Source organism: Nicotiana tabacum, chromosome 17 (genome assembly GCF_000715075.1).
Source record: "Nicotiana tabacum cultivar K326 chromosome 17, ASM71507v2, whole genome shotgun sequence".
Classification (NCBI taxonomy): domain Eukaryota; kingdom Viridiplantae; phylum Streptophyta; class Magnoliopsida; order Solanales; family Solanaceae; genus Nicotiana; species Nicotiana tabacum.
In genome coordinates this window covers 104,742,841-104,814,929 of record NC_134096.1, presented here as the reverse complement: position 1 = coordinate 104,814,929, position 72,089 = coordinate 104,742,841, and the positions used below count along the sequence as shown (strand labels likewise).

The 72,089-nt window shown below is 37.5% G+C and overlaps 1 protein-coding gene across 2 annotated transcripts; it reads right to left on the bottom strand.

Moving 5' to 3' along the window:
• Window positions 1–38,006: 38,006 nt before the first annotated feature.
• LOC107820201 (lysine-specific demethylase JMJ26-like) lies at window positions 38,007–44,512 on the bottom strand. 2 transcript variants are annotated; one of them, XM_016646428.2, is made up of 12 exons: window positions 44,256–44,512; window positions 42,187–43,718; window positions 41,970–42,082; window positions 41,748–41,847; window positions 41,535–41,667; window positions 41,398–41,461; window positions 40,600–41,302; window positions 40,062–40,391; window positions 39,125–39,491; window positions 38,946–39,031; window positions 38,740–38,859; window positions 38,007–38,657 (listed from the first exon to the last, which is right to left on the bottom strand). In XM_016646428.2, the coding sequence occupies exons 2-12, from the start codon at window positions 43,699–43,701 to the stop codon at window positions 38,586–38,588; spliced, it is 3,603 nt and encodes a 1,200-aa protein (XP_016501914.2). In that variant the 5' UTR covers window positions 43,702–43,718; window positions 44,256–44,512; the 3' UTR covers window positions 38,007–38,585. The 2 variants fall into 2 exon arrangements, with proteins under 2 accessions (XP_016501914.2, XP_016501916.2); XM_016646430.2 differs by having other exon boundaries at window positions 42,187–43,710; window positions 44,256–44,505.
• Between the last annotated feature and the right edge of the window lie 27,577 nt (window positions 44,513–72,089).

Here is a 72,089-nt window from a genome sequence, read left to right as displayed (position 1 = left end):
AACGACATATTCTGACACTAACATAGTGCCCTGGCGCAGCTGCTCAAACTCTACGCGCCATGCATCTCGAAGGGACTGAGGTACAAACTCTCTCATGAATATCTTTGAAAACTGAACCCATCTAAATGAAGCTGCATCGGCCGGGCTACCCAACTCATATGCCCGCCACCACTGATAAGCCGCTCCCCTGAGCTGGAACGTAAAAAAAGCAACCCCGCTCGTCTTCACAATACCCATAGTATGAAGAATACGGTGACACTCCTCTAGGAAACCCTAGGCATTGTCTTTCACCAATCCACTGAAGGTATGAGGGCGGTCTTCTTATACCTCTCAAGTCTAAGATGTTCTTCCTCAGATGCTGCTGCCCTAACCACGGGATGAACTGGGACCACAGGTTGTGTCGCCATGACACCTGGAACCTGATCAACATGAACTCATTGTTCTGGAGTGTGAGCAGCGGGAGTATGAGATACTCCCCCGGTATGTGAAATAGCTGGTGCAACCGGAATCAACCCCGTCTGAGCCAATGTACCAAACATGCTTAGGAAGTGTGCTAAGGTCTCATGAAGTCCGGGGGTAACAGCAGGCGCCTCCGGTACCTGCCTTCCAACTGGAACTACTGGCGGCTTCTCAATTGCTGCTCTGGTAGGTGCCCTAGCTGCTGCATGTGCTCCTCGTCGGCCTCTGCCTCTGCCCCTAGCGACATCAGCTCTGGGGGTAACGTCATCAGTAACTGCAGCTCGTGTCCTCACCATCTGTGAGAGAATGGAATGATAAAAGTTCAAACTACGAGATCAATGAACTTGCACGATAGAAATGAAGGGAGTGAAGCTGTCCTAATAGTTCCGTAGCCTCTCGAAGATAGGTACAGACATCTCTGTACCGATCCACAAGACTCTACTAAACTCGCTTATGACTCGTAGCAACTATGAACCTAGAGCTCTGATACCACTTGTCACGACCCAATTTTCCCTCCGCTGGGTATCGTGATGGCACCGAGTCTTAGGGACTAGGTATGCCTAACATTTACTAAATAACAACAATAATAATAATATCTAATAACTTTTGAAATAGAAATCTCTATAAAATTTATAATTCGCCAAACCGGTAGTACAAGTCATAAGCTCTACAAAGCTTGCTACAAATTTCTAAATACAACTGTTTGGAAATAGGTAAAATAGTGTGAATACAAAATAAGAAGGTGACTCCGAAGCTTGCGAATGCAACATCAAGTTTACCTTGAGTCTCCACAGCAACAATCCACACAGCTAGATAATGATCAACTGACTTCGAGATACCTGAATATGTACAAAAATGTGCAAAAGTGTAGTATGAGTACACCACGGCGGTACCCATCAAGTATCAAGACTAACCTCAGTGGAGTAGTGACAAAGTACAGTCAAGACACCTACTAGACTAAATAACCTTAACAAGTATAAGTATCGAAACAACAGAGTATGATATCTATATAAAGACCATGCGAAGTGGCAATTAATACGGTAATTGCAATAAGGAAGAAAAATAACAACTATCAGTGGAACACTATAATAATGACATAGAAGAATGAACGAGAACACAGTCTAAGTCCGATAATCACAGATAAAGAAAGGACAAGTAACAACTCAACAATAGATAGCTTTTACGCCGGATTTTAGTCAATAAACTCCATGAGGTACCGAACCTCGGACAAATCACAACTCATGGGTCTCAATACCTGAATTCTAACACTTGGCATCATGTGCCCTCATTACACCTCATAACCGCACTAACGACTCGCGTGCCAAATAGAACCATTCTCACATAAAAGGCAAGCAAGCAAGGGTGTGTATCTATACTCAACTATATCAAGGAAACCTCTTATCCGATAAGAGTTCTTAACTACGTGTATACTTGTGCAAGTGTCCTAACAAAGTTCATACTAGCTAGTGAGCATAAGGAAAAGAACGGGCAACACGTAAAATATTTTCTCACAACTTTCACAAGATAAAGTTCACACAGATAAGTGTACCACTACACAAATATCAACAACAAGAATGCCCCTAGGCCATCACAAATCATCACAAATCAATCCCTGACATAACCCACCTTGTCTCGCCATGTGTGCAATAGTAAAGTAAATGCCTTCCTTGTCTTGTCATACGTGCACAATAATGTTCCCATCTTGTATCGCCACATGCGCAACCCACACACACATATATATATCTCGCCTTGTCACGCCGCATGTGCCATATCAATAGTGATAATAGCATGATAGAAATCTCGTGCAACACCATAACAAAGAGATGTCAACAAAGGGCACTTCCGAGATACCGTCTCGTAGTCCCAAAAGTAAATGCTCAACAAAGGATCTCCCGAGGTACCTCCTCGTAGTATCATGCACGACCGAGGGATCTCCCGAGGTACCTCCTCGTAGTCCCAAAGTAAATATGCAAGACGGGGGGATCTTCCGAGGTACCTCCTCGTAGTCCCAAAGTAAATATGCAATATAGGGGGATCTCTCGAGGTATCGCCTCGTAGTTCCAAAGTAAATATGCCTGAACAACAAGTACAACACTAACACTAACACTAATACAAGGGTACGACAAAATAAATCAACTCAGAAATTCCAGAACTCAAAGGAATGAAGGAACTAATTCACAAGGAGTAGCCACAATAGAGAATGCTAGTCATAATAAGAACATCTCAACAAAGGAGAAAATAATATATAACAACGGTCCAACAAAGTACAGTTCAACAACGAGGGAGATATCACGAGTCATTAATTCTAATAAGGATAAGTCAACTAAGATATAACATATCTAAACTTCTTTTAAGGTTGGGCAAGTACGAAAGAGACACAACAACTTCAATTAAGGATAAGCAGAATGAAGAAAATCATAGCCTTAGTTAAGGATGAACAATTACAGAAGAAATAATTATAACTTCAAATGAAGATAAACAGTTAGGGAAAAGACAACATAGCGATAGAAGAGATAACAATTTCAGTTAGGGCACATATGGCTCAAATAAGCAACAAGGGCGGATCATGAAGCAATTAATTCTAATTAAAGAAGGTAGAAGTGAAACTAGTAATTAAGAAACGTAATCATAACGAGAACAACTGCATACTTAGCGAATACAAGGACCTAAGGACCCTAAAAGGCCAACTTTCCACAACTAAGTCCGAGCACGTACTCGTCACCTCGCGTACACGGACTACAATTAGCATAGAAGACTCAAATCCTAAGGGGTAGTTCCCCCACACGAAGACAAGATACTTACCTCGAACCAAGCTCAATCAATCAGTAAGAATGCCCCTTCCTCGATTATCCGACTCTGAATAACCCAAATCTAGCCAAACAAAATTACATATCATGAATAAAATTATGAGAAACTAATTTAAATAATAAATCTATAACTTTAACAAAGAATCAAAAATTCGGCCCAAAAAGTTGACCTGGGCCCACGTCTCGGAATCGAGTAAAAGTCACAAATATGAACACCCAATCAACCACGAGTTCACTCGTACCAAAATTACTCAAATTCGATACCAAAATTTAGATCAAAATCCCAAAATTCGGCCTAAGAATTTTTCTCAACTCTTCCCCAAATTTCAATCCAAATCCAAAATTAATTGATGAAATCAACCATAGATTAGTGGAATATAACCGTAAAGGAGTTGAGAATCGTTACCCAAAAATTTTCTCTGAAAATCCCTCGAAAAATCGCCAAATTTCGTGCTCTCAAGTCCAAAAATGAAGAATGAAATCAAAACCTCGCACTTGCCCCTTTTTTGCCAGTTAAACTGCTTATGTGGGTCTTCAACCGCATCTGCGGTTCCGCACCTGTGAAAATTACATCGTAGGTGCGGTTTTTCATTTAAAACTCATCGCCCGCTTCTGCGATCAAAAGGCCGCACCTGCGTGTGCACACCTGCGGACCTATGTCCGCTTCTACGGTCCTCCACTGCTCCTGTGATCTCTCAAGCGCATCTGCGTGCATCGCAGATGCAGAACTCACCTCGCACCTGCGACCCCTGACCACTCCCTCCAAATCCGCTTCTGCGCTTACTCATCCGTTAAGTTTCCGAAATACACCCGAGGCCCCCGGGACCTCAACCAAATATACCAACCAATCCTAAAACACCGAGACCTCAACCAAACATACCAACCAATCCTAAAATACCATACGAACTTAGTCGAGCCCTCAAACCACATCAAACAACGCTAAAATCACGAATCATCCTTTGATTCAAACTTAAAGAACTTGAAACTTCAAATTTCTACAACTAATGCCGAAACCTATCAAACCATGTCTGATTAACCCCAACTTTTGCACACAAGTCATATTCAACATTATGGACCTACTCCAACTTCTGTAATCGGATTCCGACCCCGATATCAAAAAGTCCACTACAGGTCAAAATCTCCAAAAATTCGACTTTTGTCATTTCAAGCCTAAATCAGCTAGACTTCAAATTCACAGTCCGGACACGCTCCTAAGTCCAATATCACTCAACGGATCTAACGGAATAGCTGGAACTCCATTTTGGATTCCTTTTCATGCAGTTCCAATTAGGGTCAAAATCCTAAAACTTAAGCTTCTGAAACTTGCATCCTTCTTCTGATTTGACTCTGAATCATCCGGTAACTGAATTCAATCACGCACGTAAATCAATACATATAATACGAAGCTGCTTAGGACCTTATGCCGCTAATCGGGACTTAAATTCTCTAAACGACCGGCCGAGTCGTTACATATTGTATGACATGTCTTCTTATTCTTCTTCTTATTCTTCTTTTAGTTTCAATCTGAAATTTAGTCAAAATCAAGTCTAATTTTCACCAAAACACTCTCAAAATTGAGATAGAAACTCCAAAAAATATGCCCTATTATTTGCAACAACAACCAATCCAAATAAATAATGGTTTTTAAAAACCCAAATTCGATTGCAAAACTTCAAAACTTTTTAATTGTTGTCAATGGTGGAGAGTCAAACGCCTTAAAAATTTATTGATTGACAATTTCAATTTAAACACCAATTGTGCAACATGGAAGAAAATTGCTAAGTTAAAACGATTGAAATCTCCAATGATGAATTCCATTAAAACAACAAGACGGCATAAAAAACAGAGAATATCAAATGAAGAAAAATAGGGAAAAAATAGAGAAAGAGAGTAGAGAGACGGAGATAGATAGAGAGAGAGAGAGAGAGAGAGAGAGAGAGAGAGAGAGAGAGAGAGAGAGAGAGAGAGAGAGAGAGAGAGAGAGAGAGAGAGAGACGGAGAGAGAATATAAAGGGATAAGGAAATAACTTATATTCCTTATTCCATTCCTAATATAAAGTGATACTAATTTAAAACTTATTTGTATATAATTGGTAAATTATATATGACCATGTAATTAAATTAAAACTTGAGTAGGGAGGATAATAAGGTTTCAAATAGTGTATAGTAAGATAAAAATCCCTTCCTAAAAATTGCACGGGCGCTCTATTTGGTCGCCCCATTTATCATGTACTCACTTTTTAATTTTTTTTTAACTTGTACCCACAACTTCAGGTTTTTTTTTTCTTTCTTCTTCTTCTTTGGGTAACAATGATTTTATATGGTATATGTGAACATATTTTAAGATAGTTTATGATGTTTTACAGTGGTGAGCTGTTGTGACGCTTTATTTTTTTACTATTGCTTCGGGTTTCTTCTTTTTCTTTTTCTTAATTGTAAAATGAGTTCGTTAGATTTATTGTTGTTTTAACAAATTAATGACTGGCATTTGTTCTTGATGATATTTGGAGGTTATGTTTCAAATTTGAAATTATTTGGAGTAGATTTAGGTATTACATCGTATATTGGATTGTTAAAATTCGAAGAACAAATTTCTATTTCGTAAAAATTTGTACTTGAGGTTTATTTGGCCTTAAGTGCATGAAAATATTGGCTGCACTTCGAACTTTTGGGCCTTAAGTGCATCTGAAGTGTAATTTTTTTACTTCAAACTTATTGGCCTTAAGTGCATGAAACCATTGGTTGCACTTCAAACCTATTTGGCCTTAAGTGTATTTGAAGTGCAATTTTTTCACTTCAGACTAATTTTTTTTAACTTCAGACCCCATAAGTCTGAAGTTGATTGTAAAGTGAGTAGTCTTGTAAATATTTTTGCAAAGTGGGTATAGGTTCAATTGTGACTCCAAAGTCGGATATAGATGCAAAATCTCCATTGTATTCTTGGGAGACTCTCGGCCCACATACATTCATGTAAGCTCTAGTTACCTCTGATGATTGGTTTTGAATTTTTCTTAAATATACAATAATAGAAATTTATTTACCTATTTTCTTTAAGTTTTGTAGTTTTCAATAAGTACCTAGATTTTTCTTACAAATAGTATATATTTCCCCTTAAAAGACTCACACCTCATTAGTAGTGCATTCAATTAAGGAATTTAATTAAATCTCTTCCTTTTTCCCCCTTCCCTCTCCCCTCTCCTTTTTTTCTTTCCCTAATTTCCTCAGTTTGTGCCTAACACACTAATCCATAAATTAGTCCATTCCAAAATCAAAAATACATATGATTCTCGAGCATACATACATACAATTCTGGGTTTTAAGATTTTATGATTTGTTCGGATTGGATGTTCTTGCAAGTGATTGAGAATATACTTTGGAATTTATATCTCAATTTTGAAGGAGATTGGTTAAGTATATAGTTGGTTTTAGGTGAAAATTCATATTGAAACTCGAAAAAGAAGACGTTGTAGGAATTGTATGATACTTGTATAATAACTATATCATAATTATAACTCATACATCAATACCTAAAACATAACTATATCATAAATGCATCATACTTGTATTATAATTGTATCTAACTTGTATTTGATGAGAATATTTTAGTCTGTTTCTGATTTGGGTCCTTTTTATCGGCCACTAATTTTTTGCTAGTTTATTTTTTTATTCCTCTTCGTCGAGCAGTTTTACAGAGGAAAGTGGTAGTAAGATGGTATTATGTGTCGAGTGTCTATTGAGAATTTAATGTTAAGGAAAACGGTGGAGATGAGGCAGTAAATGGGGTGTTGGTAGAGGTAGCTGCGGTGAAGGGGAAGGAGTGGAGTGGAAAAGACAAAAACTTCTAAATTTACTAGTAAAATTAATTTTTGAAAGATGTGGGACTACAAATTACATGTGTCAAATAATAAAAAGCTGAGCATCTGACATATTATCCAAGTCACCGCAATTAAGACACACGTTAGGTCCAAAGTGTTTATTAGTATTTAATTTGTTAAGTTGAGGTGTTAAAATAAAAAACCCAAGAGTTTATTTACCGGCTTAACAAATGGATGCAAGCTTAGGTGGCCTTTGTACTTTTTGCCTTTGTTTATGGCGAAATGGCCTAAGGGCCACTTATACTTGCACTTGTTTGTCATCCCGGTATATAAACTTTTCCCAGTTTAACACCTATACTTGATGAATTGAATACTAATAAATCCCTTTGACCGTTGATCATGCTTACGTGGCCTTTACTTAGATGATGTGGCTAAAGTGCGTGTAGTCCAAATTTCTAAAGAGCGTGAAAGTGGTAATATTCATTTATAAAGAAAGGATTGAAATAAAAAAAAATTAAAAGAAAAAGGTCCAAAAAAGAAGAAAGAAACAATTGACTTTCTTCATCTTCTCCTTTCTTCTTGTCCGGAGACCACTCTCAACCCCTTCATTTCGCTAATTCTTGCTTTTCCCCCTTTTTTCCTATCTATTAAATCAAACCCAGAAAATGCTCTATTTCAAATCCTTCACCCTTCATGCAAAACTGCACTTGTTAAATCATTTTCGTCTCACATACAAAAAATTACCATTCATGTTTTCACAAAGCTTCAGGAAAAAATACAAGATTGCCACTTTCGTCTTACAATGCTCACCAAGAAAATATCCAAAAAACCCATCTCTATTCATAAAAAATCATAGATGAGAATATTTTAGTCTGTTTTTTATCGGTGGTCCTTTTTATCGGCCACAAATTTTTTGCTAGTTTATCTTTTTATTCCTCTTCGTAGAACAGTTTTATAGAGAAAAGTGGTAGTAAGATGGTATTATGTGATGTGTGTCTATTGAGAATTTACAGTTGAGGGAGATTGTGTAGATGAATCAGTAGGGAGGGTGTCGGTGGAGGTAGCTGCGGTGAAGGGGAAGAAGTGGAGTGGAAAGGATAAAAACTTCTAAATTTACTAGTAAAGTTAATTTTTAAAAGATGTGCGATCACAAATTACATGTGTGTCACGACTCCAATTCCCTCCATAGGATGTCGTGATACACCTAGTCTTTGGGACTAGGTAAGCCTAACACTTACTGAATTAATGGCAAGCTCAACTTAAAACTATTAAACATGAACATAAATTTTTTGTATACAAAGCTTACAATCCCAAAACCGGTAGTACAAGTCATAAGCTCTACTGAGTTTACTAGAAGATCTTTATGTACAATTATTTCGGAATAGAAATAAACAGTACAAAGTAAAATTTCAGAAGGTAACTCTGAGGTCTGCGAACGCAACAACAGGTATACCTTGAGTCTCCACAACAATGCACGATCAGCTAGCTAATGATCAACAAACTCCGAGTACCTGGATATGCACAGAAATGTGCATAATGTGTAGCATAAGTATACCACGGTGGTACCCAGTCAGTATCAAGACTAATTTCAGTAGAGTAGTGGCGAGGGACAATCAAGATACCTACTAGACTTAATAACCTGTACAAGTATGAATGTGAACCTAATAGTGAACAATATTAATCTAAAGATAAGCATGATAACAATATTGAAACAATGCTCGTAATAGGAAACTAAAAGCAAAAATTATCAACAAGACACAACAGGTAATAATGTCGTGGAGTAAGTTGAATACGGTTTAAGTCCGATGAAACCAAGTAAGGAAAAACAAGTAACACTCAATAAGAGCAACCACTTTCTCACAAGATTTATTCAAGGACTTTCCCAAGGTACTTCACCTCATAGTCACATTTTACGGGTCCCAACTCATGAACCCTAATCACTTGGCATTTAGTGCCCACATTACAATTCATAACTGTACGAACGACTCACGTGACAAGGGAGTGACATATCAAATATATGCATGGACAATTCAAGTGCCAACAATAATAACGATTCATAACCACACGGACAACTCACGTGCCAATAGAATAACTCTCGCATAGTAGGGAAGTAAACATGAGTACATATAAATGGTCAATACCATCAGGATTCATCTTCTTAAATTGATATGGGTGATTAACTATGTGTTTGCATGTGCAAGTGTTCTATCCCAATTCAAGTCAATAAGTAAGAGTAGAGACAATAAATGGCACATAAGAAACGATCACCACAAAATGTACAAGGTATAACTCACACAAGATAGGCACACCCCTATACAAATATCAACAATAACAATGCCCCCAGGCCATCACAAGTCATCACAAATTATTTTTTGACATAGCCCACCTTGTCTCGCCACGTGCGCAACAATAAAGTAAATGCCCGCCTTGTATCGCCACACATGCATAATAATATTCTCACATTGTCTCGCCACATGTGCAAACCCACATATACAGCCTGTCTTGTCATGCCACATGTGCAAATATTAATAATAAATAATAGTACGGACAACTCACGTACGAACACCTCGACAAAATTCTCTCAACAATACCATGTGTGCTAAAACATAACAAAACAAAAAAATGACTTTCACAACATGTGCCCATATGCCACAATATTTCCACAAAACAGTTTCAATACTACAACCATGCATAGCCATCGGCTCAACAACATTGAGTACAATAACAACTACTATGATAACACAAGAGTACGACAAGTAAACCACCACAAGAACTTCAGAACACAACGAAATGGAAGAACGAGTTCACAAAGAAAGACACAACATGGAATAATAGTCTCAACATGAATAGCTCAACAAAAGAGAGATAATGTGTAAAAATAATTCCACAAAAGGTGCAATTCGATGATAAGAGATATAGCATGAATCAATGACCCCAAATAAGAACATGTCAACAATAAACGGGATAACAAAACTTCAATTAAGGTTAAGCAATTACTGAAAAAATAATAATAACTTTAATTAAGGTTAAGCGATTATGAAAGAAATAATAATAACTTCAATTAAGGTTAAGTGATTACGGAAGAAATAATAATAACTTCAATTAAGGTTAAACAACTACGAAAAAGACAACAAGGCAATAAAGAAGCAATAACTTTAATTAAGTCACATAAGGGTTTAATTGGCAACAAGGGTAGAACATTAATCAATCAATTCCAAATAAGACGCGTAAGGGAAAATTTCGTAAATGAAGGATTTAACATGATAAAACACCTTTACATCTAATGGACATAAGAACCTAAGAGCCCTAAACGGTCAAATTTTCACAAATAAACCCGAGTACATACTCATCACAATGTAATGACCCGACCGGTCATTTTGAGCTTTAGCGCGTTGTTCAGTAGTTTGAGTCCCCGAGCAGTTTTACTTCAGGTATTATGACTTGTACGCGTGGTCGGAATTTAATTTCGGAAAGTTCACAGTTGATTTGGTAAGAAAATTCAAATTTCGGAAGTCTTAAGTTAGAGGAATCGACCAAACTAGGATTTTTTAGTAAACGATCTCGGAATCGAGAATTAAAGGTTCCAACAGGTTCGTATGATAATTTTGGACTTGATCGTATGTCCGGATCGAGTTTTGGATAACTCGGGAGCATTTCAGCGCCTATATTGGAAATTGGCATTTTGGAAGAATTTCAAAAAAATTGGGTTGAGGTGTATTTCAAATGTTATCAATGTTTGTTTGGGATTCCGAGTCTGCGAATAGCTCCGTATGGTGATTCTTTTATTGGGAGTGCATCCGGAAGTAGATTTGGAGGTACGTAGGTCATTTCGGGGTCATTTGGCGAAAAATAGAAATTTGAAGGTTTTTGAAAAGTTTGACCGGGAGTGGACTTTTTGATATCGGGGTCGGATTCTGATTCCCGAAGCTTGAGTAGGTCCATAATATCAATTATGACTTGTGTGCAAAATTTGAGGTCAATCAGGTGTGTTTTGGTATGATTCAGCATCGTTTGTAGAATTCAAAAGTTTGGAAGTTCTTTAGGCTTGAATCCGGGTGTAATCGGTGTTTGGTGTTGTTTTGAGTGATTCGAAGGTTTGACTAAGTTCGTATTTGGTTATATGACTTATTGGTATGTTTGGTTGAGGTTCCGGGGGCTTCTAATAGATTTCGGGTGGTTAACAGACTTGAATTTTGAGTTGATGAAGCAGCTAAAGAGATTTTAGTCTTATTTCAGCATTTTGGACTCTGACAAGAGGGATTGCTCTGATGGTAAGCAACCTCCACTTCCAACCAAGAGGTTGTGAGTTCGAGTCACCCCAAGAGTAAGGCGGAGAGTTATTGGAGGGAAGGATGCCGGGGGTCTATTGGAAACAGCCTCTCTACCTCATGGTAGGGGTAAGGTCTCCGTACACACTACCCTTCCCAGACCCCACTAATGGGATTATACTAGGTTCTTGTACTCGTTTTGGATTTTAAAACTTGTTTCCCCACTGATTTCCCCACCTAATTAGGGAGATTTTGAAGTGAAATTTGGGGGTTTAGGGCTTGAGAATTGGAAAGTGGATTTTGGGGATTTGGATGACCAAATGGTGTCGGATTTTGATAAATTTGGTATCGTTAGACTCGTGAGTGAATGGTCTTTCGGGTTTTATGACTTTTGTCGGATTTCTAGGCGTGGGACCGGGTGCTTGGTCGAGCCTATTTCAGATTTTGGCTTATAATTTAGTATTTGTCTTGTGGAATTGATTCCTTTAGCCTATATTAATTATACCGTACTGCTTGTGGCTAGATTCGGGGTGTTTGGAGACTAATTTAAGGGGCAAAGACATTTCGGAGTAGGATTTGCTCGGTTTGAGGTAAGTAACACTTTTAAACTTGGTTCTGAGGGTTCGAAACCCCAAACTATGTGCTATACGATTGGTATTGAGGTGACGCACATGCCAAGTGACGGGCGTGCGAGCATGCACCGTGAGAATTGTGGTCTGGTTGATTCCATGGCACTGTATAGTGGTCGTTTCTTGCTGTCATCTCACTGATTTCATTGATATTATGTACGCAGTCATGTTTATGTATTTCATATCATATCTCTCCGTCTCAGTTGTTATTTATTGATACATCATATCATTGTTTCGGGCTAGTTTTCATGATATTGTGAGCCCTTGAGTGAGACCGGAGAGATTGGCGACTGAGTGAGGCTGAGAGCCTGATTATGAGTGACCGTTATGGGATCGGGCTACACGTCACAACGGTTATACTGATTTTATGATAGCGCTAGGGTTGTAGGAGTCCCTCCGGAGTCTGTAACACACACCCAGTGAGCGTGGTTGATATTATTGAGGGACGGATCTTCCCTGGACATGGATCTTGTCCGAAGTACTTGATACCTGGAGATCGATCTTCTCCACGGGGCTGGATTGGCCTTTCTCGATATTGGGTGACTTATAATCAGTGATGTATATGTTTCGGGATGGATCTTCCCTGGGCTGTATGGTCCATATACAGTACCGAGTGGTTGAGCATTCAAGGGTGTGAGCACATGAGGATGACAACGTGGTGCATCATATACCACATGTGCATTGGCATGTAGAGATAGCAGAGTTATATTCTTTACACTGTTCGAATGTGCTTCACTTTATTGTTTTGAATTGCCTATTTAATTTGAAACCATGCCTACGTTTCTGTACAGTTATTTTTATTTTATTTGTACCGATTGAGTTCGTCACTACCTTTCAGTCCAATGTTTGGACTTGTTACTTACTGAGTTGGATGTACTCATGTTACTCCCTACACCTCGTGTGCAAATCCAGGCATTTTTGGTCATGGTAGCAGTTGCTAATTGAGACTTCAGAGTTCGGAGATTACCAAGGTAGCTGCACCACGTTCATAGGCCTTGACTCTCATTCTATAGCGCTAGTTGTATTTTTCAGTTTATTTCTCTAGACACCATAGTGGATTGTATTCTGATTTAGACGCTCATGTACTCAGTGACACTCCGATTTTGGGATGGGTTGTATTGTATTTTGGATATTTCTGTTTTCTAATAGGCTTTCCTAAATTATTAAATTGCTTCCGTCTTTATGTTCAAAGATTTTTCTATGTTGATATGTTGAGTTGGGGCTTGCCTAGTTCCACGATAGGCGCCATCACGACGGTTAGATTTTGGGTCGTGACAAGTTGGTATTAGAGCACTAGGTTCACTTAGGTCTCACGAGTCATGAGCGAGTCTAGTAAGGTCTTGCAAATCGGTACGAAGACGTCTGTACATATCTTCGAGAGGCTACAGGACTATTGGAGCACTTCCCTTCTTGATTCCTCATCGTGTGATTTGATTTTTTGAGGCTTATGCCTTCCTTTCCTTCCTATTCAATCTTATGTGATGTGAAGCGCTTGTTATAAATTTGGAATCGAGGAATTTTAATGGCACTACTGATGTAAAGCAGGATGTTTCTCCCTGCGTATTCGATTGGGCTGATGTCATCGCCTTGTGGAAGGATGTTCTGTCATCTCAGCTCAGTAGTTGTATTTCTGATGGTTTTGGGGCTATGCACTAATTGCTACGATGTTCACGAGTTGTTATCGCACAGTATTAAAGTATTGGTAGGATACTTGTCTACATATAGGGGCAATGAATGAATTGAAAGGAGTTTTTTCTCAATGCGTGATTCAGAGGTTCAGTGTTTTAATTTCTAGCAGATAGAAAGGCAATCAGACTAAGAATGTTCAGGTTGGATTGATGGAGAAAAGAGACTTGGTATTATCGAGTGTGGTGGACTCTTCATCCGAGATGTGGTGTCGTCGTCCTTGATTGAATGTGTTAAGTTCGCCGGTGTTATGGCCTTCTTCAAATCACCTTTGGGATAGAGTATTGTGAATGGTGTCGGGGAAGCGGCTGTTAGATGTCGCAGTGTGTTGTGTTTCAGAATCGAATCAGTAATCCTAATGTTGATGGCTCGAGAAGGATAATCTTCGGAGAGGTTTAGAGTGGTAGCGATCTATTGGTTCAAGTGCTAGAGATGGATTTAATTTACGGCCACAACTGGGCATTTATGAGGAAGGACATGTGGGAGGTGTCTTGCGGTGGTTAAATTTTTAGGAGGCCAAGTGTGTGAAGATGAAGCTGAGTAGTTGCTTAAAGGTGAGGGTTTGGCCAAAATGGGAGAGTGGCAGAGTAGCATATGGGTTCTGTGGTAGGATAGCCACACGCCCTGGGGGAAGTTAGAGTGATTTGGGATTCATGGTGGACAGTGACTAGTCTACGAGCTTAATTTGGAATATTGGCTGCTATATTGAGGAAGATTGGGTGTGACGGGAGGGAGTTGCTTAATATGAAGCTGGATACAATATGACTTTGGATTGGAATGTATTGTCGCACCTTTAGTTGATGTCCATGAGGAGTAAACAGACTTGTACAGCTGGTGAATGAGCACGGGCTCAGGATAGTTTATTGGTTTCGTGGTAATTCTACTCGGTGCAACATTGTTGGAGGATGTCGGCATGGAATTTCCACAGGTGGGATATCTTCTGTGAGCAGGTTAGCGGTTGCATGCTGTTGATGAAGCTTCTACGAAGAATTTTACTGGCTATCCAGTAAGAGGTCGAATATGCGAATGTGGCTAGTTATTCAGAATGTACATGAAATGTTTAACATAAGGATTTCGAGGAATTTGGCGGGTTGGTTGTGCAAGATCATGTCAATAGGGGATAAGGAATCTTGGTGGGTTCCAGAGTTATGCAATGGTAGCTTCAAGCTAAGTGGGAGAGCCCCACCGTCTATGATTGGATTGCTTAGTGGTCAACTTGTGCGGTTTCTGGTTATCGGTGTTTTGGCGGGTTATCATGACTAAGGAAAGAGAATATCAGTGGTAATTTGTGCAAAGGATTTGAGGAGTGTATGTTGTAATTGGCCTTATCAATTCATGTTCAGGTTTTGGGAAGACTCAGTGTTTATGCTTCGTGGGGATGTGATGTACAAGGAAATAGAATTTAGTCGGTTGCTTTTTTGAGAGGGTGTACCTATGCTAGCAGGGCCTTGGAGTTGATTATATTGGGGACCGATTCAGAGTGGGTGACTTTCAATAACTGTCCAAGTGGATTCAAAAGTTAAAGTGCGATACCTAAGGATTTCGAGTCCGTAGTATGGCTGAGTATCGAGCTTTTGCAGCAGATTATGAAAAGGGGCTTGGAGTGTTTTATGTTGTCTTTGGTCTGCGATGTAGCATTGGAGGAATAGGAGAAAATAACTTCGGATTCTTAAGGGAATTATCAGAATGGGTGTACCCTATTAGTGGTTCAGGAGTTATGATGAAATTCTTATACTCTTGCATATTGGCATGATTAAATACAGTGGGTAGCGTGGGAATTGGAAGTTGAGGATCAAGGTTGCGGTTCGGTGTTGATAAGAATGTCAATAGCTCGGATGAGTAGGGAATCATTCAGATGTTTAGAGTGAGCTGGTATTGCCTTTAGCGTCACCTGAGATCGGTGTCCTATGTAAGGAGTTTTGTGTTCTGATTTGCGAATTTCGAATTTGCTTTACAGCCTTAGTATGACTGGTGGTATGGATGTGCAGACTTGTTACCTGGTGCAGAAGGTCGTGGGAGTGTATCCCATGGGAAGATTGTATAAGTGTGACATGTAGTCACTGGATTGATTAAAGATTTAAAACCAAGTGTGGAGATTGTGGTACTATCACTAATGTGAGATTTATGCCCGTAGGGCGCTCGGTTCATTCTTGTGTGTAATGGGAAAAAGGGTTATTGTGGATCCTTGAAAGGTTATTAGTCTCGTGCGATACGATCAGAATTGGCTTGAGGTCCGTGGATGGATCTAAGTGTGAATGTGGGCTCTATATCACGCCGGATGTATTCATTTCAGCCTAACATTATTTTCGGAAGGGTCTTCGGGCCTTGGATGTTATTTCTGTCGTCCACTATTTCATGTAATACTCTATTGTGACATGTGGGTTGTGAGATGGTTTGATTATTCGCACTCGTATTGAGATCCCGTATAGTTTGTGGTATTGTGTGAGCAAGATGGATCTCGTGGTGCAGATCATATATCGCACCTTACTTGTGCTTGAGTTTTATAGCGTATGACGCTACTCGTCTCCCCAGGATTTGTATTATGCACTTGGCGTGCTTATGGTTGATATTCGGGAATTTCGTGAGTATAAGCGTTACGGCTCAATGTGTGTTTTCTTTAGATTATCATGTGTGAATCGGGTGGCACACCGCCACGGGTATATGGTTGGATTGGGTCGCACGCCGCCACAGATATGTTGTTTAGATCGGGTATCATGTATGGATCGGGTTGCACGCCGCAACAGTGTGTTATTGAGTACAATTTCCCACGTTTATTATTGTGTGTTTTGCTACCCATTTCCTGGGGAAGGTTCATAACATATTTTCGGTTGTTTAAATTAGTTGCGTGGGTTGAGTAGATCTTTCCAGAGTTCGTTTCCTTATGTATCATATTCGAGTTTGTATCTTGTGGGCACATTGTGGCATCATATGAGGCTTTTGGTAGTGGCTGAGGTGGCTTATTGCCTGAGCAGCTTGTACTGGGTGAGACGAGATTATTGGACTTGGGATCGGTGCGATCAGATTTATATGAAGCATATTAAAGAGTAAATATTGTTAATCCATCCAAAATGAGGTAATGGTTCTTCTCGGTAGGAGAGACTCCATAAATTGTGATTCGGCAGGTGGCTATAAGTTCTACATATCTTCTCTGTCGTGGCAGTGTTGCGAGAGTTAAACCAAGGCTTAATTGGTCATGAGGTACACTACGGGCTTCGGTCGGTGGAAATTTTAGCTGTTGTGCTTTGGAAATATTGCCTTGGGCAAATGAGTCATGCGGTGCATGGTAAGAATTCAGTAAGGGTATACAATCGTGTTTGGTGCAGTGTGTAGTGATTGAAACGTTGTTCGTATGTTCGAAGCAAGTTTTAGTAGAGAATTTTGGACGTTGGAATTTGGCTCTAAGGCTTAATTGCCTAAATAAAGGGGAGGATCTTCAGATTGACTCGAGCTAATGTGATCAACTGGGTGTGGTAGCATGGGTAGGTCCACGATGTGTTAAACAGTGATTTCAGACAATTCCAGAGTAGTTCTTAGCACGTTCGAGGACGAACGTATGTTTAAGTGGTAGAGAATGTAACAACCCGACCCGTCGTTTTGAGCTTTAGCGCGTCATTCAATGGTTTAAGGCCCCGAGCAGCTTCACTTCAGGTATTATGACTTGTACGCATGGTCGGAATTTAATTCGAGAAATTCGGAGTTGATTTGGAAAGAAAATTCAAATTTCGGAAGCCTTAAGTTGGAGGAATACACAAAATTGGGATTTTTGAGTAAACGACCTCAGAATCAGAAATTGAAGGTTCCAACAGGTTCGTATGATGATTTTGGACTTGGGCATATGTCCGGATCGGGTTTTGTATGACCCGGGAGCGTTTCAGCGCCTATTATGGAAATTGGCATTTTGGAAGAATATCAAAAGAATTGGGTTGAGGTGTATTTCAAATGTTTTCAATGTCCGTTTGGGATTCCGAGTCTGGGAATAGATCCGTATGGTGATTTTGGTATTTGGAGCGCATCTGGAAGTGGATTTGGAGGTCCGTAGGTCATTTCGTGGTCATTTGGCGAAAAATAAAAATTTGAAGGTTTTTGGAAAGTTTGACTGGGAGTGGACTTTTTGATATCAGGGCTGGATTCTGATTCCGGAAGCTTGAGTAGGTCCGTAATGCCAATTATGACTTGTGTTCAAAATTTGAGGTCAATCGGGTGTGGTTTGGTATGATTCGGCATCGTTTTGTAGAACTCGAAAGTTTAGAAGTTCTTTAGGCTTGAATCCGGGTGTAATCGGTATTTTGGTGTTGTTTTGAGTGATTCGAAGGTTCGAATAAGTTCGTCTTGGGTTATATGACTTGTTGGCATGTTTGGTTGAGGTGCCGGGGGCCTCGGGTAGATTTCGGGTGGTTAATGGACTTGATTTTTGAGTTGATGAAGCAAATGAAGAGCTTTTGCTACTGGTGTAACCGCACCTGCGGAGTGGGCACCGCAGGTGCGAGCACGCAGAAGCGTGGCATGAATCGCACATGCGGCAAGGCCATGAAGGACAAGGGTCACATGTGCGAAAAATTTCCCGCACCTGCGGTAGCGCAGATGCGGACAAATGGGCGCAGGTGCGGGGGCAGCTGGGAGAGAGTGACTCCGCAGAAGCGAGGCCAGGGCCGTAGATACGCGTTCGCAGGTGCGGAACCTGGAGCGTATGTGTGGGCCTTGGAGGTGCAAGTGACTTCCGCATAAGCGGCATTTTCACCGCAGATGCGGCGTCCCAGGTGCGACAATAAGTCCGCATATGCGAAAAGTCTGGGCAGAAGGTTTAAAAGCAAGGGTTCGCGATTTTAGTCTTATTTCAATATTTTGGACTCGAACTTAAGGCGATTTTGGAGAAGCTTTTTGAGGTGATTATTGAGGTAAGCTTCTTGTACTCGTTTTGGATTATAAAACTTGTTTCCCCACCTAATTAGTGAGATTTTGAAGTAAAATTTGGGGGGTTTAGGGCTTGAGAATTGGAGAGTGAATTTTGGGGATTTGGATGACCAAATGGTGTCGGATTTTGATAAATTTAGTATTGTTAGACTCGTGAGTGAATGGGCTTTCGGGTTTTGTGACTTTTGTCGGATTTCGAGGCGTGGGCCCAGGTATTGGGTCAAGCCTACTTCGGATTTTGGCTTATAATTTCATATTTTTATTGTGAAATTGATTCCTTTAGCCTATATTAATTATACCGTACTGCTTGTGGCTAGATTTGGGACGTTTGGAGACTGATTCGAGGGGCAAAGGCATTTAGGAGTAGGATTTTCTTGGTTTGAGGTAAGTAACGCTTTCAAACTTGGTTCTGAGGGTTCGAAACCCCGAACTATGTGTTATACAATTGGTATTGAGGTGACGCACATGCCAAGTGACAGGCGTGCGAGCGTGCACCGTGAGAATAGTGGCCTGGTTGATTCCATGGCACTGTATAGTGGCTCTATTTTGTTGATATCTGTGTTTTTATCTTGTGATAAAGTAATTGAGCTGTCAATCATGCTAGACATCATGTTTAGGCTTTATGCCGGTAAAGGTTGGGACCCCTAGTGGTCGTTTCTTGCTGTCATCTCACTGATTTCATTGATATTATGTACTCAGTCACGTTCATACATTTCATATCATATATCCGTCTCAGTTGTTATTTATTGATACATCATATCATTGTTTTGGGCTAATTTTCCTGATATTGTGAGCCCGTGAGTGAGACTGGAGAGATTGACGACTGAGTGAGGCTGAGAGCCTGATTATGAGTGACAATTATAGGATCGGGCTGCACGACGTAGCGGTTATACTGATTTTATGATAGCGCTTGGGCTGTAGGAGCTCCTCCGGAGTGTGTAACACACCCCCAGTGAGCGCGGTTGATATTATTGAGGGATTGATCTTCCCTAGACATGGATCTTGTCCGAAGTACTTGATACCTGGAGATGGATCTTCTCCACGGGGCTGGATTGGCCTTCCTCGGTACTAGGTGACTTATAGTCAGTGATGTACATGTTCCGGGATGGATCTTCCCTGGGCCGTATGGGCCATATACAGTACCGAGTGATTGAGCATTTGAGAGTGTGAGCACATGAGGCTGACAACATGGTGCATCACATACCGCATGTGCATTGGCATGTAGAGATAGCAGATTTATATTTTTTACAGTGTTCGGATGTGCTTCACTTTATTGTTTTGAGTTGCCTATTTAATTTGAAAGCATGCCTACGTTTTTGTACAGTTATTTCTATTTTATCTATACCGGTTGAGTTCGTCACTACCTTTCAGTCCAAAGTTTGAACTTGTTACTTACTGAGTTGGATGTACTCACGTTACTCCATGCACCTCGTGTGCAAATCCAGGCATTTTTGGTCATGGTGGCAGTTGCTGATTAAGACTTCAGAGTTCGGAGACTACCAAGGTAGCTGCACGACGTTCGTAGGCCTTGACTCTCCTTCTATATCACTAGTTGTATTTTTCAGTTTTTTTCTCTAGACACTGTAGTGTATTATATTCTGATTTAGACGCTCATGTACTCAGTGACACCCCGGTTTTGGGATGGGTTGAATCATATTTTGGATATTTCTGATTTCAAAGAGGCTTTCCTAAATTATTAAATTGCTTCCGTCTTTATGTCCAAAGATTTTTCTGTGTTGAGATGTTGAGTTGTGGCTTGCCTAGTTCCACAATAGGCGCCATCAAGACGGTTAGATTTTGGGCCGTGACACTTGCGTACACAGTTTTCACATGACACAATTAGCACAAACGACTCAAATCCTAAGGGGTAGTTTCCCCTACACAAAGTTAGGCAAGATACTTACCTCAAAGAAGCTAGACCGTTGCTCTAAATGACCTTCTCGAGTGAAATAACCTTTGGACGGTTCAAATCTAACCAAAATAACTTCAAATCATAAATAAAACTCATAGAAAACAATTCCGGATAATAAAGCTTTAATCTTTAACAAAAACTAAAAAGTCAACCAAAAAGTTAACCCCAAGCCCGCACTTTGTAACACGACAAAATTCACAAAATTTGGACACCCATTTCGATACGAGTTCAACCATATCAAAATTATCAATTTCTGACATCGGATATAGAACACTTACCCCAATCAAACACGTGAAGAACCTCTCAAAAATCGCTCAAATCTGAGGTCTACAACTCAAAATTTGTTTAAAATGGTAAAACCCCCGTTTTTAGAAACCTGTCCACGCAAGTCGCATTTGACACCTGAGATTTATAAATCGCATTTCACACGTGTTACCTATAAATCGTATTTCACACATGCAATTTGCCTTTGTTCCCTCAAACACCAGAAAAACAACATTCTTTCCCGACACGAAAATGGACATAACTCTCTTATACAACGTCGGAATGCGACAATTCTTGTTGCTACGATTCTGTAATTATGATACGGATCCGATGGTTCAATTGAATCACAAATCAAAGGTAGTTTGCACAATTTGGTACCCATTATGCCAAATGAAACGACGCCGAAATATCAAATAAGAGCGCGACACAATCCAAACCCATCTGAAACTCACCCGAGCCCCATGGGACCCCAACCAAGTACACTAACAAGTCCCAAAATATGATACGAACTTGCTCGAAGCCTCAAATTTCCTCTAACAACACTAGAATCACGTATCGAATCAAGCCAAGGAAATTTATGAACTTCTGAATTCCAAAACTAATGTTGATTCATACCAAACCAACTCCGATTGACTTCAAATTTTACACACAAGTCATAATTGACAGTACAGACCTATTACAACTTCTGGAACCGAGATCCGACTCCAATATCAATAAAGTCAACTCCCGGTCAAACTTTTCAAAATCTTCTATTTTTTCCAACTTTCGCTAATTCATGTCAAAGCGATCTACGGACCTCCAAATCAACATTCGGACATGCTCCTAAGACCAAAATCACCATACGGAGTTGTTAAAACTATCAAAATACCATTTTGGAGTCGTCTACACAAAAGTCAAACTCCGGTCAATTCTTACCGCTTAAGCTTCTAAAACAAGAATCCTTCTTCCAAATCAATCCTGAATCATCCGAAATCTGAAATCGACTACGCACGCATGTCATAGCACATAATACGAAGTTGCTCGAGATCGTAAGCCACCGAACAAGACGTTATTCCTCAAAACGATCGATCTAGTCATTACAATGTGTCAAATAATAAAAAATTGAGCATCTGACATATTATCCAAGTCACCGCAATTGAGGCAAAAGCTCAGTCCATAGTTTTTATTAATATTCAATTTGATAAGTTTAGGTTTTAAAATAAAAAACCCAAGAGTTTATTTACCGGCTTAACAAATAGATGCAAGTTTAGATGGCCTTTGTACTTTTTGCCTTTTTTAAAGCGAAATGGCTTAAGGGCCACTTATACTTGCATCTGTTTGTCATCCCGGTATATAAACTTAGACCTTTCCTAGTTTATCACCTATATTCTATGAATTGAATACTAATAAACCCCTTTGAACATTAACCATGCTTAGGTAGCGTTTAATTAGATAATGTGGCTAAGGTGCGTGTAGTCCAAATTTGTAAGGAGCGTGAAAGTGGTAATATTCATTTATAAAGAAAGGATTGAAATAAAAAAATGAAAAGAAAAATGTTCAAAAAAAGATGATAGAAAAAATTTACTTTCTTCATCTTTTCCTTTCATCCCGCCCATAGTCCACTCCTAACCCCTTCCTTTTGCTTCTTCTCGCTTTTCCCATTTTTCCCTATCTATCAAATCAAACACAGAAAATGCTCCATTGAAAATCCTTCATCCTTCACGCAATACTGCACTTGTTAAATCATCTTCATCTCACATACAGAAAATCACCATTCACACTTTCACAAAGCTTCAGAAAAAAATACAAGATCGCTACTTTCGTCTTACTCACCAAGAAAAAATCCAAAACTTCTAAATTTACTAGTAAAATTAATTTTAAAAAGACGTGGGATCATAAATTACACGTGTCAAATAACAAAAGGCTTAAAATCTGACATATTATCCAAGTCACCGCAATTGAGGCACATGCTCACTCCAAAGTGTTTATTAGAATTTAATTTGCTAAGTTGAGGTGTTAAAGTGAAAAACCCAAGAGTTTATTTATCGGCTTGACAAATGGATGCAAGTTTAGATAGCCTTTGTACTTTTTGCCTTTTTAAAGCGAAATGGCTTAAGGGCCACTTATACTTGCACCTGTTTGTCATCCCGGTATATAAACTTAGACCTTTCCTAGTTTATCATCTATATTCTATGAACTAAATATTAATAAACCCCTTTGAACATTGATCATGTTTACGTGGCCTTTAATTAGATAATGTGGCTTAGGTGCGTGTAGTCCAAATTTGTAAGGAGCGTGAAAGTGGTAATATTCATTTATAAAGAAAGGAGTGAAATAAAAAAATGAAAAGAAAAAGGTTCAAAAAAGATGATAGAAACAATTTACTTTCTTCATCTTCTCCTTTCATCCCGCCCGGAGTCCACTCACAACCCCTTCCTTTTGCTTCTTCTTGCTTTCCCTTTTTTTTTCCTATCTATCAAATTAAACCCAGAAAATGCTCCATTGAAAATCCTTCATCCTTCACGCAAAACTGCACTTGTTAAATCATCTTAATCCCAAGAGTTTATTTAGAGGTTTGACAAATGGATGCAAGTTTAGGTGGCCTTTGTACTTTTTGCCTTTTTATGGCAAACTGGCCTAAGGGCCACTTATACTTGCACCTGTTTGTCATCCTGGTATATAAACTTAGACCTTTCCCAGTTTAGCACCTATACTTGATGAACTGAATATTAATAAACCCTTATGAACATTGACCATGCTTACGTGGCCTTTAATTAGATAATGTGGCTAATGTACGTGTAGTCTAAATTTGTAAGGAGCGTGAAAATGGTAATATTCATTTATAAAGAAAGGATTGAAATAAAAAAATGAAAAGAAAAAGGTACAAAAAAGATGATAGAAAGTGTTGATTTTCTTCATCTTCTCTTTTCATCCCGCCCGAAGTCCACTCCCAACCCCTTCCTTTTGCTTCTTCTTGCTTTCCTTTTTGTCCTCCTATCTATCAAATCAAACACAGAAAATGCTCCATTGAAAATCCTTCATCCTTCATGCAAAACTGCACTTGTTAAGTCATCTTCATCTCACATAGAGAAAATCACCATTCACGCTTTCACAAAGCTTCAGAAAAAAAATACAAGATCGCTACTTTCGTCTTACTCACCAAGAAAAAATCCAAAACTTCTAAATTTACTAGTAAAATTAATTTTAAAAAGACGTGGGACCATAAATTACATGTGTCAAATAACAAAAGACTTAAAATCTGACATATTATCCAAGTCACCGCAATTAAGGAACATGCTCAGTCCAAAGTGTTTATTAGTATTCAATTTGTTAAGTTGAGGTGTTAAAATGAAAATCCCAAGAGTTTATTTAGAGGCCTGACATAGATGACAAAAATCTCCCTTATAAGAGCTCCAAAAATCGCCCAACCAAATGAAAAATGGAGGAAAATGGCCAAATTCCATCTTTTAAAAACCTCACTGCCCAGGCGTCCTTCTTCGCGAACGCAGCACATCCCTCGCGTTCGCGTGGCTCAACAACCTCACGCCCATAAATCTCTCTTTGCGTTCGCGACACTCTGAACGCGTTCGCGAAGGCCAGCTTCCCAGACCCCTTGTGTTCGCATTCCCTTCTATGCGTTCGCGTCCACTTACTCGCGTTCGCAAAGGCCAACCCAACAGCCTCACAATTTCCTTTACGCGAACGCGGGACTTCCTTCGCGTTCACAAAGAAGGACATCAGACACCAGCAACAACAGTCCAAAACAACGTTAAATGATCCGAAACTATCCTGAAACACACCTGAGGCCTCCAGGACCCCGTCCAAATCGCACAAACCAGTCCCATAACATAACACAGACCTGATCGAGGTCTCAAATCACATCAAAATCATGAATCGCGCCCCAATTCAAACTTAATAAACTTTAGAACTTCAAACTTCTACATTCGATGTCGAAAACCATCAAATCACGTTTGATTGATCTGAAATTTTGCACACATGTCACATTCGACATTACAGACCTACTCCAACTCCCAAAATCGGATTCCGACCCCAATATCAAAAAGTCTACTCCCGGTCAAACTTCTCATAAACCTTCAGATTTGTAACTTCCGCCAAATGACCCCAAAATGACCTACAGACCTCCGAATCCACTTTCGGTTGCGCTCCTAATACCAAACTCACCATACAGAGCTATTCCCAGACTTGAAAATCCAAACGTACATCGATAATATTGAAATACACTTCAACCCAAATTTATGAAAATCTTCCAAAATGCCAACTTCTACAATAGGTGCCGAAACACTCCTGGATCATCCAAAATACAATCCGGACATACGCCCAAGTCCAATATCATCATACGAACCTGTTGGAACCTTCAAATCTCTGTTCCGAGATCGTTTACTCAAAAACCATACTTTAGTCAATTCCTCCAACTTAAGGCTTCCGAAATTAGAATTCTCTTTCCAAATCAACTCCAAACTTTCCGAAATTCAATTCTAACTATGCGTACAAGTCATAATACCCGAAGTGAAGCTGCTTATGGACTCAAACTGTCGATCAATATGCTAGAGATCAAAACGACCGGTCAGGTCATTACACTTAGATTTTTCCCAGTTTAACACCTATTACTTGATGAACTGAATACTATTAAACCCCTTTAACCATTGACCATGCTTACGTAGCCTTTACTTAGATGATGTGGCTAAGATGTGTGTAGTCCAATTTTCTAAGGAGCGTGAAAGTGGTAAACTTTTATTTATAAAGAAATGATTGAAATAAAAAAATAAAAAGAAAAAGGTTCAAAAAAAGAAGAAAGAAACAATTCACTTTCTTCATCTTCCCCCTTCTTCCCATCCCGAGTTCACTCCTAACCCCTTCATTCCGCTTCCTCTTGATTTCTCCTTTTCCCCCTATCTATCAAATCAAACCCAGAAAATGCTCCATCACAAATCCTTCAACCTTCACGCAAAACTACATTCGTTAAATCATCTTCGTCTCAAATACAGAAAATCACCATTAATGCTTTCACAAAACTTCAGAAAAAAACATACAAAATCGCCATCTTCGTCTTACAATGCTCACCAAGAAAAAAATCAAAAAACCATATCTATTGATAAAAGATTAGAGATGAGAATATTTTTGTCTGTTTCCTATCGAGGGTCCTTTTTATCGGCAATTGATTTTTTACTAGTTTATCTTTTTATTCTTCTTCGTCGAGCAGTTTTATAGAGAAAAGTGGTAGTAAGATGGTATTATGTGTTGTGTGTCTATTGAGAATTTATAGTTGAGGGAGATGGTGGAGATGAGGCAGTAGAGGGGGTGCTGGTGGAGGTAGTTGCGGTGAAGGGGAAGGCGTGGAGTAGAAAGGACAAAAACTTTTAAATTTACTAGTAAATTTATTTTTAAAAGATGTAGGACCACAAATTATATGTGACAAATAATAAAAAGTTAAGCATCAAACATATTATCCAAGTCACCGCAATTGAGGTACACGCTCACTCCAAGTTGTTTATTAGTATTAAATTTGTTAAGTTGAGGTGTTAAAATAAACAACCCAAGAGTTTATTTACAAGCTTGACAAATGGATGCAAGTTTAGGTGGCCTTTGTACTTTTTGCCTTTTTTATGGCGAAATGGCCTAAGGGCCACTTATACTTGCACTTGTTTGTCATCCCGATATATAAACTTAGACCTTTCCCAGTTTAGCACCTATACTTGATGAACTGAATACTAATAAACCCTTATGAACATTGACCATACTTATGTGGCCTTTAATTAGATAATGTGGCTAAGGTACGTGTAGTCCAATTTTCTAAGGAGCGTGAAAGTGATAATCTTCATTTATAAAGAAAGGATTGAAATAAATAATGAAAAGAAAAAGGTTCAAAAAAAGAAGAAAGAAACAATTCACTTTCTTCATCTTCCCCTTTCTTCCCGTCTTGATTCCACTCCCAACCCCTTCATTTCGCTTCTTCTTGCTTTCCTCTTTTTTTCCTATTTATCAAATCAAACCCAAAAAATGCTCCATCGCAAATTCTTCATCGTTCATGCAAAACTGCACTCGTTAAATAATCTTTGTCTCAAATACAGAAAATCACCATTCATGCTTTCACAAAGCTTTAAAAAAAAAAAAAGATCGTCACCTTCGTCTTACAATGCTCACTAAGAAAAAATTCAAAAAACCCATCTCTCTTAATAAAAAATCAGAGATGAGAATATTTTAGTTTGTTTCTGATCGGGAGTCCTTTTTTATCGGCCATTGATTTTTTTCTAGTTTATCATTTTATTCCTCTTCGTCGAGCAGTTTAATAGCGGAAAGTGGTAGTAAGATGGTATTATGTGTTGTGTGTCTATTGAGAATTTACAGTTAAGGGAGATGGTGAAGATGAGACAGTTGAGGGGGTGGTTGTGGAGGTAGCTGCAGTGAAGGGGAAGGAGTGGAGTGGAAAGGACAAAAATTTCTAAATTTACTAGTAAAATTAATTTTTAAAAGACATGGGACCATAAATTACATGTGTCAAATAATAAAAAGCTAAGCATGTGATATATTGACAAGAGTGTGTTGCTCTAGTGATAAATATCCTCCACTTCCAACCAAGAGGTTGTGAGTTCGAGTCACCCAAAGAGAAATGTGGGAAGTTCTTGGAGGGAGTGAGATGAGGGTCTATCGGAAACAATCTCTCTACCCCAGGGTAGGGGTAAGGTCTGCGTACACACTACCCTCCTCAGACCCCACTAGTAAGATTATACTGGGTTGTTATTGTTATTATTATTATTGTTGAGCATGTGATATATTATCCAAGTCACCTCAATTGAGGCACACACTTAGTCCAAAGTGTTTATTAGTATTCAATTTGTTAAGTTGATGCGTTAAAATGAAAAATCAAGAGTTTATTAACCGGCTTGACAAATGGATGCAAGCTTAGGTGGCCTTTGTACTTTTTGCCATTTTTGCTTACATTGTGAGAAGCACCGATTTTGGATGATAAGTACGAGGGAGAGAGAATGAGATATGAATTATTTTTGAAAAATAGATGAAATTCGAATTTTTAGGAGGGGGTTGGTGAAAGAGAGAGAATGAGATGCTAAATTTAGGGAATCTTCTCAACAAGAATAACAACAACATTCCGGTGGAATCCCAGAAGTGGGGACTAGGGAGGGTAGTGTGCACGTAGACTTTACCCCTACCTATGAAGATAGAGAGACTGTTTCCGAAAAACGCTCGGCTCAAAAATAAATTTAGGGAATCTTCTATTTTTTTATTTATGGTTTTGTACTTAAATGGTAAATATGGATATAAAATTTAATTAAGTACGAACCTAGATAATAGGTAAATTAGTTTCTATTATAGTATAGCTAGGTAAATTTGCCCACTTTTAAAATGTAAAATAGTTGACAATATTTTGTGCAAAGTAAGGTAGGTAACATTCAATTTGTATTATGATTTTTCAAACGTCAATGTATACAATATTAAAAGTTATTGAATGATCTTCAAATTGATTTAATTCAACTTTTAAATGCTAAAAATTTTCTTTAGAAGTACTTGCCGTAGCAAAATTGAAGCTTATAAAGAAATATAATTTAAGAACCAAGCAAATAGTTTTGTATGAAAAGGAAAATAAAGAAGCAAAATTGGTTTTGTACGGTAAATACAAGGAAAAGAAACTTACCTTCTACTTCTTCATATTCTCTTATATTTTCTTACTAACTTTTTGTCCGTGTTAAGAAGAAGATACTATCTAACATAGAATTATATCGGAATAATTTTAGTTGATTTCAAACTCCTAAATACTAGGTAATAAGTAGTATTTAATAATTAAAATTTTACTTGTTTTTGAAGTACTAAATATTAAGAAAGTAACTTAAATTATAATTTTATATAATATAAAACTTATTTTTAAACATATGTACCGTTAATGTTAGCATGTTGAAAAATCACAAGTAACAAAGTAAAGAGAAAAAGGTCTAAATGTGATTGTTTGAAAGGAAAATAAATCTAAAAGAAATGCAAGATTTAATTTGGAAGGAAAAATTTTCCATAAAATATTTTCTCCGTTTTCTCGTAATTAATTACCTAGTAATTATACAACAAGATAGTTAACTGTTTGACACTTTCCTAATATTTTTAACTAGTGAATTTGTTCGCGCTACGCGCGATTATTAAAGAAAATCAAATATGACTAAATAATTATTGTTAAAAAATTTATAAAAGAAAAATCAATCTTTACTTTTCGATCAATTTTGTCTTTTGTATGCTCCAACAGCAACCCTATCAATTCTTCTAATTATATTCTCAAGGTTGCTACCAAATGGGAAAGAGAACCCAGCTCAACAACTCAACATCGGCCAAATGAGAGATAATGCATTCTCAAGAAATAAGCCAAGAAATTTATTCCCCGTTAACAATGATATCTTAACAATCAAATAAAAGATCAAAGCCTCGAAATTGGAAAATATATCGGTTTAGTTTCCTCGTATTGTTTATTCAGTTTCATCACCCAAACCTATCTTTAATTGACGGCACTTCGATCTGTTGTCTACTCTCTCAAACCTACATGATTATGCATCCTCTAATGCATATTTTCCTTTCTCTATATTTTTATCATTTGATTTTATTTTTTTATTCACATCACATAATGTTAGAGAATTCCTCCCACAAAATCTTTTTTTTTTCATTTTTTTTAAAAAATCAAAAATCCATCATTATGATGGAGAGGTAAGGCATGACCTCAACCTGTATATATTAAAGTTAACAGCAACCCGGAGGAGGACATAAACCTTTGCTTCACTTACATAGCGTAAATTGATGTACACCAATCTAATGAAATGTTGTATACAGATGACTATTTGAAGAGTGGATGACTCCTCCTTACACTTTGATAATTTCATCAGTACAATCAAATCCATAACAAAATCAAATTATGACATCATTGATTGTAAACTGATTCTTCTTTTGTCTAAATCTGAAGTTCGGCATGTTGTCTTGATCTAACTTCAAGGAAGCTCTAATTTTTATAGGAAGAGAAACGGCTTGGTTGGAGATAACGACAACTCCAAATGTCACACATCCGCCGCCTACCTACCGTTTAGGTGGCAACAGCGAGATCCAGCTAAGGTAAGGAACTTCGTGTCACGGCTGCTCCACTCCGCTGCGCTGCGGTCTCATGAACTGAACTTCGTTGAAACGTCTTGGAACTTTCTCCCAACTTGGCCAGATGGTCTTAGAATTCTTCTAATGGTGTCTGAAGAAATTCCCATATTGATGAGTTTCTGTGCGCAAAGTTTTTTATTGAGACAACTTTTCACCTAGATAAAGAAAAACAGAAAAAGCGAAAATAGATATACAACCTAATCTTTCTGTTTGAAGAAATAACTTTCTAGAAACCGCATGTTCAATTTCGAAGAAGGATACAATGCTACATCGACGATTTGATATCTTGTTTTAAAAAAATGACTGAATAACTCTTTTACTTGCTATATACGTATTGCACAATACTCAAAAAAAATCTTTTACTTCCAAATGCTAGTTACAGAACAGAAAGTATATATGTTCTTTCGATTATGTAATCTCACTATATGACAAAGAGGAAATGATCTCATACACACATTTACAATTTGAATAACAAAAAAACATTACTAATGACCGTAAAGGCCAAACTTCTCCACTCTTGAAAAATCAATAGTCCCAACACCTTGAAGAACACTAAAGGCTTCATCTCGATTAAAACAGTAAACTCTATCAGAATCAGAAGAAAATCATGCCAAAATTAATTTTCAGTTATAAGCAACATGGAATTTCTCAAACAAACTTATTTATAAAAATCAATTAATAAATCATGTTTTAGCCCAAATAATTTACTGCTGGAAATTCAAACACTGTTATACTGGCCAGCGAAGTAGTTTTCCAGATCATGAAAATCAATTGACTCATATTTAATCCTCCCACTAAACCCAAACTAAATCATTCTATACTCTATGAAAACATCTTAAGTTGAGGGCCATTGGAAGTTAAAAAACATCTGCAACCCAAATAAGAACTCCATTATTTAGTTTCTGAAGTTGTCTTGACTTTCTAATTATGAAAGCAATTAATAAGCATCCCTCTGGTGTATCTAAGCATTCATATATTTGAAGACAAAGACTGTCATTCAACAATAAATTATATTTATATTACAAAAAATAATATCCATCTCAACAAAACACAAGTTTAAACCTTTTCATCTTTCTTATTCTTTTTCCTAACAACAACTAAGGAAGCCTCTTAAATAGATTTGGAGATTGATCAATTCACAGATTTTATATGTGCAGTTGTATTTGGCTAAAGCAAAATCAAAGATGAATAACAAACAAAGATAGAGCAGAAGAAATGCTATTTTTACGGAGGAAGAGCAAAAAAAGAATGCCTCTTTCATTGAAGCAAGAAAATATTGTTTCTATAATTCATCCATCAAAATGCAGTTGCTCACTTTTCTTTTTAAACTTTCTTTCTTATTCCCTATTATTTGGACCTTGAAGTGGAGACAGACACCAATTTGAACAATTATTACGACCATCTTAACAGTCCAAGATTCAAGCTCTAACCTCCAATGTAATTAGAAACAATAAAAAGAGAAACACACGGGTGCTAAATTTCGTAAAATTGACATCTTAGTTGGACATGAAAATCCATAGAAACTGAAAAATTATGTCTGTGCAATTCACACTAAGCGTACTTTCAGTACAATTACAGAACCCATAAATGGTGCAAATACCAATGCAAACACTTTCTTTTTGCACTCTTCTTTTTTTCTTAACATAAATCTCACTCTCAAAACTAACAATGTCAAGGCCAAAAAGGAAAGGAAGAAGAAGAAGAGGATAAATTTTCTCAGAATTCCAATGCTTTGTTAGCTTGTCGCTCCAATAATTGAAACAGTCTGTTAGAGTAATTATTTTACAAGAGGCGCAAACCTGAGTTGGATGCTGTCTAGGACCATCTCCTGCATTAATAATTGAAGTATTGGTAGTGACAGTTGCTCTTCCAGCAACACCACAAGTGTGTCAAACAATAATATCAGAACAATCTTTACCATTCTAATGATATCTGCAAAACAAACTTAGTTATAATAACCCACAATCTTGATTATGTTTCCTCAACCATACTATTATAACTCTCGTTAGCCTTATCTTTATATTAACTGAGAAATATTTAAGAGAAAACCAGAATATTTTTTTTGGATACTGGAAGTGGATGTAATCATAATACTGCACAATTCAAAAGAGTAACAAACAATATTCAATTCATGAGTTTCAATTATCATACGTATATAAACCAAGAAAATTGTATATGAAAGAGGGGATTAGGATTAGGGCAGTGGAAAAAATTATTCATGTCGATCAGTAAGGGATTCGTAATCATCTGTGTGTGCCCGAGCCTGAGACATACTTTATCGAAAAATAGGGATTGATAGTTGCCGATTAAGATGGTAATGGAAATAATGAAGCACCATTGGAATTGAATCCGCTTTGTTGTTTTTTTTTTTTGGCTTTAAGTGCTTGCAATTGAAGCGGTGAAATAATTGCTTTGAAACGTGCTTGTTTGAAACGGTTTGGGGTATTTGCTTTGAAACGTGCCGGTTTGAAACGGCTCAGGGAACTGTGAATGTTGCAGCTTTTCGGGTATGAATGAATCCTAAAAATAAGGAAAAAACCTCAAAAATTTGATAAATTAGATAAATGTCATTCCTGTTCAATGGCATGTGCCACGTCATTGGTAAAAAGCCCTGCTTTATAATTATATATAGATTTTTAATATAAAAAATTCAAGTACTAGTACCCCAGCAAGTTAGAAATATTCTGTGGGAGTTTAATAGTTGGTTACCAAATCCCACATTAAAAGCCGAAACATCCGGTGATCAACCTTTCTTGTTCCTTAAGGAAAAGGGCAAGCCAGTCATTTACAGTGTTTGCCAACCCTAATACATCTACCTTTTCCCCCTATAAAAAGGGTGAATGCCTTTTGGTTTGCCATTGTGGCTCTACTCACTATGGAGAAGAGAGAATATGAATCTAAAATTAAGAGTAAATTGGCTCAACATTAATAACAAACTCAGCGAAATTTCACTTAAGATCTTCTCTATATATGGAAACTATGTATGAGACATGAATCTATTTTTGTGAAGAAGTTGATCACAAAAAGGATGAGAACATCAATGAAACTTGTGTTTGAAGGAATTGGCATGCTTATTCTTGTATGGTAAGTTGTTTTGTGTTAGTACCATCTGTATCTTTTCTTATTTGACTTGCTCTTCTAATGTTTGCATTTGGTTTTGAAATTGTTTGTTAAAGAATTTGGCTATTAGTTTGGTTTTCAAAAACACTTGTGCTATAATGGGTTTAGTTCTTGCAAAATTTATTTTTAATATTTGTGGGTTTGGATTTGGAATCTTTTAATTCTATGTTAGATATTCTAAATAAATCCTAAATTAAACCAAAATCAAATCTACTAAGGGTAATAAAAGATATTCAATTCAATTCAATTGTACTATGAATGAAAATAATGTTGGATATCTATTTTTTAGTTTTTTCATGGCTTAGAACATAACTTATTTTTCTTTTAGTGTTTAGTCATAAATAATAATACATTCGTTCCAGTTTATATGAACATATTTTCTTTTTAATCCGTTTAAAAAAGAATGACCCCTTTTTAAATTTGGAAATAATTTTGCTTAAACTTACAATTCTATCGTTAATGAGAAGCTTTTATAACCACACAAATACTCTTTGCCCCTTTTTGAATTGTTTAGGACCACAAATTTCAAAAGTTTTTATTTTTTCTTAAATTTCGTGCTCAGACAAACATGCTCACATAAATTGAAACAGAGGGAGTAGTATTTATTAGTCGTACTTATTTTAGCAACTTATTAGTAATTTTAAATTATGTTTGTTTTTATTATGGCTTATTAATAATATTTATTTTATGCGATTTTCTCATCTTTATTTTGGATATTTTAGTACAATGCCATGAATCATCTCATATTTATGTTATTTTATTAAAAAACACCTTATATAGTTCTGTCTTACTAGGATTAAAGAAATATTTGGAGCATAAATTCTATGTTTTGTGCTACGAAGACTTTATGGAAAGAAAAACCGAAACAACCCAAAAATCCGAAATATCCAAGATTTAAAACCCCGACTTTGATTAGTTTGGTTTGATCTTTAAATTTAATAATCCGATATAATTAATTTGGTTTGATAATTAAAAAATTCAAACCAATTCGACCTATGTACGCGCCTCACAGTTATTAGTGTTGATGGTGGTTGATAGTGTTACAGTGCGCTGGAGGCTAGTAATAGAGGTTGTTGGTGATAGTGACAATTTGATAACGCTTGATGATTGATACTCTTTATTTTTTTAAAGTGTTAGAGTTCTCTTGAGATATCTTGATTAGTTCACCAAATATCTAGTACCTTTAATTAATATTTATATTGTTGGCTTTAGCCATCAATTAAACAAATGAAAAGAAATACTTCATCTCCTTATTTCTTCTGCTGTACGCCACACTTGTAGTCTTGTTGATGAGACGATGATGGTGTCTTACCAGAGTAACATAATCTTACATACTACTTTACATATTAAGTGGGTGTTTGGACATAAGAATTGTAAAATTTCAAAAAAAATAAATTTTTTTTCAAGTAAATGTAGTATTTGGAAATTAGAGTTGTGTTTGAACATGAATATAAGTTTGGGTTATTTTTGAATTTTTGTGAGTGATCTGAGTGAAAAATTTCGAAAAATAGTTTTTTTGGAGTTTTTTAAATTTTTCGAAAAATTCCAAAATTTATCTTCAAGTGAAAATTGAAAATTTTATGGCCATTTCGAAAATAAGTGATTTTTTCCCGAAAATAAGCGAAAACAATTTCATGGCCAAACGGGCACTAAGACTTGTCACGTGTAATTGAACTAATCGCCAGTTTGACCAAATACAATTTTTTTTTTTGCTAAAAGTATTTTTTTTTTTGAAAGTTATGTTTGGCCAAGTTTCTAGAAGGACCGGTTTCTAGAAGCAAAAAAAGGTACTTCTTCCCAAAATATTTTTTTGAAAAAATACTTTTGAGAAAAATACATTTAAAAATGCTATTTAAAAGCGTGATCAAATACTAATTGATATTCAAAAATATTTTTTAGATTAATTAGTCAAACACAATCTACTTTTATCAAAAATAATTTTAGAAAAATTAATTTTCAAAATAAACAGATTGATGTAGGTCCATCAGTGGTGATTGATGTTGGTCCATAGGTAACTCTGTCCTTTTCCTTGAACAGATAGCCCTATGGTTGTTTGATATTTGGGGAGGAATTAAAAAATAGTTAGATTTATAAGTGGTAATTGAAAAATAGTTAAAGTTTCAAAAGTAATTAAAATTTAGTCACTTTTTATGTAAAGATAAATTTGAACGAAAATACTGTTCAAAATTCGGAAAATATTCCAGCATAATATATTGGAGTTCGAATTTTTTACATTTGGAGTTTCAGCATAATATACTTGTGTTCCAGCATAATATACTGGAGTTCCAGCATAATATACTGGTCCAGCATAATATGCTGGAAGTTCATACATATGTGTTCCAATCTTCAGTATATTATGCTAGAACTTTTTGTGTGCTAGAGTTCCAGCATAATATGCTGGAAGTTCATACACATGTGCATTAATCTCCAGTATATTATGCCAGAACTTTCCGTACTGTAGCAAAATAATATTGGCTATTTTTAAATAAATTTGTAAGTGCTGTTTATTTTCAATTACTAATCCGAAAACTGACTAACCAGCGTTATTTTCACGATATTTGGCCTGGTATCATGGTCCAACTTTTCCTGAATTGGACTTTCGTCTCTAAGCTATCACATGCCTTGAGCTGGAATACCCGGCAAATATGTACGTAATAGGCATTTTCTTCGTCCCATTTTCTGTATCATACTTTTTTTTTTCCAATCTCAATGAATAATAAATTTCTATTTTCAAAACGATCTAACTTTAAATATCAGTTTGCTTTTAACGAGTTTTAGCTACACAAATGCACATTGGGACGTGCTTTAGACCAAATTTTTTTATAAAAAAATCTTAAGCATCATGCCTAATAAATACTTTTTTTTTTTTGGTAACATTGTGAATATTATCATTGATCAACCAAATGATTATACATATTAAGCATTTTACATCATAATCACCTCCTCAAAGGTTCTATGAATGCTCCATCTCAACACTATCTATACATCAATGATATTCCTCAAGAATTCCCTACAGCTATTTGCCTTGACTTATGAATATTACTTAATCTAACTAATGTTTCCTGCTTAATCTGTTCTGTAGTATCTGCACTATTTACATTAGCTCCTTTAAAGTTCTTTCAATTTCTTGCCTTTCATATATGATAGAAGTCAACTCCCATTGTTGATGCAACTCTTTCTTTCTTTAACTGTTTCCATTTCTTCTTTTTGATGTTATTCATTGTGCTCGCTATGTCTCCTTCTTGCAATTGTACACCAAGCCATCTCAGCATCTCAGCACGAACATTCTTTATCCAGTTGCATTCTACAAATAAATGCTGACTTGTTTCAGTTTTTTATTCATCACATAAACAACACTCCACATTGTCTACATGAATCTGCAACTTCACCAGCCTTTTCTTTGTTAGTAGTCTCCTTTGAGCTCTCGGCCACACAAAAAACCTTTGTTTTGGCTGTGCTACACTACTCCATATCAAATTTGCTATATGCCGTGTTTGCATTTCCCCTAGCAGTGCAATATAACTCCTAGTTATTGAGTAACCATCACCCCTTTCCAAGTTGTACACTCCTTGTTCATATTATCTATTCATATCCTCCTTTAAAGAGTTAATCTTCTTCCAATACCAACTACAATCAGTTGGTATCTTATGAGTCCAAATGTTAGTATCAGTTTTCATATATAGTCCGTGCACCCACTTCACCCATAGAGCTTCTTTGTTATTGAGTAGCTGCCATAATAATTTCCCCACTGATGCCACATTCCATAGTTTACTTCCTTTAACATTCAGCCCACCAAATTTCTTAGGAAAACATACTCTTTCCCATGCCACTAAGGCCAGTTTCCTCTTGTTTTCAATACTCCCCCAAAGGTAGTCCCTACATATGTTGTCAACCTTTTTTACCACAACCTGAGGTAGGATGAATACAGAGCTTCAGAAGTTGTAGATGGAGAACATCACAGAATTTACCACCTGCAATCTGCCTGCATATGACAGCTGCTTAGAGTATCAAGTTTTTATCCTGCTGGTTATTCTGTCTACCAACTGACATCAATCCAATTTATTCCATTTCTTAGATGAAAGGGGAAGTCCAAGATATCTAGTTGGGAAGGAACCTTGAGTAAAACCTGTTTTTGCTAATAACTGCTCCTTTGTTAAGTCATCCACCCTAGCAATGAAAATATTGGATTTATCTTGTCTTGGTTAGCAATTAATCATGATGCCTCACTAAAGTGATTCAAAGCTTCTACCACCCTATTAAGTGATGCCAGATTGCCTTTTCAGAAGATCATAAGATCATCTGCAAAGATCAAGTGAGTTAACTTTAGTTGCTTGCACATGGGGTGAAACCGAAAATACTTAGATGTTCTCATTTTTTGCGACATTCTTTCTTTTTTAGCATATTCCAAAAAGAATGAGATAATTCTTAACTTGAAAACTATTTTATTTTAACATCCACATTTTATCTTTATTGCTATGACTTGTTTGGACTCCACTTGATATAAAAAATATATTATTCGTATTAGGAGAGAAATTGAAAGTGATATCGGAAACCTTACCACTTGTAATTTTAAATTTTGACCAATTTTAGAACCACAATTCACATGATGCTTCAGAGTTCAGACTTAGTTTATAGTAGGCACTTATGGATAAAATAACTATAATTGAGTTATAGCTACAAAGCCTAATATATCTAAATTGACTCATAGCAATTCAATGGTCGATTTTCATAATTTAGAACACGTGATGTGGATTCAGAACGTTGAGAATATTTGTTGAAATGGTTTATTCTTCTCTTTTAGTACATTTGTTCTATCCAGGAATTATTTTGTACTTAGTGTCCTTTTCCCTTAAAAAAATTCTACCAACTAAATAGCAAATCCTCTTAGCAAACTAAGTACTGTTGATATACTTGTTTGGTTTCACACCCTATTGTTTGATATATCTAAACACGTCGTAGTTCAACAATTCCTAAAAGAGATAACTTGAGCACTACTAGAAAGAGTATTTGCATGAAATTTCATATTATATTCCATAAAACAGTTATATACACGTTAAAAAATTGGTTATACTACGCTGCTCTTCACTATTCCGGAGAAGCTGCCTTTATTGCACGAGTAAAGAGCAGTCCGGTGCACTAAGCTCCCGCTATGCACTATGCTGCCTTTATTGCAAGAGTCAACAACAACAACGACCCAGTGAAATCCCACTAGTGGGGTTTGGGGAGGGTAGTGTGTACGCAGACCTTACCCCTACCCCGAGGGAGTAGAGAGGCTGTTTCCGAAAGACCCTCGGCTCAACTAAGCTCCCGCTACGCACTAAGCTGCCTTTATTGCAGGAGTCAACAACTGCCTTTATTGCAGGAGTATGATAGAAAAAAGAATGTCCCTTTAACATTTATCTTCTACATGCAACAATGGTGAAGAGGACCTAAGCTGCAAGAGATGTGTATCATAATTGTCCATGGCCTAACAGCTAAAAGAACACTCGAGGCCATTAGCAGCAGCAATACCAACTGTTGACAGATTGCTACTGCTGCTAAAGAAAATTGTTAAGCAAAAGGCAAAAGTTTATACTGCTAATTCTCTAAACTATGTATGTAAGCTGCTCCAAATCTGTGACAACTTGGTTGATTGCATGAATAATCATTTTCTTTATCTGTTCCATCAAAGGATGAAATAAGTTAGTAGACAATGGAGGCTTAACCGCCAGATTAAGATAAAGCATTTTGATATGGTACCTCTAGTTTGTCTTCTCTGACCTTGTGGCCTCTTGGCAATTTCCTAAACTCCGCTGTGAGGCGGAGGCATTCTTGAATGTTTTCAGGAGAAACAAAATCGGCAGCAACTTTGGTACACGACTGGAAAGTTGAAAACGATATGGTTACTTGAGGAACTTCTGGATTTTCATGGAAAATAAAACTAGTAGGGAAATATGAATTTTTACCTTGAGATTACGCACTTGGTGAGGGCATCCTGCAGGAATGAAAACTGCCTCTCCAAGTCTTTGCTCAAAGGTCCAAGGCTCAATCCCTAAAATATTAAAAATTGACATCGTAGGTTTATTTACAAAAATGTGTTTCTCTGATTCTTGAGCAAAGATAAAGAGCAAGGTAAATTACTTACCAAATTCTTCCTTTAGTTTTCTCTTGTGCTCCAAAGTTAAGTAGAAGGTTTGATCGTGGATCGGGTGAAAAACCTGATCAACAGGACAACAGTAAGTGTGCCTAAATTCTTTTGCGTGCTTTAAAAGATACTCCTCCAACTTGGGTACGTCTTCCCTTCTGAAGATGTCCCACAAGGCACCTCCAGTCGTCTCAGGTGTTTTCTCCTCCCTTCTGATCCCACTAGATATCTTCATAGGATATTCGTTGCCATCATGCTCGAGGCACTCTCTTTCATCTTGAGCTCTATGCTTCTGTTTCAAACTCTCAATTGCAGACTGCTGCTCATCACTTACAGCCATCTCTGCTGTGTGTGTCAAAATATTTATCTGAGCATTTCGAATTTCAAAAACATCAGCTTGTCATCAAATAAGCACGGAAAAAGTAACAAAGGGAATTAATAGCAGGTAATGCATTAACACAATCCAGAACTGGGAGAAGCAAGAAAGCTCCAAATAATGTGAGATTAAACATAAAACTGGATTGTAGGATATGGATCAGCATGTACTGTAGGTCATTCTCATATCAAACTTATTATAGAGTAGCCATGAGGTTAATGAGTCTCACTAGACAACATAAGGCAGAAGATTGGCTGAATAAGTTGCTATATTTTGGAATTAAATGTCAGTTTTCATTCCCATTTTTAAACAGCTATTTAATACTTTTCAGACACCTTGCCAAGGTCCTTGTCGACGAGGTTCCAGATTTTGGAAGTAATCTGAAGGAATATCCTCCAAATTGTGATTTTGAAGTATTAAGCAGTGCTATTCCACAAGCCAGCACGGACAGACCGCGTGATAATTAGATCTAGAGAGTACATAAATCAAAGGGGTGGTAATGATATGAAAATAAAGTGAAAAAGACACATGAAGGAACTAAACGTCCTGTTGAAACCATACCGCATCTGACATATCGCAGTGAAGCTTTGTCACCGAATCCCCTCTTCCAAGTTCTTTCGTCATACCATACGCAATGTATGTCTTTGGACCCAAGTCAGGTTTTAAGACACCTGTTGGTAATTTAACGGCAAGATTCAGAATACCTATCCTTGGATCTGTGTACTCCTGGAATGGCAAAGCACTGATAAACTCATCACAGTGGCGAGGCAAGAGATCCTCAAACTTGTCAGATGGTGGCCAGTCTTTAAGTTTGAGCATTTCAGGCCAGAGATTTTTGTATGTTCTGCCCTCTGTATAGCCTTTAAAAAACTTTCGAGTATTGATCTCAACCTGCAAAAGTTTTACATAATTTAATCATTAGCACAATGGCAGATAGTTATATTCTAATAACAAGTTGAGGCTATTCAAGAAGCAACTATTTTAATATGAAGAAAAAATACTTATTGCCAAAAGGAAAAGAAAGGAAAGGATTAAGCGGAATATGGTAAGTACTAATTCTGTGCACGAGGTAGAAAATGCAGAAGATATGAGAAAGAACCTGACAACCAGCCAGGCAGTCGATAGCCTTTACTTCTGACATACTTGTAAGGATCTTTGAATCAGTGCTCTCACATAATGCACGCCACATAACCATTGGTTCCCAGCTTAAACCGCTTGTGTGCTCAAGAACATCTCGTACTATCACCGGTTCACCCTTGGCCCAGTGTCTGCGAAAGTGTAAAAGTGCATCATCCTTCATAGCGTCCTTTGCAGTAGGGGAATACAAGCAGTTATCATCTGAACCAACCCTAGAAGCCGCTTTGTGTAACAGTTCAGGGTCATCAGTTGTGCAAATTGGCTGAGAAATTATCTGGGCAAAATTGCATTGGATCAGAATTCTTTCCGCTTTTGCTTGCAAAGTTGAGATCCAGTTTTTCGGCAACAGATGCTTCAGATCTAAAATACAATTTCCACATCCACCCATTTCTACAGGAGCACACATGATATTACCATCATAATTAGCAATCCAAGTAATTGGTTTTTTCTGGTCCTGTGAAATTTTCATATTATGGAAATTTTCATGCAGTAGATCTCCACCGTGCATGTAATCATAGCCTCTGTCTAAATACTGGAAAACTGCTTCATCACTATTTCCCGGAAATTTGCCTTCCCGCAGCTCTTGGCAGCAACTTAGACAGAGCTCATATGAGCAACTTGGGCAACTTCGATGAAGATCGATTATTGAAGTTGAACAGTTGTTGCTGCTCCAAGGCCAATAAAATCATTAAGTATAAAACCTCCAAAAATAAGGACTGCAAACATAACATTTCATAATAGCAGGAAAAAAGTATATTACCAGTAAACTCGCTCATCATTTTGATAAAGTGACTGTTTAATTTCAACTGAAGATGAAGATACCCCTGTGATAAAAAACTGTATCAATGTACAATTCGTCGGACTCAATCTTTTGTTTTTTTAAACTAAGAGACATACCACGAATAGAAGACTCCATCTCTATCTCCTGGATTTGTTCCTGATGAATTTCTTTCAGAAAGGGGAGGAGTTCGATAATCAAATAGTGCAAATGCTCAATCTTTTCACGATCGGTGAGATCCCATCTTGATGTCTTCAAGGAAAGAAATATTCAGCCGTAAGTAGAAGATAAAGCGACAAGCTCATTTTATTTGATTTAAGGAAAAGACAAACCTTAAGTGTGCCACTTGAGTGTAAGCACAGGTTGCAATTACATTTTCCACGACAATATGGACAAACCTCTGAAACTTCCTCTTCTTCCAATTCAGGATACCTGTTCATCAAAAATAATTAGCAGGAAGCTTAAAATGGTGTTAAAATTTCATGCAATACTAAAAGGAAATCTTTAAGCATTTGAACAATCACCAAGATAAGAGATACACATTGGACATTTACCATTCCCTGATGCACTGGATACAGTATAATTTCTTCTTGCACTTCATACAAGGAACAACAGTTCTTCTATCACTTCTTCTGCATTGATGACACTTTGGAGGCTGAAAATTCACCTGCATATGATTCAACAGAGAAGTGTCATCATCTGAAAGAGTTCAAAGAAAAGGAGAAGAAATTCCATTTAATCTACAAGATGAATGAATAAAAAGAGCTTGACCTTCATGTTTGTAGATCTATCTATTCCACTTCTTGAAATTTTTGAACCAGAGGACGACGAGGAGGAAGGCGATGAACTACAAGCAGACAACTTTACTGAATTTTTTTTAATATCTTTTGGACTATCTTTTGGTTTCAGATCATGTGAAACATCAATTCTCTGGCTTCTTGTGTTACTTGGTATATGATGTCCATTGCTTATTGGCAAAACCTCATACCCCTCAGTATCATCTTCCCACTCACCAACATAATAATCATGACCGTATCTCTTGAATGAGGCAGCAACACGTCTTACTGATATCCTTTTATTCTCTGCATCTTTTTCATGAATTTCCTGCGTCTTTTTTCCATCCTTGGACAGACTTGGCTTTTCCTTGCACACATCCCACTCGTCTTCACTTTCATCCACCTTGTCCATTGTCTTAGGAATCTTCTTCTTGCGTGACGTTCCTAGACATTTTTCTCCATTTAATTTAGCAGGCACCCTTTTATTCCCTGAGCCTTCAATTTCTTGAGTGCCCGGCATTTTCTTTCCAACCTTGGACAAACTTGGTTTTTTCTTGCACGCGCCCCATTTTTCTCCAGTTCCATATTCCACCTTGTTCATTGTATTATCTCCTTTTTGAGTCATCTTCTTGCTTGAAGTTCCAAGAGATTGTTCTAGATTTACTTTATCAGGCATCCCTTTCCTCTGCGGATTTCCACTTAGAAGAATGCTTTTTGTGGAGGTAGAAAGTTTAAGTCTGTCCCTGCACTCGAGAGGCTCGTCTTTCACTTTATCATTCCTTTTATTTCTCATAGGTCCATTTTTAAGAACTTTTTCCTGCTTGGAAGTTCTCCAAAGCTTTTCTGAGTTTCTTAAACTATTCAAAGCTTCATCAAGTGGCATCTGAGATTTCGTTAAGGGTCCTGGACAATACTCTTCATCAAGTGACATCTGAGATTTCGTTAAGGGTCCTAGACAATACTCTTCATCAAGTGGCATCTTAGATTTCGTTAAGGGTCCTGGACAATACTCTTCATCTTCTTCCTCTTTGCACTCCTCGTCTTCTTCATCATCACTGATGAAGTCATCCCAACTTAAAAAACTTGAATCCTTCTTTGCTGAACGATGATGCATTCTACTACGTGAGTCATCGGATTCCTTTCCAGTAGCTATTGTCTTGGTCCTCTGATGTGACGTGATCATGTTCTTCTTTGGCTTTTGTGCTGTTTTTATTCTCTCTTCCAATCCACCCGATAAACGTGCATCCTCCGGAACCCCTTTCCTGATTACAACACCAACACGCTCTGTCATAGTTCTTCTGCCACGGGGGATGACATTATCAGAACAAAGCTTTGGTTTCTTATTAGGGAACTCTGTAACGTTGAGCAGCGATGCTGCATTGTCCTTTCCGTGATTTTCTTCATCACAAGTTAGGATAAAATTTCTCTTCCTAAAAACCTTAGACGGATTTCTCATTCTTGGGGCGTTCTGACTGCTCAATGGTCGTTGTTTCGCAATTAACGTCGCCATCTTCTACCACTACACAACTGAAACATAAAACTTAATAATCTAAACAATCTGAATCTTCAGGATAAATGGCAGTGCAAGAATGTTATAAACAAATATTGAATCCACAGAATGAACCTTAGATGCTAAAATGGAATTAAATTAATCTAACATCAGCAAGCAGATTAAAATCTTAATGAAAATCTACTGTTTGTACTAATGTAAAAGCTACAGACAAAACCAGATTAATAAAAAGAATTTCCGCGGGTGACCCAAAGTCAACATAACTGGGTCAACAGTCATCACCTCAACCAATTCACCATTAAAAAAAATAACTAAAAAATAAAACCAACAGATGAAAATCTGAATCAATCTCCATTTACATACCAATTCTCAATACATCAATTTGTTGGCATTTCAATCCAAAAACAGAACCCAATTAATCAATCCTTAAAATCTATCCAAAATTCACTAAAATTCCCAATACCCATATAATATTAAAAAGAAGAAGCAAAAGAGAGAATCTGAACGAAACCCATGATCACACATATATAAAGATAATGGAAAATTCAACTCACCTGATCAATGGATCAGTTGAAACAGCCTTTCATTGAATTTCCCACAATTCTAATTCAGCATGTTAATGGGTTCAAGAAAGAAAGAGAAATTATGAAATTCGATATTTGATTAAAGAAAAAATAGGAATTAAGAAGCCGGCCGGTGGGTATTGAATAACAAGAAAAATACTCTACCCAACAAAAGAAGTATAAAGAGGGAAAACCAAAGAGAACAAAACAGTGGGTGGTAAGGTGACTGTCGCACCTTTTTTCCTATTAGGATTTTTGGGAGCTGTAAATGTAAATATTTAGGTGAGGTCACTATATGGGATTTTTGGGAAATTGTGTGACTTCAAGAATTTACCCTGATTTGACATTAAATTTCGTGGATATGCCATTTTTAGCTTTTTTTCAAAAGAAGAAAAGAAAAATATACTACAATTTTCGTCAAAACTACTATTATTTGTTTTGCAATATTCGGATTTTTAAATTCATAGGCAGATTAATAAAACTGTTATGACGAAGTGGCAACTTCTGACACATCTAACTTAATCCTAATTAAATAATAAGTTGTATGAAAAATAATATATTTTGTATTTATTGATTTAATGTAATAAATAAGTTTTTATTAAAAATATTGCTCTTTGTCCTTATTGTCAAGACTTTTACAACAAAAAGTAGTATATTTCGATATTAACGGAGTTCATCATTGAGTTAATTTCATATAAATTATAAAAATTACTTTTTTTTATTTATCTTTTAGAGATGAAATTTGTAGGCAAATTAGTAAAATTGTTATGAACAATCTACTAGTAACATGTTTTACGAATCTCAATCCTGAAAATATAACACTTCCCTTTTCTTTATTATCTAGGACTAGGACTAGGAACTACTGTGCCAACTTCAGTGTGCTAAATATTACAGAATAGCATCTCCTACTCCTTTCAGCATAAAATTTGTCATGACTTTTTCCATAAAAAAGAATTGATATTTCATGCTAACGGAATTCATTATTATAGTAATCTCATTTAAATTATAAGAATCTATATATTAATTTTAGATGAAGTTGCATTCCACAAATAACTCGAATTTTATTTTCGAAAAGATCTAATATAAAGAAGAAGTTTCCCTCCATTAATTTTACTAATGATTTAATGGGTGATATATTTAATTTTAAAAAGTAGAGCGTGAATTAATTGTATACTCTGTAAAATAAAACAAAGGGTGTTCTATCTCTAAGTTATCTCCTGAGATGTGTGGAAAATTAGATTGATCTTTTTCTTAAAAGAAAAATAATAATGAGACCTCTTCAACTATGTAGCACATTTTTAGTGTGATAACCATCAATGTAGTAAACCAATGGTTTAGATTTCAGGTGATACCACCAATTAATGTGACACCATTATATGTATAAATTTAAGATTCTAATCTGATTGTGTATTGTAATAGTAATAGTTATTAAAAGATATTTCGTGCTTTTCATATGTGTCGTTTGTATTTTGCATTTTGATTGTAGAGTATAAAGACTAGTTTTTAGCTACATTTTGCACTCTAGCTACTGTATTTTATTTGTGTTTGAAACTAATGGACAATGATTTATACTTGCACTCTAGTTACGAGTAGTATTCCTTGTAATATGTGATTCCGCAATAGAAAGCAAGTTTAAAACTAGAATGAATAAGTTAGAGCTTTGAAGTTTAAGTATAATCCTCATGAATTAAACTCGGGGATGAGGTAGACAATTCCTTACTCCGACTTCAAAACAGCATTTTTGCATGAATCAATACTAAATTACTAACTCCTCAATCAGTTGACCTTCGATTTCGGGAGCAGAAGAACTCTGTAACGGCCAAGAGGGACCGCTACTCCTTTAGAAATCGGGAATCCGCAAGGAAGAATAGGATACAGAGTAAAGACCGATAGCGTTCGGGGTTCAAGGGCCAAGTATGGATGTTAAAAAGTAAAAAAATAAATCGAAGTGAAGAAGTTTATACGGGCACGCCATGTAGGGAACCTCACGGCGCGGCACGACTGCACAAACATGCAAGCCCGACAAAATTCTATCACGACCCAAAATCCAACTAGTCGTGATGACACCTAACCCAACCCGTTAGGTAAGCCAATTACCAACTATCCAATTCCAATAATAACTATTAAAGCAATTTAAGTGAATAAAGGTCTTAATCATATACAATCTCTAAGAACTGGTAGTACAAATTATGAGTTTCTAAGAATAGAGTATACAAAGCGGAAATGAAATAAATACATAGTCTGTTTGAACAATACATAAACAGAGCTTTTATAAATCTAAGGCTACCTGAACAAGAGGCAGCTACAACAGGAATGCAGGTACATCTTCAAGTCCCGCAACCATCGAGCACAGCAACAACAACAGCCAACATCTGCACGCAATGTGCAGAAGTGTAGTATCAGTACAACCGACCCCATGTACTAAGTAAGTAACAAACCTAGTCGTAGGTTGAAAGTAGTGACAAGCTTCCACCAAGGTCGGGTCCATAACCAATAGTCCACAACAGTCCATAATAACATAAAGCAAATAATACCAGAAGTAACTCAGAGATAAAATGCTCAGCCAAATCATGATTTCAAAAATAATAGTTCTTCCTTTCAAATACATCAGTGAAAATCCAAATCGTTTGCCGAAGTTGCCAAAAATATGAATAGTTTGAAAATAATAAATTTCTCCCAAAATCTTTTCAATAATAAATAAGATGTTTCATTTTCCTTTCGGATAACCCGTGTAAAACAAATGCATCACTATGCTCATCTGTCAAAAATACGTGAGAAATCATGAATGATGTGATGTTGTACAGCATGAGAAAAATACATCTCTATACATGTATGTCATGTGTGAATGCCAATGCGATGCAACTCAGTGATAAAATCATAAACAGCCCCTCGGGCAGAACATCAAGCATATACAGCCCCTCGGGCAAACCTCACAGTCACTCATGCCTCTCGGGCATACCTCACATTCACTCATGCCACTCGGGCATACCTCACAATCACTCATGCCACTCGGGCATACCTCACAATCACTCATGCCTCCCAGCCACTCGGCACTCGGTACTCGTACTCAGTAGGTACCTGCGCTCACTGGGGGTGTGTACAGACTCCGGAGGGGCTCCTACAGCCCAAGCGCTATAATCTGCACGGACAACTCACGTGCTGCACGGACAACTCACGCGCTATAATATCATATCAGAATCCGCACGGACAACTCACGTGCCATAATAAGCCAGGCCTGCTACAGGCGGGCAACCCCGATCCATATAATAGTAATAATATTTGTAAAGCCAACATGGTCTACTGTGGCGTGCAGCCCGATCCCATAATAATCCTCACAATCATACCCTCGGCCTCACTCAGTCATCAATCTCTCCAGTCTCTCAGGCTCATAATGTCATGAAAATAGCCCAAAAAATGATGATATGATGTATCAATAAATAACAACAGAGACAGAGATATGATATGTAATGAAATGAATATGACTGAGGATGAATTTTTAATTTAAAATAAATAATTCACAGCAATATGACCTCTGTAAGTCCCAATAATATTGGCACATAGCCTCAACATGATTTTTAATATGCTTTTTAGCTCAATTTCTTTAACTCATAAAACCGCATGGAAAATGCCAAGATCATTTAACTATAAAATTTCACATAAACAATTATGTCACAATTTCTATAGTGCACGCCCACACCTCCGTCACCTAGTATGTGCGTCACCTCCCAACAATTCACATAATACATATATTCAGGGTTCATACCCTCAGCTCCAAGATTAGAAGAGTTACTTACCTCGAACAAGATGAATCCAATGTCGAGCAAGCTAAACAATGCTTTAAAAATTCCATTATGCGCGTATCAACTCCCGAACGGCTCGAATCTACCACAATTAATTTGATTCAGTCCACACAATTTATAGGAATTAATTCCATAACAAAATGATAATATTTTCCATAAAATCCGAAATTACGCTCCAAAAATCACCTGTGGGGCTCACGTCTCGAAATCTGACGAAACTTACAAAATACGACAACCCATCCAATTACAAGTTCAACCATACTAATTTCACTCAAATCCGACTCCAAATCGGTATTCAAACTTGAAAAATTTGTTTTGTGACATTATAGAAATTTTCTTCTATTTCTCTTGAAGATTCAATAATCTTACACCAAAAATGAAGATTAATTCATGGAATATAATCACAAATGAGTTAAGAACACTTACCCTAAGTTGTGTGAAAAATTTTCTCTCCAAAATCGCCTAACCCGAGCTCCAAAATCCGAAAATGGGTGAAAATGTCGAATCCTCGAATTTAAGGTTCTGCCACAGCGATTTGCGCATCTGCGGACAAAGGGTCGCACCTGCGACCTTCGCTTATGCGGGAAAAAAATCTTGCTTCTGCGAGAATAGCTTGGCCAGCCATAATCGCTTCTGTGATGCCAAGGACTGCACATGCGGTCGCGCTTCTGCGCGCGTTGGGCCACTCCTGCGCAAGCGCTTTTGCGCCCTGTCTTCCGCTTCTGCGATGCCTTCCCAACCAGCACTCTTTCGCTTCTGCGACTTGAGTGTCGCTTCTGCGACCATCGCACCTGCGAGCCCATTTCCGCAGGTGCGAAGACACTAGCAACAGAAAAATTCCAGCCTTAGCCAAAACTTCCAAAATGCTCCGAACCTCGTCCGAAACATACCCGAGTCGCTCGGGACCTCGTCCGAATATTCCAACAAGTTCCATAACATAATACGGACCTACTCGAGGCCTCAAAACACACATAACAATATTAAAACGATGAATCACACCTCAATTCGAAATCATTGAACTTTGAAACTTCAAATTCTATATCATATGCGAAAACACATCAAATCAATCCGGAATAACTTCAAATTTTGCACACAAGTCACATTTCACATTACGAACCTATTCCAATTTTCAGAATCAGATTCCGACTCCGATATCAAAAAGTCAACCCCCCGGTCAAACATCCCAAAAATTTATCTTTCGGCATTTCAAGCCTAATTCCACTACGGACCTCCAAATAATTTTTCGGACACGCTCCTAAGTCCAAAATCACCATACAGAGCTATTGGAATCATCAAAACTCCATTCCGGAGTCGTTTAGACATAAGTCGACATCCGGTCACTATTTTAACTTAAGCTTTAAACCTTAAAACTAAATGGTCCAATTCATTCCAAAACCTCACCGGACATGAACCATTTACCCCGGAAATTCACACAACAACTATGAAGTACAATTTGAGCAATAAACGGGGTTGTAATACTCAAAACGACCGGTCGAGTCGTTACATTCTCCCCCACTTAAACATACGTTCGTCCTCGAACGTGCCAAGAGTTGTTTCCAAGCCATCAAATCACTGTTCCATCTTACCACACACGTACCCGGGGGTGAACCCACGTCACCCTATTCCACATAGGCTTGACTACACAATACAACTGAAAATCATTAATATAACCTTAGCCCATAAACCTTAGAGTTTAATTTCCATCCTTTAGAGTTTCTTTTAAGACACAAATCTTACATTTACACACCGTATAAGTCCGAACAAGTTGCATCGAGCTATAACTATAACTACAGATATAATCAACCAATATATTACACAACTCGTATGCTCGTAGCACCATTCCTGATCGCAGTGACTACTCCAAAACCAACCACATACTAGTATTAAACCCATATCGAACCAAACATCATCCCAAAACCTTCGTACACTGTTGATAATAAAAGAAACATGCGAAATTTCATGACCACTCACCAGATCAACAAGTCACGGAGCTCTCTCGCCCCAACCAGAACTGTAATCACTTTCTGAGCCAACTTTCAATATTATACTCCCGAATATACCGAAATTAAACCTGATAGTACCCATTCCCGGTCCAATGACCTTATATTACTAAACATAATTGTTCCACTGACATACCGCACCAATATAACTCGGAGCCATAACCCGTGCTATCTGTGCACTAATACGCAACCATTCAAATGTACCCAGTCATGGAAAATGACTCAAATGAGAGAACTGCTCCGCCAGATTAACAAGTACCGCCACAACGAAATACTGAAAATTCATCATACACCGTAGAACCATCACCCGATTCTAACACAAGGTTCATATTATATACCCCGAGCCACCCTACTCCAAATTAATAATGACGGAGAGGCAAATGACAAAAATACCACACAAAATCTCCACCGCCCGAATGCCTAACACCGCTCTCTTACACGATCATCCCACGAGAAATACTTTAAAAGTTCTTCTGTGCCGCTTGACAAAATTTGAATATCAGCAGTCTATCAACCATGTGAGTACCACAATACTAATTTATACATCCATAAGTCAAAATACAATGCGTCTTCCGAAGTCTGCCCCCTTCTCATACAACACCAAGTAGTAATAGTATTCATCTAGTTATTTGAAACAGTCCATGTTGTCCAACATTCGTTACTTTCTCTTCAAGACTGTACTTCCACCTCGTACATGTAAATCTAACTTTCGCACAACACATAACATTTATCTTGTCTTCTTGTGAAAAGCACACGAATCTTATTATCAACTTTGAGTCACCAATAAGTTACATACCCCTTTTTTTTGTTAGAAACATTTCTCTTACTTCTTTCCAGAAGAAAATCACAATACTCAACATGTTCCTCGGGCCGGTAGGAAAATACCCATCTCAAACTGTGGTAGAAAACCTCGAGAATGCTTTGAAATCTATTTGCACATAATCAGGCCATTAGAGTTGAATCTCTATAATTCAACCAAGCCACGCAGGTCGCTAAACCCAAGAGTATTGACAAAAAGCACCTGTAGAAAACCCCCACATCATAAGTACCCAAAGAACCGATCATATCCATTACCATACTGATCCAACCTACTACCAAGCTGTCTTATTTCTCCAAGTCCCTTCCGAATTTGTCTTGAAATTAATACTTCTCCTTGCTAAAACACCACGATCTTTAACCACAACTCACCCCACAAACCTTAGCATAGAACCACAACGACCTACGGCCCATAAGCAATTGTATTTTTCTTAAGCAACTCCAAAAAAAAAATACCACAATTGTAACACTCACTCTGAAAATACCTTATGTGAATTTGAAATTGTTCTTCTCACCCTTATTATACTAAAATATAGAATCCATAGTCATACAGAATTTTTGCAAGTCCAGGCACCATCAAATGAAAATCTCAGATTTTATCCATATGCAAGTCCAGAAACATTCTCAATTGCTATATATAACTCTCAAACCCATTAGAATTTTCTCGGGAGTCACCCACTTTTCTCAAATCTAATTGCACCGCACAAATGGGCCAAAAGACACACGCCCCATTAGCACCACAACACTCAAAGAAGTAACTCTACTTTAACACCACATATCAAATTTATACTCCGTGCCCACTATATCATTCACCAATAACAACTCATTCATCCCACGAATTTCATATACTCATGCGTGCAATATAATCCTTAACCAGGAATTTCCTTATTCGAGTCATCCTCGATCTCAACTTCTGCAAGTCATAACCAACCCATAAGTATGCCTCAGACCAAAATTAAAATTTAACACCTAACCATGAAATCAAATTGTCAATAGCAGACTCCCCCACTTGGCTCAAAGCCAAAGGTTAAAACACTCCATAATTCACAATACTCATACTCTATTACTGTCATAATATCGTAGTCAGTTCAACGAAACTTCTTTTCCAACTCATGCAACGCCAACCATAAAAATACCCCAATCAGCCGCTAAGCTCGCATTTATTCTCTTGACAATCAAGTCAACCTTCTCAGCCAGATTCAAATTCAAATCTCCACACATATGCCCCGTAGGCAGAAAAGAAACTCTCTACTCACGTCATAAGGAATACACCTACGTAGATTACTCCGTAGGGGATAACCCACCTGTTTAACCTTAAATTAGTATTTTGTTATACCCTTTAGCAATCATAATTTCTACGCAATCACTTAATCTTTCCAAGTCTAAACTTATTAACAAGACATGAGAATTTGGTCTATCCCAAAATTTAACAATGTGAAAGATCCTTCAAAACATTCATTACTCGAGACTGTTCGTCACATCAAATCGAAAATCAAGCACTCAATGGCCTTTCTTTTACATTTCAAGGAAATACTTCTCGTCATATTTCAATCGTCTTAACACATCCCGCGGTCACACCATACCCATCACACCGCCATTCCACCGCTCAACGAGCCACAAATTCCACTGTAGGGTCATTACCGGACATATAAGTACAATTGTACGAGTTACAACAGAAGCTACCGAGCTTAAGCTACGATCTAAACCTGGCCTCAAGTCCTCCAGAGTGGCCCATCACCAAAACACATAATACACATCTCGAACCTCGTTCAAAGAATCACAAGCCGGCGACGTACAACTGATACTGAGCACTCATGTGCGCATACGAATACGTGGAAGGAATTCAAAGAGTTATGTCTCAAGCTGAATCAATCTCGCACGATAAGGAAAGAAAGATATGAAGTATATATCCTAAATGCCCTGTAGCCTCTCGAAGATAAGTATGGACATCATCATACCAATCCACAAGACTCTACTAGACACTTGCTCATAATTTGTAGAACCTATGAACCTAGTGCTCTGATACTACCTTGTCACGACCCAAAATCCAACTAGTCGTGATGGTACCTAATCCAACCTGTTAGGTAAGCCAATTATGAACTATCCAATTCCAATAATAATCATTAAAGCAATTTAAGTGAATAAAGGTCTTAATCATATACAATCCCCAAGAACTGGTAGTACAAATCATGAGCTTCTAAGAATAGAGTATACAAAGTGAAAATAAAATAAATACATAGTCTGTTTGAATAATACATAAACAGAGCTTTTATAAATCTAAGGCTACCCTGAACAAGAGGCAACTACAACAGGAATGCAGGTACATCTTCAAGTCCCGTAACCATCGAGCACAGCAATAACAACATCCAACATCTGCACGCAATGTGCAGAAGTGTAGTATCAGTACAACCGACCCCATATACTGAGTAAGTAACAAACCTAGTCGTAGGTTGAAAGTAGTGACAAGCTTCCACCAAGATCGGGTCCATAACCAATAGTCCACAACAGTCCATAACAACATAAAGCAAATAATACCAGAAGTAACTCAGAGATAAAATGCTCAGCCAAATCATGATTTCAAAAATAATAGTTCTTCCTTTCAAATACATCAGTGAAAACCCAAATCGTTTGCCGAAGTTGCCAAAAATATGAATAGTTTGAAAACAATAAATTTCTCCCAAAATCTTTTCAATAATAAATAAGATATTTCATTTTCCTTCCGGATAACCCGTGTAAAACAAATGCATCACTATGCTCATCTGTTAAAAATGTGTGAGAAATCATGAATGATGTGATGTTGTACAATATGAGAAAAATACATCTCTATGCATGTATGTCATGTGTGCATGCCAATGCGATGCAACTCAGTGATAAAATCATAAACAGCCCCTCGGGCAGAACATCACTCATATACAGCCCCTCGATCAAACCTCACATTCACTCATGCCTCTCGGGCATACCTCATAGTCACTCATGCCACTCGGGCATACCTCACAATCACTCATGCCACTCGGGCATACCTCACAATCACTCATGCCTCCCAGTCACTCTGCACTCGACACTCGTACTCAGTAGGTACCTGCGCTCACTAGGGGTGTGTACAGACTCCGGAGGGGCTCCTACAGCCCAAGCGCTATAATCTGCACGGACAACTCACGTGCTGTACGGACAACTCAGGTGCTATAATATCATATCAGAATCCGCACGGATAATTCACGTGCCATAATAAGCTAATAAGGCCTGCTACAGGCGGGCAACCCCGATCCATATAATAGTAATAATATATATAAAGCCAACATGGCCTGTTACGGCGTGCAACCCGATCCCATAATAATCCTCACAATCAGGCCCTCGGCCTCACTTAGTCATTAATCTCTCCAGTCTTTCGGGCTCATAATGTCATGAAAATAGCCCAAAAATAATGATATGATGTATCAATAAATAACAACAGAGACAGAGATATGATATGTAATGAAATGAATTTGACTGAGTATGAATTTTTAATTTAAAATAAATAATTCACAGCAATATGACCTCTGTAAGTCCCAATAATATTGGCACATAGCCTCAACATGATTTTTAATATGCTTTTCAGCTCAATTTCTTTAACTCATAAAATCGCATGGAAAATGCCAAGATCATTTAACTATAAAATTCCACATAAACAATTATGTCACAATTTCTATAGTGCACGCCCACACGCCTGTCACCTATCATGTGCGTCACCTCTCAACAATTCACATAATACATATATTCAGGGTTCATACCCTCAATTCCAAGATTAGAAGAGTTACTTACCTCGAACAAGCCGAATCCAATGTCGAGCAAGCTAAACAATGCTCCAAAAATCCCATTATGCGCGTATCAACTCCCGAATGGCTTGAATCTATCACAATTAATTTGATTCAGTCCACACAATTTATAGGAATTAATTCCATAATAAAATGCTAATATTTTCCACAAAATCCGAAATTACGCCCTAAAAATCACCCGTGGGGCCCACGTCTCGAAATCCGACGAAACTTACAAAATACGACAACCCATCCAATTACAAGTTCAACCATACTAATTTCACTCAAATCCGACTCCAAATCGGTATTCAAACTTGAAAAATTCACTTTGTGACATTATAGAAATTTCCTTCTATTTCTCTTGAAGATTCAATAATCTTACACCAAAAATGAATATTAATTCATGAAATATAATCAAAAGGGAGTTAAGAACACTTACTCAAGTTGTGTGGAAAATTTCTCTCCAAAATCGCCCAACCCGAGCTCCAAAATCCGAAAATGGGTGAAAATATCGAACCCTCGAATTTAAGGTTCTGCCCCAGCGATTTCCGTATCTGCGGACAAGGGGTCGCACCTGCGGGAAAAAAATCTCGCTTCTGCAAGAATAGCTTGGCCAGCCATAATCGCTTCTGCGATGCCAAGGACCGCACATGCGGTCGCGCTTCTGCGCGCGTTGGGCCGCTCCTGTGCAAGCGCTTCTGCGCCTTGGCTTCCGCTTCTGTGATGCCTTCCCAGCCAGCACTCTCTCGCTTTTGCGACTATCGCACCTGCGAGCCCATTTTCGCAGGTGCGAAGACACCAACAACAGAAAAATTCTAGCCTTAGCCAAAACTTTCAAAATGCTCCGAACCTCGTCCGGAACTCACCCGAGTCACTCGGGACCCCATCCGAACATACCAACAAGTCGCATAACATAACATAACACGGACCTACTCGATGCCTCAAAACATACATAACAACATCGAAATGACGAATCATACCTCAATTCAAAATTATTGAACTTTGAAACTTAAAATTTTATATCTTGTGCGGAAACACATAAAATCAATTCGGAATGACTTCAAATTTTGCACACAAGTCACATTTCACATTACGGACCTATTCCAATTTCCAGAATCGGATTTTGACCCCGATATCAAAAAGTCAACCCCCGGTCAAACTTTTCAAAAATTCATCTTTCGGCATTTCAAGCCTAATTCCACTACGGACCTCCAAATAATTTTCCGAACACGCTCCTAAGTCCAAAATCACCATAAGGAGCTATTGGAATCATCAAATCTCCATTTTGGGGTCGTTTATACATAAGTCGACATCCGGTCACTATTTTAACTTAAGCTTTAAACCTTGGAATTAAATGGTCCAATTCATTCCAAAACCTCACCGGACCTGAACCATTTACCCCGGCAATTCACACAACAACTGTGAAGTACAATTTGAGCAGTAAGCGGGGTTGTAATACTCAAAACGACCGGCCGAGTCGTTATAAATTCGGCCCTCTAAAAAGTCCCACTGGCGCGGCGTATGGGGCGGCGCATGGCGCGCCGCGCCTGTGTAGTTCAGCTACCCACGTTCCCCTTTCGGCTTAAAAAGGATAGTTTCGTCCGGACCTATTCCTATATGATATAAATACATAAAAATATGATTTTCAGAGAACTTTTGGCCTACAAAGAATTGAGAGAGCATTGGAGGCTTCAAGACACAAGATTTTATCATTTCTCCACCAATTCAATATGTGAGTTTGGATTATAACGTTGGATTGTTGTGCTCTTATTTTTTAACTTTATTTATGATGACTTCTTCTATGATTATGAAGTAGTTTACATACCTTAGGGATTGACAGATATGGTGCTTTGATTGTTATTTATGGATTTTAACTCTACTAGTTGCATGAATTCGTTTATAGAACGTTGAATTGATTGCAAATTTGTTCGCCGACTTATTTGAGCGAAAGAGGAATATTTTGGGTGATTATCTTTGCATTATTTAATTTAATTTAGTGATTATTTTAAGTAATTGAAAGAGCTTTTTGAATTGTTGATTAAACCAAGTTAGGAGAATATTCGAGAAGCATTTTTCTAAAGACTAGTCCATCAACGTATTCTTGCATATCTTCACAATGCTTTATATTAGTTAATTTCGTAGAGTTCATATTTAATCGAGAGAGGAGTCTTGACTTATTACTGAACTAATCATTGAGCGAATTCGCGAGAATCATTAGAGCATTAGAAGTGACTTTACTCAGAGTTGGATCCCAAATAACTATCCTGCATCTATCATGTCGCGACCCTTATTTCCCATAGTGATAACAATTAAATCTTACTAATTTTTAGTTCATCGTAATCAATCATTAATTGCTTTAGTTTGAGTAGTTATTTGTAGTTACAAACAATCTAATTCAAGTGTTACTCATTCTGGATAGCATTCAAACATAAATTACTAGAACATTATTTAAATTTAATCCATGTGGAGACAATATTTTACAATACTATCTTTGACTGGCGAGCATTAATTTTCTGGTTGTGTTTTGTGCTCGTCGCACTTCTCTTAAGAAAGCATTAATTAAGTATTTATTTTATTTAATTATCCATATTAATAATATTTTTAAATTTAAATTTGGCTACTAGTACTCCAATTTGTTTGAAAAATGATCAATAAAGGTAAAATTGGAAAAATAATAATTATTTCTCTTAATTTGCAAAAATGATAAGTTTAAAAAATCTATTTTGAGTATAATAAACAAGTAAACGAGAAAATAATTTAACAGAGCTATCATCAAGTTAGCGTACATTTGAATGAATTGGATTTTTAAATCAATAAAATTTGTATTAAAAAAAAAGACATACGTTAACACGTACGGTGCATTACAAAAAATGGGATGTCATTTAAAATCATAATTAGAAGAAAACAAGGCATCATTAGTTATACAATATGAATTTTCATTATTTACTTGGGGAGATTCGCAAATGATTCTTCTGTTTTAGTAGATCTATTTATGGAGATCTGAAAATGGATTTTATTTTCATTAAATATAGTAGATTTCCCTTTCGTGCTCTCAAAGGAAGGTGATTTTCTAGCTAAATCAAAATCCTACTAATTATGCAGTGGAAAAAATAAAATATTTAGCTGGATAATTATGGATAATATATCTTGTAATTATGACATCAGAGTTAAGGAGTTAAATGTCTTTCATGGTGTGCTTGGTATTCAAGCAATTGATACACCGGCGCCCACGCGCTCTTATCAAACTTTATTTTATTTTTGTCGTTATTTTACGTATCTTATGTTGAGTATTTATTTATCTAACTAATTTGAATTCATGAACAAAAGCTCATTAGGCATTAGATATTGAAAATCAACTTACTATTAATTTGAATTGACGTAAAATGGAGTATTACAAAAAAAGAAGTTAATACTTATACTTAGCTTAAACTAAGAAAGTTAGAATCCAACCGCGTCAGCTTTATTAAACCTTATCCTCTAATTCCCAAATATTTACCGTCAAACCGGCATAGTTGGACCCACAAGCACAGCCTCGACTTTGAGACCACGTGTTTCATTGTGTCACTCGTTATTCACGTGTGCTCGTTATGGAATCTTCTTCTTTTAAAACTAGCAAAGGTTAGCCCAGGCCCAATGAATATCTGAGCAATTTGTGTAAATGGATATCTTAGTTTAATTTTTTTTTCTGCCGGTAACGAAATAAAGTGTACCATTTTTTTTTTTGGAAATTTTCTCTTATAGCAAACCTTTACACATTATTTATTATAAATAAATACCTTTAAAAAAATTATTTTTTATAGCTACCTTTTAGGTTTTATAGTAAATTATGTATTTATGGTTAATTTTTACTGTTAAGCCATTAAATACGTTGTGTAATATTTTCCTCTATCCTACTTTCTATTCTTTCTCTCACAATAACACCGTATAGTATACAACTTTGCTAAACCACGATCTCTCTCCACTATCTCTCTCCCAGCCCAGTCTCTTTCCCACGAATACAACCATCATTATCAACTGATTCATCTCCATTTTCTCTCTTAATTTTCAAAATTGATTGCTTCAAAAAGTTGTGGTAAGTGTTAAACTTATTAGATTTTCGCTGGCACCTATATTCTTCTGTATCTCTTTACTATTTTTTTTTAGAAATAATCACATTTTCAGTTAAGTGGTATATTTGCTGTCATGTCATGTTTCAAAAAATAACGAAAACACGAATAACCTAAAATCTAGTGTTGATTTATTAAAATAAAAAATTTCAAGTCTGACACATAGCTTATATTTAGACAATAAATTATATTATGAGTTTTTGATATTAGAATTCAAAATTCGTTTATTTACCATAAGATGCTTTTGTAGAATCTAATTTATATATGAACTGATCATTGACTATAAGTTAATGCTCAATTGATATATTTTTAATATCACTCTGTAAAATGATACAATATATTGTTTTGTAGTCACATTATAACAATAACAATAACATACTCAGTATTATCCCACACCGTGGGGTATGAGGAGGGTAGTGTGTACGCAAACCTTACCCCTAACTTGTGAGGATAGAGAAGATGTTTCCAATAGACTCTCGGCTCAAGAAAACATAAGCTCACATTAATGAAAATATAGACAAGAATGGACAATACCAAAAAGCCATATATAAGCAGAATAAAAATAACAAGATAGTAAGGTGATCAACAATGAAAGAAAACAACGGATAGTCATAAAAGCCTACTGCCAACAGAAAGCGAGACTGCGTGCCAATACTACTGTTATGAACACTCTAGACTACCTATTCTACTACCCTAATCCTCGACCTCCATACCTTCATATCAAGGGTCATGTCCTCGGTCAGCTGAAGTTGCGCCATGTCTTGCCTAATAACCTCTCCACATCTCTTCTTTGACCTACCTCTACCTCTCCGTAGGCCCTCCAATGTCAACCTCTTTCACCTCCTCACCGGGGAGTTTGTACTCCTCCTCTTTACATGACCAAACCACCTAAGTCGCACTTCCGCATCTTGTCCTCAATAGGGGCCATACCCACATTATCGTGAATAACCTCATTTATGATCCTATCTAACCTGGTGTACCCGCACATCCATCTCAACATCCTCATCTCTGCTACCTTTATCTTCTGGACATGAGCGATCTTGACTGGCCAACACTCAGCCCCATATAATATCGTTGGTCTGACCACCACTCTATAGAACTTACCCTTAAGTTTCGGTGGCATCTTCTTGTCACACAAAACACCGAAAGTGAGTCTCCATTTCACCTATCCCGCCCGAATACGATGTGTGACATCTTCATCAATCTCCCCACCCCCTGAATAATAGATCCAAGGTACTTAAAACACCCTCTCCTAGGGATGACCTGCGAGTCCAGCCTCACCTCCCCTTCCACTCCTTGAGTCTCGCCACTGAACTTACACTCAAAGTATTCTGTCTTGGTCCTGCTCAACTTGAAACCTTTAGATTCCAGGGTCTGCCTCCATACCTCTAATTGCGCGTTCACACCATCTCGCGTCTCGTCAATTAATATAATATCATCTGAAAATAGCATGCACCACGGCACCTCCCTTTGGATGTGGCGCATCGGCACGTCTATCGCCAGAGCAAACAAAAAAGGGCTGAGTGCTGACCCCTGATGCAACCCCATCATAACAGAAAAATGGTCTGAGTCCCCACCCACTATCCTCACTCGGGTCTTTACTCCATCATACATGTTCTTAATCAATCTAACGTAGGCAACATGTACATCTCTACCCTCCAAACATCTCCACAAAACCTCCTTCGGAACTTTATCGTACGCCTTTTCTAAGTCGATGAACATCATATGCAAATCCTTCTTTCTCTCCATATACTGCTCCATCAATCTCCTAACAAGGTGGATGGCTTCTGTAGTTGAAAGCCCCGACATTAACCCAAACTGGTTCTTAAAAATAGACACACTCCTCCTCCCCATTATCTCTACCACTCTCTCCTAGACTTTCATAGTATGGCTAAGCAACTTGATACCCCAATAGTTATTGCAATTTTGAATATCACCCTTATTCTTATATACAGGAACCATCGTACTCCACCTCCATTCTTCGGGCATCTTCTTCGTTCTAAAAATGACATTAAATAACCTAATGACCCACTCCAAGCCTGCCTTGCCCATACTCTTCCAAAATTCCACCGGAATTTCAATCGGCCCGGTCGCTTTGCCCCTGCTCATCTTACACATAGCCCCCTCAACTTCATCAACTTTAATCCGCTTACAATACCTAAAGTCACAACGATACCCGGAGAGTTCCAAATCATCCAATACAATGCTCTTATCCCCCTCCTCGTTCAAGAGACTATGAAAGTAGGTCTGCCATCTCCGACGGATAAGCCCCTCATCCAACAAAACTCTACTTTCTTCGTCCTTGATGCACTTAATTAATATTAATTGTATTCTTATTTGGGTAAAAATTATTTTAGTCCTTCAACTACGCCTTAAAATTCAAATACATCCTTCAATATTGAACAATTATTATTTTCATCATCCTACCTCAACCTCCGGCGATTGACTGGCAACTTTAGAATAGTTGATCGATCATTAAAAGGGTTAATATGTAATTTCAGTTATATTCTCAGTTAATAAATACCCCAATTAATCTTATACATCATTTACCCCATACGTCTCCTCCGTTAAGTAACTCAAATGCCTCTATGCCCAAATAATTGTCCTCGTTAATTCATGTTTTCAGAGAACAAACCTTTAACCCTTGGCTTTAATTTTGTTATTCAGCGTTCTAAGTTGCAGTAAGAGAGCTCATCTTTTTTGCTTTTACTAGCAACTATGATTTACTTTTCATGCACACGTGATGTACTTTCTTTTACCTATATATTGAAAACTTTTGAAAGTCAGAGATAGCAATTTTGTTTGATTCTGTTACATAGACATCTTGCTTGTCTAGATTGCTATAACTTTATTTTAAATTAAAAACATGTTTTACTTGATTTTATATTAATGTGATTGGTTTATAATATTAGGGGATTGTTAGTCTTTGTGCAACTGATATACGTGTGCGAAGCTTTTTTTAGTCCGATATATTTTTTTCTATTTTGAAAAGATCAAATATATTTAATTTATTGGTGCATTGTCTTGGAGCATGCTATCATGTCTTCAATGTCGATAGTAATCATTATGGAATGTTAGATCTGTTGGAAGATGCTCATAATGCTGTAACAGGAGGTCCCTCTACTTGGCTGGGTAAAATGGCTTCTTTAGAAGCTATTCATCCGAAAACTGATGTCAAAGTGAAATTGACCAATGATACGAATTTAAAGATGTTATTTAATATGCATAAGGATTTGGGAAAGAAAGAGATCCATATGAATTTAATCATAATGGATAAAAAAATTAATGAAATTGAAGGTGAAAATTTCCAATAGACTGATGATGAGGAAGAATATATGATTGAGAATGTGGAAGATCAGTCAGATGGAAAAAATAGTGAAGATGGTTTATCAGATTATGAATATGATGAAAATGGAATATTTGAGGAGGGGTAGTGAAGATGATAAATCAACTGAGCACCCAATGACAAAAGTAAGTGACAAAATGCAAGGTCAGATTTTTAAATATACATATGATGAGAAATTAAAGAAGGAGATTGTTGTGCTAAAGAATGGGGCAAATCTTTAACGATGTGAAGCATTTTAGAGAAGTTATGCAAGAATTTATCAAACAAGAGGGTTTTACATTAAGAAGCTTAAAAATGATCTGACAAGGTTTGTTGATGCTTGTAAAGGTAATGGATGTGGATGGGGGATTCGTGCTTCCCTTTATGGTGATGGAATAACTTTTTAAGATCAAACGATTAAGTGGACCGCACACGTGTTAAAAATATGAAAGGTTATGGAGCAAGTGCAAGATGGATTGCTAAACAATTTGAGTCAGATTTCAGAGCCGACTATGACACGTCTGTGGACAAGATTTATGTTTCATTGAAAGAGAAGCATGGCCTTGATGTTAATACTCAAAAGTTAACCAGAGTCATAAAAAATAAAAAACAATTAGTTGCCGGAGATCATGAAAAAAGTTATGCCAAAATACCGTAATATATAGCTATCCTAAAAGAGACTAATGCAGGTGCTGTTATAAAGTTGAAGTGCATTAATTTAGATCTATCAACTCCTAGATGCAACCCAATCCTTGAAAACGTTTACTTTAGCTTTGAGGCTCAGAGTTATGGCTTTATTAATGGGTGCAGGCCCTTTATTGTTATTGATGCTTGTTTTTTTGAAGGGTCCATTTAAGGGTCAATTACTTGTTGTTTCCCTTGATGCAAATTCAAGTATTTATCCCCTAGCTATCATGATTGCTAATGAGGAGGATGGGCAGACATGTGAGCATTTTCTTGATTGTTTGTATACTTCCATATGAGATATTGGAGGCATCACATTTATTAGTGAAAGGCAGAAAAGGCTCAAAAATGCTATAAAAAAGGTATTTCCAATGGCCAACTATAGGTTTTATGCTAGACACTTTTATAACAACTTTAAGGTTAAGCATCCTGGTCCAAAATTAAGACAGCTCTTTTGGGCAACAACAAAGGCTTATAATGAGCATGAATTTTGGCAAATTATGAATGAGATAAAAAAAAAAAAAGTAAACCTGCTTATAACTGGTTGTTATATAATTGCAAGGAATCACTTGGGAGTTGGGCAAGACATAAATTTGATGAATATGTAAAAAGTGATCATGTTACAAATACCATGATTGAGTCTTTCAACGCATTTGTGGTGAAAGTTAGAGAGAAACCGGTTCTTACTATATTGGAATGGATTAGAAGGAAAACTACGACTAGGTTTCAACAAAGGCATTAAAAAGCTCTTGCTTTGGATACTCTCATTCCACCAAAAGTCAGAGAAAGAATAACTAAAAATCAGAAGGAGGGACGGAAGTTGATTTGTTTCAGGGCTAATGAACACTTGTTTGAAGTGCACAACTTGAAAATTTATATGGTGGATTTAAGGGACATGTCTTGTCAATGTAGAGAATGGCAAATAAGTGGAGTGCCGTGCAGACATGCGCTATGCTGCATGACTCATATTAGAGAAAGATCCTACCAAATTTGTTCATCCTCTACTCATTAAAGAATTCTATGTGAAGACTTACTCTAAAAAGATCAATCCAGTACCCGATGAGAGCAAATGACCAATTGTATGTCACCCTATTGTACACCTTAACGAGGAAACAGAGAAGAAGAGAGGTAGAAAACCAACTAAAAGGAGACGAGAATTAGATGATGAACCAACAAATAAGAGATCAATTCATTGTACCTTCAAAAATTGCCATCAAATTGGGCATAATAATAGCTCATGTGGAAAGAAAACATCAAGTTCAAATGTTGGGAAACTTCATTAGTAAGTTTATTATTTTTTTATTTTTGACTTTAGATTCTTAAACATTGCATTTATTTATTCGAGAAAGCTTTAGTGCTCCCTTATTCTGGTGTAATTTGTAGGGAAGTTGATATTGTTTTTAATGCAGGTTTTGTAAACTGTGTCTGCTGGTGCACTCTAGTGCTTTTGGTGTAATTCTAGCATTGCTAGTCCTTTTTGGTGCTTTTAAGCTACTGTTGACTGTTTTTTCGTTGTTGCATTCTAGTAGCTATTTCCTTTTTCAATTGACAAGATTTGCTGCTAGTAGGTTGTTTTCTTTATTAAACTGATAAGGATTTTGCTAAATAGAGGGACACTGCACATAGGCTTTGTCTTGGTTTAACTCATAGTCTTTTAATGTTATGATTTTGTTTGCATTTTTGTGCACAGAAGCGTTTGAGTTACTTAACAGGAGACGTGTGGGGTAATTTGATGTATAAGATTAATTAAGGTATTCATTAATTGAGAATATAACTGAAATTACATCTTAACCCTTTTAATAATCGGTCAACTATTCCAAAATTGCCAGTCAATCGCCGGAGGTTGAGGTAGTGGATAAAAATGGTAATTGTTCAATATCGGAGGATGTGTTTGATTTTTAAGGTATAGTTAAAGAACTAAAATGATTTTCACCCATTTTGTTTTTACTCGTAAGATGTTAAATTTTCACATAAACTTATGCTAGGTTAAGTTAGCTTAAAAACACTCTTAAGTGTTTGAAACATTAGATTTTGTCTACTGCGCATTCGAATCCACAATATTTGTTATTACGAGAAACAATATCCTTTTTGTTGTAAATTACTTGCAATTATAGTGGAATAGAATAATATCTATGGTGTAACAATTTTTAAGGAGTTATGCACACTTACAATGAATTAACTCAGTTTTACTTATTCAATTTACTCCTCTAACTATGATGTTATTATGATAATCAATTATATGGATATTTAAAGGAACATAATGTGAAAGTGGACGCCAAGTTGCAAGCATACTTATATATAAAATGTAAAATAAATACATTCTGAATTGAAATGTTTAGAGAAGGGGCTGGTGAAACACAAAATGATGGAAATAAGAAAGGGAATGGAGTTGGTTGATACAAAATTTTGGTCCCACGGTTTTCACATGTTAAATCCAAACAATTTGGCTAATGTGATTTTCTTGCACGTGTCGTTGGGCATGACCTTTTTTAGTTAACTAAAGTTCTCAAACTTGCATATATTTACTAAACTTTATGAGAACAAATAACGTAATAAATTGAAGAACCAGGGGTGAAAACAGCCAAAAAAGTAGCCCAGGGGTACACCTAGAATTAAATGAAATCCACATGGTTTTACCGTCGATTTCCGTAATAGTCTAAATTATTAGTCTAGTATGTAATGTAACGCCCTGAATTTTATAAATAAATTATTTGTATTTAGATGATCTTGTTTTTATTGTTAATATTTTATCATTTTTTATTAAATTTAATTTTTCAATTTTATTTCATTAAAAAAAAGTGGAGGTATTAAAAAAAAGACTTATTATATTCTATTGGATCCCTTAAATCTATTTTGACCCATTTAATAAAAATAATATTTATCTTCTACACATTTGGAAGATAAACTCTTTATATTAGCAAAATCTCTTTCTCTCTCATAAGATATTTTCTTCTTCTTCTTCTTCTCCTCTTATTCTTCTTTCTTCTAGCCCTTCTATTGGAGAACTCTCAATGCACACAAGTACCATTCTCCCACTACCATCAAGATCACATTTGGTTATATAAAGGTTTTAGTCTTTATCTTTTGAATATGTTAGAATGTTATCTTCAAGAATCAAGATGGGTTAAGCTTATTTGAAACCCTAGGTTGGATTTGTAGAGAAAATGCTCCTAGACAAGAATGACACTTCCCAAACGGAATACTACGCAATAGATCTTGATAAATCAGGATGCGAGTTAAAGGGCAAGGAAAACTTAGGCCCAATCATCCTCTCTCAAGAGGATAAAAATCGGCTATATGAGCCATGGCGCTTCTCAGTTATTATAAAAATGTTTGGTCGTCGTATGCCACATCACCTTCTCCGATCCAAACTAATTGAACTATGGAACCCCTCCGAATAGTTAATCTTGATTGACCTAGGATGAGACTTTTTTATAGTCAAATTTGGAAAGGAAGAAAACATGATCAAGACAATAAACGAAGGCCTATGGTTCATATTCGAAAACTTCCTCTCAGTTAGAAGGTGGGAACCAAAATTTGTCCCACAAGAAGCCACCCTATCTCTCACTGCTATATGGGTGCGACTACCTCAACTGCCAATCGAATTTTACAACAAAGAGATACTGAAAAAAGTGGGCAGAAAACTTGAAAAACTTCTCAAAGTTGATACGTGCACATTAGCTATGTTACGGGGTAGGTATGCGCGAATTTGTATTCAAATCCCACTGGAAACACCAGTTGCGACATGCGTCACCATTGAGGACCACAAACAAACGGTGGTATATGAAGGGAAAAACATCCTCTGTACAAGATGCGGGAGGCTAGGACACACCCTAAGAGTGTGCACACACAGGCAGAAGCCCCCCTTCACATGACCAGCCAGAATGCTCCAATTCTAAAGCCAATGACTACGAGGAAGAGGAGTGAAAAACGATAATTTTTTTCAGAAGAAGAAAATAGGGACACCCCCCACAACAGCGCCAAACAACAACAACCTAGTGTAAGAAAGTTAAAGGCACCAGTTCAACAGACGGCATCCAAGTCTGAATGTTTGATGCAAATTCCGGTAAGTTCCTTGAAATAAAAACCTTCCGCTTTAAGTCGGAAACTAACTCTGTGCAGGACACCAGCCCAAATCATGGGACAAAGGAAAACTCTTCCTTCCCCATGAACCAACTTACTAGGAACCAGCCCACAAGAGAGCGGCCCAATACAAGCATGAAAAGGAAAATGGGACCAGAGGGGAGATATCCATTATCTAGCAATGACAAGGGGCCTACACTTCAAAAAGAAAGTGTCCAGGCGGCCCCCAAGGGTAATAAGTCAACATGCCCAAAGGGCCCAAGCGAAAGCCTGTCAGTTTTTTAGGGTAAAGCCCACCAAAATCCCAATTCCACATGTACCAAAGAGGGCCACACCCACTCCACCACCAGCAATGCCAATGATGGCTCCTACAAAGCTACATCACCCCTACCAAAGCACTATGCAAAAAACCCCTCCATGGATACTCAAGTGCCATCACTGATAAACCCCCCAAACTCAAGCGATTATCTCCGTCAACTCAATCGGATCCATATTTAATTCTGAATCCAGTGTATTAGACACGGGTTACGAAATTCACAGTACGAGTATCGATTTAACCTTTTCATCAGTCATGACCCTTGATTACCCCAAAAGTCTCCTAATTAATACCAGCCCGAAAAAAGAAAAAACAAAAAAACCCAAAAATAGATCAACCCACCAAACCCCTAATTGTTCTGACTTCCATTCCTCGGCCACAAGACCACACGCCGATGTCTTGGTTGGAGATTGCTCTCCATGGCCAGGGACTATGCTATAATTTTTAGATAGGAAACTAGCTGATAACCTTTATCATCCAAAACCCGGCCCATCTGGCAAGGGTCACAACAGAAGCCCTAAACATGGGTTTAGCGACATTTGGAGCCTAGCTATGGCAATCAATAGTTCTGCAGAGCAGCTTCAACCCCCTGCAGACAACCAACGACACGCCATCAGTACAACCTCATGTAACAGATCTTTAACATCATTCTATTCTTCCCAGACCCAGCAACGTCGGACCTATCTGCGACGCCCCAGTTATCAGTACTGGAACAATGGTCTCAACATGACCCTTCATTTTCAACGCCATAGAAATAGCATTCGCCTCCACTACGAAATATCTCGAAAGAGATAACAAAAGCCCTAGAGATACTCAAAAGTCAGGAAACAAACAAGGAGAAGGAACCCTAGTACTCTTACTGCTCAACGAGAACAGACTCCCTATGGCTAGAGGCAGTGAGGGCAGTGGAGTTCAGCATGGATTACAGCGGGACGCTGATTCTTCTTTGTCCCAAAACCCTTGCCAGATGTGGATTGAACCTGTCCTCTCATTAGAGCCAGGGGTGTTGAAACCACTCTTGACCCTAACTCCAATCATGAAATCCCAGGTACCATTAGCAATAAGGAAGGAAATGATGCCTACCTAGGGACAAGACAAGGCACCGGCCGTAACTTCCCCATCAGATCACTGCCCTCTCCTTGTTAAGCTCAATAATAGCACCCAATCTGATAAAATTAAGCCCTTTAGATTTGAGTCCATGTGGTGCAATCACCCAACCTTCCCAGCCTTAATCCGAGATTCCTTCCCAACTCACTCCTCCTTAATCCCTTCATCTCTTAGATTCAAAAATAATGTCATCAATTGGAATAAACTTACATTTGGAAACATATTTCACATAAAGAGGCGACTGTTAGCCAGGATAGCTAGGATCCAGAAATCTCCTAACTATCAATTTAGTCATTTCCTCCAAAAGTTGGAAAACACTCTCATCGAGGATCTTGACTCAATCCTTAAAAATAAAGAAGGCTTCTGGAAATTAAAAGCTAGGATAAGTTGGCTCTCCGATGGGGATGCCAATACCAGATTCTTCCACACCTCTACTCTTAATAGAAGAAGGCGAAATAGAATCCTCTCCCTTAAAGATGAGGCAGGGAATTGGCAGCACGAGCCCCTTGAAATCAAAGACTCCATTGTCAGATTTTTCAAGGATCTTTACACCTATTCTCACTCACAATCCCCCATCTCCAATACCATTACTGGCCCACAGAATCCATCACTATCCACTGTTCAAAAGCCAACATGCCCCTCTCAGTGATATCGAAATCAAAAGAGCTATCTTCTCATTCAAACCCTTCAAAACCCCGAAACCTGATATATTACATCCATTATTTTATCAGAAATACTGGGACATTGTGGGAAAAAAATGTTATCCAATTCTGCAAAGATTACTTCTCAACTGCAAATATGCACCCTAGTATGGACGAGACCCTCATGTGCTTAATTCCAAAATGCACCCAAGCCTCAGTGATAAAGAACTTCAGACCCATAGGTCTATGCAACACTGTATACAAAACTGTGACCAAAATCCTAGTCAACAAAATCAAACCATACCTAGCCCACATTATTGGTCCAAGTCAGGCAAGCTTCCTCTCCAACAAGAGAGCCTCTAACAATGCCATCATTGTCTAGGAATATATCACCCACTTTGGGAAAATGAGAGTCAAAATACCTCACATGATCCTAAAGATTGACTTGGAGAAGACTTTTGACAGAATTGAATGGTCATTCATTAGGGACACCCTCCAAGCTTTCAACTTCCCACTGCTACCATTAATCTCATCATGTCCTGTGTAAGCTCTTCCTTTATCTCTATCCTAGTGAATGGGGATCAAACCAACCCTTTCAAACCTACCAGAGGCATCAGGCAGGGTGACCCCCTCTCCCCTTATCTGTTTATCATATGCATGGAAAGACTCTCCAGGGCTATCGAGAAGGATGTCCAGAATAAGGAGTGGTGTCCAATCAGCATAAGCAAGTCTGGTCCCAAGATCTCCCATTTGTTCTTTGCTGATGATCTGACTCTATTTGCAATAGCTGACCTGAAAAATTGCTCCACAATCATCAACATTTTAAACTCCTTCAATTAAGCTTCAGGCCAAAAAATCAATTTTGCTAAATCAAGAGTTTATTTTTCTGCCAATTGCCAACCCCACCAAACAGAGTCCAACTCCAACAGTCTCTCCATTCAGGCCACATCTACCTTTAGCAAATACTTGGGTTTTATCATCTTCCACAAAGGCCAATCAATAGTGATTTCCAATTCATCATTGATAACACGCACTCCAAAATAGCTGGTTGGAAAACTAACCTCTTAACATGACCGGGAGAACCACCCTAGCAAAAGCCTCCCTAAACAGTATCCCTAGCCGCGTCATGTAATTCATCAAACTCCCATAAATAATTTCTAAGGAGATTGATAGAATTCAAAGGAATTTCATCTGGGGCACCACTCCAAATAGGAAGAAGATGGACCTAGTGGGCTGGGATACTGTCACAAAGTCTAAATCCCAGGGAGGTCTGGGAATTCAAAGGGCAGAATTGAAAAGTAAAGCAATCCACTCAAGTCTGTCCTGGAGGCTCTTTCACAACACATCCTCCATCTAGGCAAAAACTCATATTGCAAACCACTGTAACTGGCGACACCCCCCCAAAAAGCAAAATCAGCCACGTGGCAATGCATTCTCAAAGGGTGGAAAACATGTTCACAAGCTAGGAGATGGGTGGTTCATAAAGGGAATAGAGTCAACTTCATAAATGACCCTGGGATCTCAAACCACCCATCCATTAGGACCATGGTTGAAGGTCCCCTAACAGAAGCTGACATGTCAACCACAATTGCTACAATCTGCAACAATGGGGTCTGGGATACTTCTTCCATCTCCCTAAACATCCCGACAAACATCATAAACATGCTTTTAACCACTTACATTCCACCCAACCCTATAAAGGAGGATAAGATGATCTGCAAAAACAATAAGAATGGCCTCTTCAACACCAAATCATCCTACACTCTTCTTGCCAACAGTGCCTCCTAGAAGGGATCTGATATTAGCAACAACTACTTATGGATCTGGAAACTGAAGGCCCCCAATAAGATCAAATCCTTCATTTGGCTTCTCTACCATGAAAGGCTCCCATCAGGGGATTTTCTCCACCATATTGGGGTCCAATGTAATCCATTGTGTTGTTTCTGTAATTATGCTCTTGATATCGCTGCCCACATCTTCTTTGAGTGCCCTAATGCGAAATCTTTCTGGCACAACTTAACCTCAAAGAGCACCAGTACAGCACAAACCCAAAACCCCACCTTCAGTAGCAGGGACCGGCCTTCCACATGAGCTTCTCTCAAAAGAAACCCATTCAACAACACCCTTACTTGGGAAGATTTATTCCCCTTTAGCTTCTGGCAGATATGGATTACTAGAAATAATAACCTCTTCAACAAGAAGAAAGATATGGTCCCTGCTACCATTATCTTGGCAAAGCCTACTGGGTATATCACTATCTTAGTAAACAAAACACAAAAAAAAGAAGAAAACCATCTGGGTCAAATGGATACCCCCATCAAGAGACAAGTACAAGCTTAACACTGATGGGGCTGCTATTGGGAATCCTGGTAAGGGAGGCATAGGAGGAGTTTTCAGAAACTCTAGCGGAAACTGGGTCCTGGGTTTCATGGGAAGCCTGCAACACACCACTAATACACAAGTAGAACTTCTTGCTATTATGAGAGGATTGCAGATTGCTGAACAAAGAGGGCTCACACCACTCGAAATCAACACTGATTCTACTGAGGTAATAAGAATGCTTAACTCGGGTAATAATGTATTTGACTCAATTAGTTTTGAATGCAGGTCAATCATCCTAAGACTAGAAGACATGGCGGTGAAGCACAACTACAAGGAGATGAACAAAGTAGCTGACCTGCTGGCAAAAGAGGGTGCCAACAAGGAGTTTTTTGATAACCTTAGTTTAACGACAGTTCCTCCGGTGTTTGCAAATCAAGCTTTTTGGGCAGACATCGCAGGAATAATTTTCTCTAGATAAATTTTGAAATGTAATATTAACACCTTTGATCATAGCACAGGGGAATCCTTGTACCCCCTTGATAACAATGCTACTGCCTTACCTTAACGGGTAACTTTATATATATATATATAGCCCAGTTAACCAAAAAATGATGGGTAAAGCTTATTTGAAATCCTAGGTTGAATTTATAGAGAAACTCTCTCAAACTTGTGGTAAACTTCTTGTTCAACATATTTGGGTGAAATTATTAAGGATCCGTTTGGCCATAGATTTTGCCAAAATAAACTTGAGTTTTATTTGGCAAACACATATTTGGCCATAGAGTTTGCCTATATTTTGGCCAAATCCCAAATCCCAAACCAGCTCAATAGCTG

Coding starts and splice junctions, on each gene's coding strand:
- LOC107820201 (XM_016646428.2), bottom strand. CDS start 43,701: ATGGCGACGTTAATTGCGAAACAACGACCATTGAGCAGTCAGAACGCC. Junction 41,668..41,747: donor ACTCAAGTGGCACACTTAAG/GTTTGTCTTTTC, acceptor CTTTCCTTGAAG/ACATCAAGATGGGATCTCAC. Junction 39,492..40,061: donor ACTGCGATATGTCAGATGCG/GTATGGTTTCAA, acceptor CGAAATGCTCAG/ATAAATATTTTGACACACAC.